The sequence below is a fragment of the Chiloscyllium punctatum genome, chromosome 1, assembly GCF_047496795.1.
Source record: "Chiloscyllium punctatum isolate Juve2018m chromosome 1, sChiPun1.3, whole genome shotgun sequence".
Lineage (NCBI taxonomy): Eukaryota > Metazoa > Chordata > Chondrichthyes > Orectolobiformes > Hemiscylliidae > Chiloscyllium > Chiloscyllium punctatum.
The window spans coordinates 172,059,475-172,131,563 of NC_092739.1; the positions used below are offsets into that span (position 1 = coordinate 172,059,475).

Consider the following 72,089-nt stretch of genomic DNA (forward strand, 5'->3'; position numbering starts at 1 on the left):
GAAAGGAAAAAAAGGAAACAAAAAAGCAATAAAAAATAAAAATTAACAGGAGATTCACACAGTCTCCTGGTTCTGAGACAATTGGTCAGCACCCATGTACTGTGCATGAGTAAATGAGGGGTGTTTTGATAACAGAATATCAGCCCCTGTGGTAATGAGAGAACATTCACCTGGAAGAATGATCACTGGTAATAATCATCTTGGAGTCAGGGCAAACATTTCTGGCATCATTTATTTGAGAAGCTTGACTTGTTTGATCCTGGAACCTAGTGTGCGAAAGAGTGTGCCATTTTTTTCTGGGCAAATGAAAACCATCGAGTCATTTTTCTGATTGCTTGTGGACCCCCAGCTTTTTTGGTTATTTGGAGCCTAACTTTCATTGAGGCATTAGCAGCTGATGGATTAAGTTAAGTGAGTGCAGGCAATTGCAGAGCTTCACACAGAACATACCCTTCAGCAGAGGGACCCCAGGCCAGCCCATTGAAAACCCAAGACAAAGCTGAGCCAAATGGCTACAATCTTCTTCAGGATCTGAGCTGGCAACATTGTTGTTGCTGCTGTTTTGGGGACTCGAGACAGCAAAGGAGAGCCATGAAGTCTGGCTTACATAAGAGAAATCATGGCTGGTATCCAGGAGAGTGTACACCCTGGGCAGGCCACCTCCACCTGGTTTGGAACAGTTACATTGCTGAGTAACATCCAAATCAGAACCAATCCAAATAAGTATCTGAAATGGTCATCTGGTTCTCATGGAGGCTGTTCCCGTAATTGTGAAACCAGTCTTTAACAAAATTCACATTGCTAAGTTTGTGCAAGACCCCATTTAGACTGAGAATCCATACCGGGGACCCGTTACAGATTACAGGTACAGATATGGGTCTAGTCTTTCTGAGAAACAGTTACTGCAGTTCCCCTGATTGTGGTAAACGGCTCAGTCCAAGCTTGTGGGACAATCACCGTGATGGGCTCAACATTTTTCAGTTTGAAAATGGCTGCCTGAGTGAAGTCTTAATTAAATACCTAGAGGATTTTCAGGAAGGTCAAGGGCCTATCAGAGGAGACCAGGCCACCTTGTGTGTCGATCAAGAAGTAATTGCACGATTCTACAAGGCCCACCCAGTGCCGTTTGCCTTATGTCGAGGCTGAGATCAGGAGGCTAGAAAGTGAAGGAACCATTAAAGCAGAACAGTTTGTGGATTGGGCACCAATCGTACTGACTGTGAAGTTTGACTACTCACTTTGTGGGGATTTTAAACAAACAGTAAATCACTTTTCATCGCTGGATTAATGCCAATCCTTTGCAGAGAGGATTTGGACACAAAGCTGATGGGAAAGGCCATATTTCACAAAGCTTCACATGAGCCACACCTACCTGCAAAGGTACACCACAATTGACACCCATCAGGGTTTATACCAATGTACAAGAGATCCAGTTAAAAATAAAAACAAATAAACAATTTAGAATCTCCTCAGCAAAAAATGTCTACAAGAGTTCCATTTGGGGTATCATCAGCTGGTGACCTTTTCCAGTGGACCATGGAGAACATTTTACAAGGCCTACCCCATTTATCTGGATGACTTGCTAATAACCAAGAAGGTCAAGAAAGAGCACTTGGAGAACTTGGACAGCTCATTCCAGACACGGACCACCCTCTGCGTGGAAAGGTTGCCTCCTTCTGTCCCTTTTCTATCTTTCCCCTCTCACCCTAAACTTATGTCCTCTAATTCTGGACTCCCCCACCCCAGGGAAAAGACTTTGTCTATTTACCCTCTCCTTGCCCCTCATGATTTTATAAACCTCTAAGTTCACCCCTCAGCCTGCGCTGCTCAAAGAAAACAGCCCCAGCCTGTTCAGCCTCTCCCTGTAGCTCAAACTCTCCAACCCTGGCAGCATCCTTGTAAATCTTTTCTGAACCCTTTCAAGTTTCACAATGTCCTTCCTCGAGCATGGAGATCAGAAATGAATGCTGTCTTTCAAAAGTGGTGAAACCAATGTCCTGTGAACCTGGTGATTCAGGGAACCCTGACTGACAGATAACAGCAGGAAGCTCAATGATTCTCCTTACTCTGGGCACTGGCTCTGAGCTGGTCAGAGTCCATGGGTTGTCTCCAGGGTTCATATAGTAAAGAAATGGTGATAGAATAGTGGTCTTTGTGGAGTTATTTCACCTGGTAGTCTGTGGAAATCAAATTCAGGAAGTGGGTCAATCTAACGTCAGAGAGAGTTTCCACAGGATTGGATTTCCTGTCAATTTGATCCTGAGCCAACTGGGAACAAGGGGAGACTGAAACAGAGAAATGGAAGGGATGAACCTGTCATCAGTGTGAACCCAGTCTCCATAATCACCAAGACAGCTCCTGAAGCACGAAAGGCATTGTCCATACCATTGAATCAGGAGGATGAAAAGTCCAGATACAACTCCACCAAGCCATCAGAGATGCTGGGAGGCAGTACTGGACCACGTTAGAGGCTCAAACCAAACATACAGACACCCATTGCCTGTGGCAAGGTGTAGACAACAGACCGGGATAGAAAATGAAGCAGAGCAAGATAGCAGACCCAGACTATCCCTCTCTGACATGCTCCATGTATTCAATGCTGTCTCGGAGCAGAATGCCAGTGTCACGGTGTCAGCTGCCCCAACAGACCTGGATACACCTGTTCCCTCGGTAACCGCTGCAGACGTCAGATTGGTCTTCCTGGGAAACAACCCAAGGAAAGGGACAGGCCCAGAGGGAGCATCTGACCATGCACTTAGATCCTGTGTGAACCAGCTGGCAGAGGGATTCACTGACATCTTCAACCTCTCCCTCCCTGCTTCCAGACGATCACCATCATCCCAGTACCTAAGGCAGCACATGCAATGTGCCTTAATAACTGCCACCCAGTGGCTTGGACCTCCATGAAGTGCTTCGAGAGACTGGTCATGGTCCACATTGACTCCATTTACACAGCTCACTGCCACAGAGAGGCTACCAACATCATCCCACCCCGGTAATGATCTCCTCCAACCTCTTCCATTAGGCAGGAGATACAGAGGCTTGAACACTCTCACCAACAGGTTCAGGAACAGCTTCTTCCTGGCTGTTATTACACTGATGGATGGACTCTCTCACCTCAACTAACACTGATCTTGCTAATGTCGTTCTTGCCAAGTGCATGCCCTGTGCAGTGTAACCTGTATGCCTCTGTCTAAGTCTTTCTGATCTGTACATCCTTCCTCACTGTGATCTGCCTGCACTGCTCGTAAACAAAGCTTTTCACTGTACTTCGGTACACGTCACAACAAGGAAATCAATCAACCAAGGAGGGCAGGCAGCAACTGCCACCCACTCCAGAGATGTGTTTTCAAAGGTTGAAACAGGTTGATTTAAAATCTCTCCACACTCACCATGTCCAATGTATTGGCAACAGAAAGCAAGTGCCTCACTGTAGCATCTCTACTCCCATGTTTCTCGAACTGAAAAGAAAACAAATGCTCGTTGATCATTCAATCACAAATTTCACTATTCCATACCTGATCCCAGCCACAAAATCCTTCCATACTAAAGAGTTCCTTTGCACAGCAGAGTAGGAATTCCGCCTCACCTTTGTCTTCAATGGGCGACCCCCTTCTGCTGAGGTGATACCTTCGTGTCCTCGGATCACCCACAGGGGGAACAGCCTGGGGGAACAGCCTTTCCAAGTGACTCTGTTAAGTTCCTGAGAAGCTGGTCTCTTTCAATAAGGTCACTTCTCCATTATTTAAATCTCACCCTCTCAGGAGAAATCTCACCCTCTCAGGAGAGAATCTCACCCTCTCAGGAGAGAATCTCACCCTCTCAGGGGAGAATCTCACCCTCTCAGGAGAGATCTCACCCTCTCAGGAGAAATCTCACCCTCTCAGGAGAAATCTCACCCTCTCAGGAGAGAATCTCACCCTCTCAGGAGAGATCTCACCCTCTCAGGAGAAATCTCACCCTCTCAGGAGAAATCTCACCCTCTCAGGAGAGAATCTCACCCTCTCAGGAGAGAATCTCACCCTCTCAGGAGAAATCTCACCCTCTCAGGAGAAATCTCACCCTCTCAGGAGAGAATCCCTCCACGTAACTCCAGGTGATGAAATAGCTGGAGGCACTGATTCTGCAAAGGTTAAAGGTCCTGACAACATACCAGCAATCGGACTGAAGGCCTATGCTCCAGAACCTGCTGCTCCCTGAGCCAAGCTACTGCAGTACAGTTACAACACTGGCATCGACCCAACAATGTAGACAGTTATCCTAGTCTACCCTGTACAGAAAAAGCACCCCATCAGCCTACTCTCGATCATCAGTAAGGTGATGGAAGGGGTCAGTAACAGAGCTATCAAGCAGCACCTGCTCAGCAATAACCTGCTCAGTGACACCCAGTTTGGGTTCCCCCAGGGTCACTCAGCTCCTGACCTCATTACTGCCTTGGGTCAAACATGGACAAAAGAGCTGGATTCCAGAGGGGAGGGGAGGGGAGGGGAGGGGAGGGGAGGGGAGGGGGACAGCCCTGACATCAAGGCTGCATTCAACCGAGTGTGGCATCAAGGAGCCTGGACAAAACTGGGTATCAGGGGCAAACTCTCCTCTGGTTAGAGTCATACCTGACATATAGGAAGATGATTGTGGTTATGGAAGGTCAGTCATCTCAGCTCCAGGACATCTCTGCAGGAGTCCCTCAGGGTAGTGTCTGAGGCCCAACCATCTTCAGCTGCTTCATCAATGACCATCCCTTCATCATAAGGTTAGAAATGGGGATGTTCGCCAATGATTGCACAGTGTTCATCACCATTCACGACTCCTCAGATACTGAAGCAGTTCATGTTCAGATGCAAAGATTTGAACAATGGGCTGAGAAGTGGCAAGTACCATTCATACCACACCAATGCCAGACAATACCCATCACCAAAAAGAGACAATTTAAACACCATCTCTTTACATTCAATGGTGTTACCATCACTGAATTCCCGTTCTATCAATTTCCTGGAGGTTACCATTGACCAGAAACTCAACTGGACTGCAATATTAACACAGAATATAACAGTGAGGAACTCCCCTCCTGACTCCTCAAAGTCTGTCCACCATCTCCATCACATCCACAAACATCCCCTCCCACCCCCACCGACGCTCAGTAGCAGCAGTGTGTACTGTCTACAAGATGCACTGCAGAGATTCACCAAAGATCCTCAGACAGCACCTTCCAAACCCATGACCACTTCCATCTAGAAGGACAAGGGCAGCAGATACATGGGAACACCACCCCCTTCAAGTTCGCCTCTGAGCCCCTCACCATCCTGACTTGGAAATATATTGCCATTCCCTCACTGTCATTGGGTCACAATCCTGGAATTCCCTCCCTCAGGGCATTGTGGGTCAACCCACAGCACATGGACTGCAGTGGGTCAAGAAGGCAGCTCACCCCCACCTTCTCACTGAGGAACGGGGTAATAAATACTGGGCCCAGTCAGCAACACCTCCAACTTGTAAATACATTTTTTAAAAAAAACTTACCAAGCTGTTGTCTGCCACAAACACCACCTTAAGATATTTTGTCTCTGTCAGCACATCCCTCTTAACCTGGAAAAAAAAAGAATCTCTCAGTCAGTTTGAGATGAAACTGTCCAGCTGGTTCTCACTGGGAGAAAATTAATCAATCACAGTGGAGAGACGATGGTGAAGAACCACCTTGAATCAATTTTTGGGGAAAACCCCATCTGAGTCACTAATGTCCTTGAGGGAAGGACTCTGCTATCTTTACCGTCTGGCCTATATGTGACTCCAGGCCCACAGCAATGGAGTTGCCTCTTAACTACCCTCTGGGCAATTAGGGATGGGCAATAAATGCTGGCCTAGCCAGTGATACCCACATCACATGAATAAATCAAGGATTTTATTCAGCCCTGTCGAATAATTACAGATTTCAGCTCTTCAAATAAAAAATAATTTTAATGATAATAAAACAGTAAATGCTGGAGAAATGAGCAGGTTTGTAAAGAGAGAAACAGAATTAACACTTTGAATGAACAGCTCCATGTCAGTCCTGATGAGATGTCACTGGATTCAGAACGTTTACCCTGTTTCTCTTGCCACGGATTCTGCCAGACCTGCTGAATTTCAAAAGTACTTTGATTTCCATACTCCACAGATCTTTGCTTTATTTTGGAAAGGGAAGTTCATAACTGGTTCCTCCCTCCTTCTTCTTCCTCTCTCCTCTTAAAACCCGCTTCCTAACCTTTTCTTCCCATTCCAGCTCCCTCTCCTTCCTCCTTGCTATCTGCTTCTGTCATAGAGTCAGAGAGATGTACATCACAGAAACAGACCCTTCGGTCCAACCTGTCCACGCCGACCAGATATCCCAACTCAATCTAATCCCACCTGCCAGCACCCGGCCCATATCCCTCCAAACCCTTCCTATTCATATACCCATCCAAATGCCTCTTAAATGTTGCAATTGTACCAGCCTCACCACTTCCTCTGGCAGCTCATTCCACACTTGTACCACTCTCTGTGTGAAAAAGTTGCCCCTTAGGTCTCTTTTATATCTTTCCCCTCTCACCCTAAACCTATGCCCTCTAGCTTTGGACTCCCCCACCCCAGGGAAAAGACTTTGTCTATTTATCCTATCCATGCCCCTCATAATTTTGTAAACCTCTATAAGGTCACCCCCTCATCCTCCAATGTTCCAGGGAAAACAGCCCCAGCCTGTTCAGCCTCTCCCTGTAGCTCAGACCCTCCAACCCTGGCAACATCCTTGTAAATCTTTTCTGAACCCTTTCAGGTTTCACAACATCTTTCCGATAGGAAGGAGACCAGAATTGCATGCAATATTCCAACAGTGGCCTAACCAATGTCCTGTACAGCTGCAACATGACCTCCCAACTCCTGTACTCAATACTCTGAGTAAAATAAAGGAAAGCATACCCAATGCCTTCTTCACTATCCTATCTACCTGCAACTCTACTTTAAATGAGCTATGAACCTGCACTCCAAGGTCTCTTTGTTCAGCAACACTCCCTAGGACCTTACCATTAAGTGTGTAAGTCCTGCTAAGATTTGCTTTCCCAAAATGCAGCACCTCACATTTATCTGAATTAAACTCCATCTGCCACTTCTCAGCCCATTGGCCCATCTGGTCCAGATCCTGTTGTAATCTGAGGTAACCCTCTTCGCTGTCCACTACACCTCCAATTTTGGAGTCATCTGCAAACTTACTAACTGTACCTCTTATGCTCACATCCAAATCATTTATGTAAATGACAAAAAGTAGAGGACCCAGCACCGATCTTTGTGGCACTCCACTGGTCACAGGCCTCCAGTCTGATAAACAACCCTCCACCACCACCCTCTGTCTTCTACCTTTGAGCCAGTTCTGTATCCAAATGGCTAGTTCTCCCTGTATTCCAAGAGATCTAATCTTGCTAATCAGTCTCCCATGGGGAACCTTGTCGAACGCCTTACTGAAGTCCATATAGTGGATTAGTGGTGCTGGAAGAGCACAGCAGTTCAGGCAGCATCCAAGGAGCAACAAAATCGACGTTTCGGGAAAAAGCCCTTCATCAGGCTTTTGCCCGAAATGTCAATTTCGCTGCTCCTCGGATGCTGCCTGAACAGCTGTGCTCTTCCAGCACCACTAATCCAGAATCCGGTTTCCAGCATCTGCAGTCATTGTTTTTACCACCTTGAAGTCCATATAGATCACATTGTGGGTGGCACGGTGGCACAGTGGTTAGCACTGCTGCCTCACAGCGCCGGAGACCCGGGTTCAATTCCCGCCTCAGGCGACTGACTGTGTGGAGTTTGCACATTCTCCCTGTGTCTGCGTGGGTTTCCTCCGGGTGCTCCGGTTTCCTCCCACAGTCCAAAGATGTGCAGGTCAGGTGAATTGGCCATGCTAAATTGCCCGTAGTGTTAGGTAAGGGGTCGATGTAGATGTAGGGGTATGGGTGGGTTACGCTTCGGCGGGGCGGTGTGGACTTGTTGGGCCGAAGGGCCTGTTTCCACACTGTAAGTAATCTAATCTAATCTAATCTACTGCTCTGCCCTCATCAATCTTCTTTGTTACTTCTTCAATAAACTGAATCAAGTTTGTGAGACATGATTTCCCACGCACAAAGCCATGTTGACAATCCCTAATCAGTCCTTGCCTTTCCAAATACATGTACATCCTCTCCCTCAGGATTCCCTCCAACAACTTGCCCAACACTGAGGTCAGGCTCACTGGTCTATAGTTTCCTGGCTTGTCCTTACCGCCCTTCTTAAACAGTGGCACCACGTTTGCCAACCTCCAGTCTTCCGGCACCTCACCTGTGACTATCGATGATACAAATATCTCAGCAAGAGGCCCAGCAATCACTTCTCTAGCTTCCCACAGAGTTCTCGGGTACACCTGATCAGGTCCTGGGGATTTATCCACCTTCAACCGTTTCAAGACATCCAGTACTTCCTCCTCTGTAATCTGGACATTTTGCAAGATGTCACCATCTATTTCCCTACAGTCTGTATCTTCCACATCCTTTTCCACAGTAAATACTAATGCAAAATACTCATTTAGTATCTCCCCCATTTTCTGCGGCTCCACACAAAGGCCGCCTTGCTGATCTTTGAGGGGCCGTATTCTCTCCCTAGTTACCCTTTTGTCCTTAATGTATTTGTAAAAACCCTTTGGATTCTCCTTAATTCTATTTGCCAAAGCTATCTCATGTTCCCGTTTGCCCTCCTGATTTCCCTCTTAAGTATACTTCTACTTCCTTTATACTCTTCTAAGGATTCATTCGATCTATCCTGTCCATACCTGACATATGCTTCCTTCTTTTTCTTAACCAAACCCTCAATTTCTTTAGTCATCCAGCATTCCCTATACCTACCAGCCTTCCCTTTCACCCTGACAGGAATATACTTTCTCTGGATTCTTGTTATCTCATTTCTGAAGGCTTCCCATTTTCCAGCCGTCCCTTTACCTGTGAACATCTGCCTCCAATCAGCTTTCGAAAGTTCTTACCTAATACCATCAAAATTGGTCTTTCTCCAATGTAGAACTTCAACTTTTAGATCTGGTCTATCCTTTTCCATCACTATTTTAAACCTAATAGAATTATGGGTCACTGACCCCAAAGTGCTCCCCCACTGACACCTCAGTCACCTGCCCTGCCTTATTTCCCAAGAGTAGGTCAAGTGTTGCACCTTTTCTAGTGGGTAAATCCATATACTGAATCAGAAAATTGTCTCGTACACACTTAAGAAATTCCTCTCCATCTAAACCTTTAACACTATGGCAGTCCCAGTTGATGTTTGGAAAGTTAAAACCCCTGACCATAACCACCCTATTACTCTTACAGATAGCTGAGATCCCCTTACAAGTTTGCTTCTCAATTTCCCTCTGACTATTGGGGGGGGTCTATAATACAATCCCAATAAGGTGATCCTCCCTTTCTTATTTCTCAGTTCCACCCAAATCACTTCCCTGGATGTATTTCCAGGAATATCTTCCCTCAGAACAGCTTATCAAAAATGCCACTCTCCCTCCTCTCTTGTCTCCCTTTCTATCCTTCCTGTAGTATTTGATAAAGTCCCATTTGAGATTAGCATGCAAAATTGAAATACATGGGATTGGAGGTGAGCTGAAGTAGATTGAGAAACGTCTGTCTGTACCTCGGACTACAGAATACCCGAACACAATTGATCTTAACCTCATCCAAACAATACCACAGTCTCGGTAAATGTTGACATCGAACAGGCCTTTCGGCCCTCGATGTTGCGCCGACCTGTGAACTATTCTCAGCCCGTCCCCCTACACGATCCCATTATCATCCATTTGCTTATCCAAGGATTGTTTAAATCTCCCTAATGTGGCTGAGTTAACTACATTGCAGGCAGGGCATTCCACACCCTTACCACTCCCTGAGTAAAGAACCTGCCTCTGACATCTGTCTTAAATCTATCACCCCTCAATTTGCAGCTGTGCCCCCTCATACACGCTGTCGTCATCATCCTAGGAAAAAGACTTTCACTGTCTTCCCTATCTCATCCTCTGATCATCTTGTATGTCTCTATCAAATCCCCTCTTAGTTTCTTCTCTCCAATGAGAACAGACCCAAGTCTCTCAGCCTTTCCTCATAAGACCTTCTCTCCAGACCAGGCAACATCCTGGTAAATCTCCTCTGCACCTTTTCCAATGCTTCCACATTCTTCCTGTAATAGCACGACCAGAACTGTACACAACATTCCAAGTCTGGCTGCACCAGCGTTTTGTATAGTTACAGCATGATATTCCAGCTCCGGAACTCTATCCCCCTACCAATGAAACCTAACACACCATATGCCTTCTTAACAGCACTATCCACCTGGATGGCAACTTTCAGGGATCTATGTACATGAACTCCAAGATCCCTCTGCACATCCACACTACCAAGAATCTTTCCATTGACCCAGTACTCTGCCTTCCTGTTATTCTTCCCAAAGTGCATCACCTCACATTTCGCTGCATTGAACTCCATTTGCCACCTCTCAGCCCAATTCTGCAGTTTATCCAAGTCACCCTGCAACCTGTAACATTCTTCCACACTGACCACTGCTCCACTGACTTTGTCATCTGCAAATTTACTAATCCATCCACCTATGCCTGTGTCTAAGTCATTTATAAAAATGACAAACAGCAGTGGTCCCAAAACAGACCCTTGTTTCACACCACTAGTAACCGGACTCCAGGCTGGATATTTTCCATCAACCACCACTTGCTGCCTTCTTTCAGAAAGCCAGTTTCTAATCCAAACTGCTAAATCACCCTCAATCCCCTGCCTCTGCATTTTCTCCAACAGCCTACCATGTAGAACCTTATCAAAGGCTTTACTGAAGTCCATGTATACCACATCAACTACCCTACCCTCATCTACATGCTTGGTCACCTTCTCAAAAAACTCAATGAGGTTCGTGAGATATGACCTGCCCTTGACGAAACCATAATGACTATCTGAAATCAAATTATTGTTTGCTAGATGATTATAAATCTCTCTAATAATCCTTTCCAAAATGTTTCCTAAAACAGAAGTAAGGCTCACTGGTCTATAATTACCTGGGTCATCTCTATTGCCCTTCTTGAACAAGGGCACTGCATTTGCAATCCTCCAGTCCCCGGTACTAAATCTGTAGACAATGACGACTCAAAGATCAAAGCCAAAGGCTCTGCTATCTCCTCCCGAGCTTCACAGAGAATCCTCGGATAAATCTCATCCGGCCCAGGGGACTTGTCTACTTTCACTCCTTCAAGAATTGATAACACCTGTTCATAACTAACCTCGTTCCTTTCTAGTCTAATATCTTGGACCTCATTTTTCTCCTCTACAATATTCTCCTTTTCCTGAGTGAACACCGATGAGAAATATTCCTTGAGCACCTCTCCGATCTCCACAGGGTCCACACACAGCTTCCCACTTCTGTCTTTGGCCCTATTCCTCCCCTAATCATCCTTTTATTCCTCACATACCTATAGAAAGCTTTAGGGTTCTCCTTTAGTCTATTTGCTAAAGGCTGCTCGTGTCCTCTCTTTGCTTTTCTTAACTCTCTCGTTAAATCCTTCCTCGCTGATCTGTAACTCTCCATCGTCTCATCTGTACCATCTTGCCTCATCATCACATGAGCCTCCTTCTTCTACTGAACAAGAGATGCAATTTCTGTAGTAAACCACGGTTCCCTTACCTTATCACTTCCTCCCTACCTGACAGGGACAGACCTATCAAGGACACACAATATCTGTTCCTGAAACCAGCTCCACATTTCCATTGTCCCCAACCCCTACATTTTGCTACCCCATTCTATGCCTCCTAAGTCCTGCCTAATCACATTATAATTGCCCTTGTCCCATTGATAACTCTTGACCTGTGGCATGTACCTATCCCTTTCCATCACTAAACTAAACGTAACTGAATTATGGTCACTCTCTCCAAACTGCTCACCTACAACTAAATCAAACACCTGGCCTGGTTCATTACCAAGCACCAGATCCAGTGTGGCCTCCCCTCTTGTCGGCCCTTCGACATCCTGTGTCAGGAAACCCTCCTGTACACGTTGGACAAAAACTAATCCATCTGACATACTCGAGCTATAACATTTCCAATCAATGTTGGGGAAGTTAAAGTCCCCCAAAATGACCACCCTGTTCCTTTCACTCCTACCCAGGATAATGTTGCTAATCCTCTCTTCCACCTCCCTGGAACTCTGCGGAGCCCTATAAAAAACTCCAAGCAGTGTGAGCTCTCCTCTCCTGTTTCTAACCTCAGCCCACACTACCTCAGTAGACGAGTCCTTGTCAAAAGTTCCCTCAGCCACCGTTATACTATCCTTGACTAACAAGGCCACACCTCCCCCTCTTTTACCGCTTTGCTTGTTCTTAATGAAAGATCTAAACCCTGGAACCTGCAACATCCATTCCTCACCCTGCTCTATCCATGTCTCCGAAATGGCCACGACATCGAAGTCCCAGGTCCCTATCCATGCTGCAAGCTCATCTACCTTATTTCGGATACTTCTGGTGTTGAAGTAGATAAACGGCTCCATTTTGGAATGGTAGGCAGTGACCAGTGGGGTACCGCAGGGATCAGTGCTGGGACCGCAGCTTTTTACAATATATATTAATGATATAGAAGATGGTATCAGCAATAACATGAGCAAATTGGCTGATGATACAAAGCTGGGTGGCAGGGTGAAATGTGAGGAGGATGTTAGGAGATTACAGGGTGACCTGGACAGGTTAGGTGAGTGGGCAGATGCATGGCAGATGCAGTTTAATGTGGATAAATGTATGGTTATCCACTTTGGTGGCAAGAACAGGAAGGCAGATTACTACCTCAATGGAATCAAGTTAGGTAAAGGGGCAGTACAAAGAGATCTGGGTGTTCTTGTACACCAGTCAATGAAGGTAAGCATGCAGGTACAGCAGGTAGTGAAGAAGGCTAATAGCATGCTGGCCTTCATAACAAGAGGAATTGAGTATAGAAGCAAAGAGGTGCTTCTGCAGCTGTACAGGGCCCTGGTGAGACCACACCTGGAGTACTGTGTGCAGTTCTGGTCTCCAAATTTGAGGAAAGACATCCTGGCTATTGAGGGAGTGCAACGTAGGTTCACAAGGTCAATTCCTGGAATGGCGGGATTACCTTACACTGAAAGACTGGAGCGACTGGGCTCGTATACCCTTGAGTTTAGAAGACTGAGAGGGGATCTGATTGAGACAAAGAAGATTATTAAAGGATTGGACTCTCTGGAGGCAGGAAACATGTTTCCGCTGATGGGTGAGTGCCGAACCAGAGGACACAACTTAAAAATACGGGGTAGACCATTTAGTACAGAGATGAGGAGAAACTTCTTCACCCAGAGAGTGGTGGCTGTGTGGAATGCTCTGCCCCAGAGGGCAGTGGAGGCCCAGTCTCTGGATTCATTTAAGAAAAAGTTGGATAGAGCTCTTAAAGATAGTGGAATCAAGGGTTATGGATATAAGGCAGGAAGAGGATACTGATTAGGAATGATCAGCCATGATCATATTGAATGGTGGTGCAGGTTTGAAGGGCTGAATGGCCTACTCCTGCACCTATTGTCTATTGTCAGTTTGCTATCTGCCAGCACATTCCTGTGACCCTGAAATCCTGTCCCTGTCCTTCCTACTCTCATCCTCCTGTGCACTGCAGGTACACCTCCGGTTCCCATCCCCCTGCTGAGCTAGTTTATACCCACCCAAATAGCACCAGCAAATTTCCCACCCAGGATATTAGTATCCCTCTGGTTCAAGTGAAGACCATCCTGTTTGTACAAGTCCCACCTTCCCCAGAATGAGCCCCAATTATCCATGTACCTGAACCCCTCCCTCCTGCACTATCCCTGCAGCCACGTGTTCAGCTGATATCTCTCCCTGTTCCTCACCTCACTATCACGTGGCACGGGTAACAAATCGAGTTCTAACTCTCAGCTTCCACCCTAGCTCCCTGAAATCCCGCCTTACACCCCGATCCCTCTGTCTACCTATGTCGTTGGTACATACATGGACAATGACTTGAGGCTGGTCACCCTCCCCCTTCAGGATCCCAAAGGCACGATCCGAGACATCACGGACCCTGGCACCTGGGAGGCAACACACCAACCATGAGTCTTGTTCGTTCCCAACAAACCTTCTATCTGAGCCTCTAACTATTGAGTCCCCAATGACTAACACTCTTCTCCTTTCCCTCCTTCCCTTCTGTGCAACAGGGACAGGCTCTGGGCCCCATTGTATCCCCCTCAACAGTATCCAAAACGGTATACATGTTTTTCAGGGGAACGACCACAGGAGATCCTTCCACTGATGGTTTTTCCCTTTTGCACAGTCACCCAACTTTCTTCGTGCCTAGGAGTAACTACTTCCCTGTAACTCCTATCTATCACAGCCTCTGCCTCCTGAATGATCCAAAGTTCATCCAGATCCTGCTCCAGTTCCCTAACACGGTCTTGGAGGAGTGAGAGTTGGGTGCACTTCCTGCAGATGTACTTGGATGGGACACTAATGGTGTCCCTCACCTCAAACATCCTGCAGGAGGAACATTGCTCTCCCTGCACTACCATCCCTGCTAGTCCCCTAGTCACAAAGTGAAAAAGAGACGCTTATTTGATATGTCCCTGGTCTTTGAGGTTCGAGGAGGTGGTTGGGTGGGAGGCCCTACAAAGGTAGGGTGTCGGGTTGAGAAAACACTGACTTATATAGCAGGATGGAAATAAAAATAAGAAGTCCCTCCTCTCCCAGAAACCTCTGCTCTCCGACTTCAGCTTTAAAAGCACAAATCAGTGAGTCACTGCTCCTTGCAGTCCCCTGGTGCCCTTAAAAAGACACTGTGCCCCACCATCCCAGACAAGAGCTGTCAGTCTGCAGCTGCCCTGCACAGTTCCTCACATCGGCCCAGGACATGGCCCTTATTGGTCAAATAAAGATCTTGCCTGGCTCCTTCTCGAGTAGGACATCTACGTATTGATCAAGAAAATTCCTTTATCGGCCAATATCAGACCAGTAGCTAACCAATCAGCAGTCTGTTTCTCATGTAGTACAAATTAGTGCCTCTCTTTGTGGGTATGAACATGGAGACGCTGCTGATGGGGATGGATGATTCAGAGACAGGATGCCTTTTACCTCCAGGCCAACAGAGGACATCATTCTGCTGGAACCACACCAACCTGGACCAGGGTTACCAGAAAGGCCAGTGCAGTCTCAACCATCTGAAGGAATGCACAGAACGTAGGAAGAAGATCAATGACCTTCTCCACTCTGCCAGTGAAGGTGCCACCATCTTCTCGTCGATACCTCACACTCGCTCTATCTCTGCAACGATACCCACCATTTCCTGCAATATCTTCCCCACTCTCTCTTATCCTCATTAACATCTGACCCTGAATAACCCGGAATCTCTTCTGCACAGCCTACTCACCCCCTCAGCACCTCTCCTCACATGCCCCACCAGTAACAGTGTGCCCCCCCCCCCTTGCTCTCCCACACCCACTGACTCTGACCACCCTGAGCAGCTGACTGACCATGTCCAAGTCTCTGGACTGGTATTGTTTACAGTTGGTTACCATAGTGATTAGTCATGGAGACAGATTCACATGGGTCTGCAGATATTCTTCAACATCTAAACATATCTTTTAAAAAAAGAGAGAAAAAATGCTCTCAATACAAACAATAAAACCACGTTTCAGACTGCACCTCAACACTGTCCTTTTACTGTTGGTCAATTCCTGTGAAATTTATCTCTTATCTCAATGAAATTAACAGATTGCTCTCAGCACCTTGTCCTCAGGCTGTAGAGACATTTTCACGATGCTTTTCCAAGTCCACCAGCACTAACATTTCACAATACCTTTCACAAAGGTCTTCATGAGAAAGTGCATGATCCATTGACCACGTGACGCTGATGCAGACTCTTGTCCTCCGCTCACTGCGACAGTCCCGGGATGAGAATCACGTAATAGCGAACAGGAGTTCGCTTTATAAAAGAAGGTTGGCAATTCACAAATCACATTACAGACAAATCATGTTTAATAATCGCATTATCGGAGAACTACCTGTAGACTGCTTGCAGGTAAAAGGACATCTGACAAATGAGAGGCTTTCAAGAGTTCAGGGGCATTATGTTCCAGTTAGAGTGAAGAGTACATGGAACAGTACAGCACAGCACAGTACAGGCCCTTCGGCCCTTGATGTTCTGCCAGCCTTTTATCCTACTCTGAGATCAGACTAACCTACGTACACATCATGTGCCTATCCAAAAGTCACAAAGCTGGTCCCTTTTTTCTAAAAGCTGTTCCTTTTCTCAAGGATACTGTGACCTTAGATTTTTTTCAGGGGGTCATAAATCTCTCCCGGTTCCGAGGTGACTAGTTTGGTACAGATATGAAAAAGGATTTTGAGAGGCTTTTTTGTTTAGATGTGAACAGATGAATCTTCAGTGGTCAGGTTTTGGAAGTGACCTGTATAATGAAAGGGGAGTGGTCAGCTCTCTTGCCGAGCAGTTTAGTTCAGAACTAGTTTGCAGTTCAGCTGTGTGGAAACAGGCTACGGCAGTCTCTCTGTCTGTCTCTGTCTGCCTCCTTCTGCCTTCCGAACTTCAACCTGCAAGTATTGGTTCCATGTTTACTGTTTTTAAGGGGGTTTGCTTATTGGGACTGTTGTGTATAATCGGAACAGTATCATTAAGTCGAGTTTGGATAGACTGAGTTCTGTCGGGATTCTTTATTCTATTCTTTGTGTTTCATTGTGTAATTTTGTGAATAAATTTTTGCCTGTTTTAAAACCTGGAAGTCAACCTAGCTACCTCACTCTGCATAATTTTCACTGGACTCTTACTGAAACAAATTGCAGAACATTTTGGTCTGGGCTGCCTGCTTGAGAATGTTTTGAGTGGTCTGGCCTAGTCCATAACACCCTCACATATCTGACTCTACTCCCACTGCTGACAGTGGTGCTCCCCATCAGCAGCGTCTCCATGTCCATACCCACAAGGAGGGGCACTAATTTGTACTACATGAGAAACAGACTGCTGATTGGTTAGCTACTGGTCTGATATTGGCCGATAAAGAAATTTTCTTTATCAATACATAGATGTTCCTACTTGAGAAGGAGCCAGGCAAGATCTTCATTTGGCCACACACCCCCACTCTCTGTGTAGAGGACCTCCCTCTGACATCTCCCCAAACCTTCCTCCAATCACCTTAAAATTATACCCCCTCATGATAGACATTTCCGCCCTGCCTATCATCATGTACACCGCTATCAAGTCACCTTCATTCTTCTTCGCTCCAATGAGAAACCCTCAGCCTTTCTTCATAAGACACACCCTCCAGTCCAGGCAGCATCCTGGGAAATCTCCTCTACACCCTCCCTAAACCTTCCACATCCTTCCTACAATGAGGTAACCAGAACTGGACACAATATTCCATGTGTGGTCTAACCAGGGCTCTATAGAGCTGCAGCATAACCTCGCGGCTCTTAAACTCAATCCCCCGTTAATGAAAACCAACACACCATACACCTTCTTAACAACACTATCAACTTGGGTGGCAACTCTGAGGGATCTATGGACGTGGACCCCAAGATCCCTCTGTTTCTCTACACTGCCAAGAATCCTGCCTTTAACCCTGTAATCTACATTCAAACTCAACCTTCCAAAGTGAATCACTTCACACTTTTCCAGGTTGAAGTCCATCTGCCACTTCTCAGCCCAGCTCTCCATCCTGTCAATGTCCCGGTGCAACACTTCAACTCCCCCTCCCACTCCACCAAGGACATTCAGGTCCTTGGACTCCTCCATCGCCAGACCATAGCAACACGACGGTTGGAGGAAGAGCACCTCATCTTCCGCCTAGGAACCCTCCAACCACAAGGGATGAACTCAGATTTCTCCAGTTTCCTCATTTCCCCTCCCCCCACCTTGTCTCAGTCCCAACCCTCGAACTCAGCACCACCTTCCTAACCTGGAATCTTCTTCCTAATCTCTCCGCACCCACCCCCACTCCGGCCTATCACCCTCACCTTGACCTCCTTCCACCTATCACATTTCCAATGCCCCTCCCCCAAGTCCCTCCTCCCTACCTTTTATCTTAGCCTGCTGGACACACTTTCCTCATTCCTGAAGAAGGGCTGATGCCCGAAACATCGATTCTCCTGCTCCTTGGATGCTGCCTGACCTGCTGCGCTTTTCCAGCAACACATTTTCAGCTGTAACCTACAACAGTCCTCCACACTATCCACAACTCCACCCACCTTCATGTTATCAGCAAACTCACTAACCCACCCTTCCACTTCCTCATCCAAGTCATTTATCAAGATCACAAAGCACAGAGGTCCCAGAACCCATCCCTGTGGAACCCCACTGGTTACTGAGCTCCAGGCTGAATACCTTCCATCTACTACCACCCGCTGTCTTCTATGGGCCAGCCCATTCTGTATCCAGACAGACTGGTTTCCCTGTATTCTATGCCCCCTTACTTTCTGAATGAGCCTCCCATGAGGAAAGTTACCAAATGCCTTGCTGAAATCCAGAGACACCACATCCACCATTCTACCTTCATCAATGTGTTTTGTCACATCCTCAAAGAATTCAATAAGATTAGTGTGGCTGGTAGGAGTAGGGAACAATGGATGAATCAAGATATTGAGGGTCTTGAAGAGTATTGAAGAGGAAAAGAGAATCTTATTTTAAATATCGACAACTGGTTCAATTAAATCTCGTCAACACAAAAACTATAGGGGCATTCTTACAAAGAAATCAGGAAGGCAAAGATGGGATATGAGAAAGCATTGACAGATAGATAAAGAATAATCCAAACAGATTCTACAAATACGTTAAGAGCAAGAGGGTAATAAGAGAGAGGATAAGGCCTCTTAAAGATCGAGGAAGTCATCTTTGTGTTGAGCCCCAGGGAGATGGTAGAGATATTAAATGAATATTTCACATCAGTTTTCACTGTGGAGAGAGAAATTGAGTCTAGAGAACGCAGGGAAATAAATATTAATGTTTTAAAAACAGTTCACATCACAGAACATTGAACATAGAACCTACAGCACAGTACAGGTCTTTCGGCCCTCGATGTTCTGTTGACCTTTTGTCCTACTCTAAGATGAGACTAACCTACATACCCTTCATTTTACTATCATCCAAGTGGAAGTTCTATTAGTCTTAGAGAATATAAAGGTGGCTAAATCTCCAGGATATGATCTAATATATCCCAGAACATTGTGGGAAAGTAAGGGAGGAAATTGTAAGACCTCATGCAGAGATATTTGCGCAGTGTAATCGTGTGGGTGAGGTGCCTGAAGACTGGAAGATGGTTAATGTTGTATTTTTGCTTAAGAAAGGTTGTAAAGACAAAGCAGGGAACTACAGACTTCAGTTTCAGGTAAATTGTTGGAAGCAATTATAAAAGATCACATTTATGAAAATTTTGAGAGGTAAAAATTTATTTGGGATTGTCAACATGGTTTTGTGCAAGGAAAATCATGTCTCACTAACTTGATTGGTGGTGGCAGAGCAGTAGATGTTATTTATTTGGATTTTAGTAAAGCCTTTGACAAGGTTCCACATGGTAGACTAATTAATAAAGTTAGATTACATGGGATTCAAGGAGGGCAGGCCAACTGGACACAGAATTGGCTGGCTGGCAGGAGACAGGGTAATAATGGGTTCTTTTCAGACTGGAGGCCTGTGACCAGTGGTGTTCCACAGGGATCAGTGCTGGGCCCTCTTTTGTTTCTCATTTATATAAATGAGTTGGATGGGAATATAGAAGGAATGGTTTGTAAGTTTGCTGATGATACCAAAATTGATGACATAGTGGACAGTGACAAATGTTTTCTCAGATTACAAAGGGATCTTGATCAAAGGGGTCAATGGGCTGAAAGATGGCAGATGTAGTTCAATCTGGATAAATCTGGATAAATCAGAGTTATTGTATTTTGATATAACTAACAAGGGTAGGGCCTATACAATTAATGGTAGGACTGGGAGATAGGATGTCAATTTGTGGAACGTTTCTGGGACATAGACACCAACCAACCCCACTACCCTGTGGTCAACCACTCCAACTCCCCCTCCCACTCCCACTCCACCAAGGACATGCAAGTCCTGTGCCTTCTCCACCGCCAAATCCAAACCACCCAACGCCTGGAGGACAAATGCCTTGGGACCCTCCAACCACACAAATTCAATGCCAACTTCATCAGTTTCCTCATCTCCCCTCCTCCCATCACATCCCAGATCCAACCCTCCAACTCAGCACCACCCTCTTAAACTCGGTAAAAACAATGACTGCAGATGTTGGAAACCAGATTCTGGATTAGTGGTGCTGGAAGAGCACAGCAGTTCAGGCAGCATCCGAGGAGCAGGAAAATTGACGTTTCAGGCAAAAGGTCTGCCTGAACTGCTGTGCTCTTCCAGCACCACGAATCCACCTCTTAAACTGTCCCACCTGTCCATCTTCCTTCCCACCATCTGCTCCACCCTCCCCACCGACCTATCACAATCACCCCCCCAACTGCATCCACCTATTGCCTTCCCAGCTACCTCACCCCCACCTCCCCATTTATCTCTCAGCTTTCCACCCCTGAACATTCTTGATGAAGGGTTAATATCCAAAACGTCGATTCTTCTGCTTCTTGGATGCTGTCTGACCTCTGCACTTTTCCAGAACCATACTTTTCAACCTTGGGTACTGTTATTGCCAGACAGACCTCTGGTTCAGGGACATAATTCTTTGAAGTTTGTGTCATATACAGACAGTGTGGTTAAAGAAGTATTGCCCAGTCCTTTGAGTACAGGTGTTGGAATGTCACGTTAAGGTTGTACAGGACATTGGTGAGGCCTTCTCTGGAATAATGTGTCCAGTTCTGGTCATCCAGTTACAAGAAGGATATTATGAAGCTCATGAAGGTTCAGAAGATATTTATGAGGATGTTGCTGGATATGGAAGGTTTGGTTTATAAGGAAAGGCTGAACAGGCGAGAAGTGTTTTCACTGGAGCGTAGGAGGTCAAGGGGAGACCACAGAGAGGTTTATAAACTCTTGAAGGACATAGAAAGGATGAATGGTGAGTGTCTTTTCCCTCGGATGGAGACTTTCAAGACTGGCAGGCTCATCTTTAAGATGAGAGGATAGAACTTTAAAACAGACATGAGAGACAAACTTTATACACAGAGGGTTATTTCTGTGTGGAATGAACTTTCTGAAGCAATGACAGATCGGGCACAATTACAACATTTAAAAGAAACTTGGATAATCACATGAATAGGAAAGGTTTGGATGGACATGGAGCAGGGGCAGGCAGACTGGTTAGATGAAAGATTCTGTTCCATGATGTATGAGTCTATGACTCAAGAACATGCCATGAGGAATGACCTCAGAGCTTTACTGGAAATGTTTAAAAATGGCAAGTTGCATCTGATTAAAGTCAAAAGACATTTGTCCAAAGATTGTCCCTTTTCAACTCAAAAACTCCTGGCAGCCCCTTCTGAATAACAGTCTGGGTGTTCCTGAATTGTGGGAACTGCAGCAGTTGGAGAAGACCGCTCATTGACACCTTGATCACGGCAATTCGAGATGGACCACAAATATTGTCATGAAATTCTTTTCTTTTAAGAGAACATAGTGAAAAATATTCAAATTATTATCAAGTAGAGGGTACATGGCCTGATTAGGCAGAATGTTTGCAAGGGAAAGTACTGCCATATGTTGCTTTGACTCAGTTAGATTAGATTAGATTACTTACAATATGGAAACAGGCCCTTCGGCCCAACAAGTCCACACCGAGCCGCCGAAGCGCAACCCACCCATACCCCTAACTTAACACTATGGGCAATTTAGCATGGCCAATTCACCTGACCTGCACATCTTTGGACTGTGGGAGGAAACCGGAGCACCCGGAGGAAACCCACACAGACACGGGGAGAATGTGCAAACTCCACACAGTCAGTTGCCTGAAGCGGGAATTGAACCCGGGTCTCTGGAGCTGTGAGGCAACAGTGCTAACCACTGTGCCACCGTGCCACCCTATGTTTATCACTTACCCTTGGTTGAGGCAGAAAACGATCAGTGATGGTTAACTCCTGGACAGAATATTTAACTCCACAGTTAGTGGACACTCGAGAGAATTCTTCAGTTCTGTATGCAACATGTCGGCCACTTTCATCGCCCTCAAGAGGTTCAATAATATAAGTTCGATTATTGAAAATGATCAGAGCACTGGAAGAGAGAGAGATACACACAGAGACAGAGACAGAGACAGAAAACACTCAACAATCATTTAATTAATAGAAACCCTGTACCTATAGATTATATACCTCAAGCCCTGCTCAACACATAACGCCCCAGAAAGAGATATAAACTGAGTGTCCTACACCATGATGAATAAACACACCCCAGTAGAGTTACACAGTGAGTGACCCTTATCCTGCTGAATAAACACACCCCAGTACAGTTACACAGTGAGTGACCCTTACCCTGCTGAATAAACACATCCCAGTACAGTTACACAGTGAGTGACCCTCACCCTGCTGAATAAACACACCCCAGTACAGTTACACGGTGAGTGACCCTTACCCTGCTGAATAAACAAATCCGAGGACAGTGACACTGTGAGTGACCCTTACCCTGCTGAATAAACACATCCCAGTACAGTTACACAGTGAGTGACCCTCACCCTGCTGAATAAACACACCCCAGTACAGTTACACGGTGAGTGACCCTTACCCTGCTGAATAAACAAATCCGAGGACAGTGACACTGTGAGTGACCCTTACCCTGCTGAATAAACACATCCCAGTACAGTTACACAGTGAGTGACCCTTACCCTGCTGAATAAACACATCCCAGTACAGTTACACAGTGAGTGACCCTTATCCTGCTGAATAAACACACCCCAGGACAGTGACACTGTGAGTGACCCTTACCCTGCTGAATAAACACATCCCAGTACAGTTACACAGTGAGTGACCCTTATCCTGCTGAATAAACTCATCCCAGTTCAGTTATACAGTGAGTGACCCTCACCCTGCTGAATAAACACACTCCAGTACAGTTACACAGTGTGTGACCCTCACCCTGCTGAATAAACACACCCCAGTACAGTTACACAGTGAGTGACCCTCACACTGCTGAATAAACACATCCCAGTACAGTTACACAGTGTGTGACCCTCACCCTGCTGAATAAACACACCCCAGTACAGTTACACAGTGAGTGACCCTCACCCTACTGAATAAACACATCCCAGTACAGTTTCACAGTGAGTCACCCTTATCCTGCTGAATAAATACATCCCTGTACAGTTACACTGTGAGTGACCCTTATCCTGCTGAATAAACACATCCCAGTACAGTTACACAGTGAGTGACCCTTATCCTGCTGAATAAACACATCCCAGTACAGTTACACCGTGAGTGTCCCTCACCCTGCTGAATAAACACATCCCAGTACAGTTACACAGTGAGTGACAATATCCTGCTGAAGAAACACATCCCAGTAAAGTTACATAGTAAATGACCCTTATCCTGCTGAATAAACACACCCCAGTACAGTTACACAGTGAGTGACCCTCACCCTGCTGAATAAACACATCCCAGTACAGTTACACAGTGAGTAACCCTTATCCTGCTGAATAAACACATCCCAGTACAGTGACACAGTGAGTGACCCTCACCCTGCTGAATAAACACATCCCAGTACAGTTACACAGTGAGTGACACTCGCCCTGCTGAATAAACACATCCCAGTACAGTTACACGGTAAGTGACCCTTACCCTGCTGAATAAACACATCCGAGGACAGTGACACTGTGAGTGACCCTTACCCTGCTGAATAAACACATCCCAGTACAGTTAAACAGTGAGTGACGTTCACCCTGCTGAATACACACTTCCCAGTACAGTTACACAGTGAGTGAGCCTCACCCTACAGAATAAATACATCCCAGTACAGTTACACAGTGAGTGACCCTCACCCTGCTAAATAAACATATCCCAGGACAGTTACACAGTGAGGAACACTTATGCTGCTGAATAAACACATCGCAGTACAGTTACACAGTAAATGGCCCTTATCCTGCTGAATAAACACATCCCAGTACAGTTACACAGTGAGGAACACTTATGCTGCTAAATAAACACATCCCAGTACAGTTACACAGTGAGTGACCCTCACCCTGCTGAATAAACACATCCCAGTATAGTTACACAGTGAGTGACCCTCACCCTGCTGAATAAACACATCCCAGTACTGCTACACAGTGAGTGAGCCTTATCCTGCTGTATCAACACACCCCAGTACAGTGACACAGTGAGTGACCCTTACCCTGCTGAATAAACACACCCCAGTACAGTTACACAGTGAGTGACCCTCACCCTGCTGAATAAACACATCCCAGTACAGTTACACAGTGAGTGACCCTCACCCTGCTGAATAAACACACCCCAGTACAGTGACACAGTGAGTGACCCTTATCCTGCTGAATAAACACATCCCAGGACAGTTACACAGTGAGTGACCCTTACCCTGCTGAATAAACACATCCCAGTACAGTTACAAAGTGAGTGACCCTCACCCTGCTGAATAAACACACCCCAGTACAGTGACACAGTGAGTGACCCTTATCCTGCTGAATAAACACATCCCAGGACAGTTACACAGTGAGTGACCCTTACCCTGCTGAATAAACACATCCCAGTACAGATACAGTGAGTGACCCTCACCCTGCTGAATAAACACATCCCAGGACAGTGACACAGTGAGGGACCCTTATCCTGCTGAATAAACACATCCCAGTACAGTTACACAGTGAGTGACCCCTACAATGCTGAATAAACACACCCCAGTACAGTTACACAGTGAGTGACACTCGCCCTGCTGAATAAACACATCCCAGGAAAGTTAAACAGTCAGTGGCGTTCACCGTGCTGAATACACACTTCCCAGTACCGTTACACAGTCAGTGAGCCTCACCCTACAGAATAAATACATCCCAGTACAGTTACACAGTGAGTGACCCTCACCCTCCTGAACAAAAACAAACCAGTACAGTTTCACAGTGAGTGACCCTTATCCTGCTGAATAAACACATCCCAGTACAGTTACACAGTGAGTGACCCTTATCCTGCTGAATAAACACATCCCAGTGCAGTTACACAGTGAGTTACACTTATCCTGCTGAATAAACACATCCCAGTACAGTTACACAGTGAATGAACCTCACCCTGCTGAATAAACACATCCCAGTACAGTTACACAGTAAATGACGCTTATCCTGCTGAATAAACACATCCGAGGACAGTGACACTGTGAGTGACCCTTACCCTGCTGAATAAACACATCCCAGTACAGTTACACAGTGAGTGACCCTTATCCTGCTGAATAAACCCATCCCAGTACAGTTACACAGTGAGTGACCCTTACCCGGCTGAATAAACAGTCAGTGGCGTTCACCGTGCTGAATACACACTTCCCAGTACCGTTACACAGTCAGTGAGCCTCACCCTACAGAATAAATACATCCCAGTACAGTTTCACAGTGAGTGACCCTTATCCTGCTGAATAAACACATCCCAGGACAGTTACACAGTGAGTGACCCTCACCCTGCTGAATAAACACATCCCAGTACAGATACAGTGAGTGACCCTCACCCTGCTGAATAAACACATCCCAGGACAGTGACACAGTGAGGGACCCTTATCCTGCTGAATAAACACATCCCAGTACAGTTACAGTGAGTGACCCTCACCCTGCTGAATAAACACATCCCAGTACAGTTACACAGTGAGTGACCCTTATCCTGCTGAATAAACAGACCCCAGTACAGTTACACAGTAAGTGACCCTCGTAATGCTGAATAAACACACTTCAGTACAGTTACACAGTGAATGAACCTCACCCTGCTGAATAAACACATCCCAGTACAGTTACACAGTAAATGACGCTTATCCTGCTGAATAAACACATCCGAGGACAGTGACACTGTGAGTGACCCTTACCCTGCTGAATAAACACATCCCAGTACAGTTACAAAGTGAGTGACCCTTACCCTGCTGAATAAACACACCCCAGAACAGTTACACAGTAAATGACCCTTATCCAGCTGAATAAACCCATCCCAGTACAGTTATACAGTGAGTGATCCTTACCCTGCTGAATAAATACACTCCAGTACAGTTACACAGTGAGTGACCCTTACCCTGCTGAATAAACACACCCCAGTACAGTTACACAGTGAGTGACCCTCAACCTGCTGAATAAACACATCCCAGTACAGTTACACAGTGAGGAACACTTATGCTGCTGAATAAACACATCCCAGTACAGTTACAAAGGGAGTGACCCTCACCCTGCTGAATAAACACATCCCAGTACAGTTGCACAGTGAGTGACACTTATCCTGCTGAATAAACACATCTCAGGACAGTGACACAGTGGGTGATCCTTATCCTGCTGAGTAAACACGCCCCAGTACAGTTACACAGTGAGTGACCCTCACCCTGCTGAATAAACACATCCCAGTACAGTTACAAAGTGAGTGACCCTTACCCTGCTGAATAAACACACCCCAGTACAGTTACACAGTAAATGACCCTTATCCTGATGAATAAACACACCCCAGTACAGTTACACAGTGAGTGACCCTCACCCTGCTGAATAAACACATCCCAGTACAGTTACACAGTGAGTGACCCTTATCCTGCTGAATAAACACATCCCAGTACAGTTACACAGTGAGTGACCCTTATCCTGCTGAAGAAACACATCCCAGGACAGTGACACAGTGAGTGATCCTCACCCTGCTGAATAAACACATCCCAGGACAGTTACACAGTGAGTGATCCTCACCAAGCTGAATAAACACATCCCAGTACAGTTACACAGTGAGTGACCCTCACCCTGCTGAATAAACACATCCCAGTACAGTTACACAGTGAGGAACACTTATCCTGCTGAATCAACACATCCCAATACATTTACACTGTGAGTGACCCTTACCCCGCTGAATAAACACATCCCAGTACAGTTACACAGTGAGTGACCCTTACCCTGCTGAAGAAACACATCCCAGGACAGTGACACAGTGAGTGATCCTCACCCTGCTGAATAAACACATCCCAGGACAGTTACACAGTGAGTGATCCTCACCAAGCTGAATAAACACATCCCAGTACAGTTACACAGTGAGTGACCCTCACCCTGCTGAATAAACACATCCCAGTACAGTTACACAGTGAGGAACACTTATCCTGCTGAATCAACACATCCCAATACATTTACACTGTGAGTGACCCTTACCCCGCTGAATAAACACATCCCAGTACAGTTACACAGTGAGTGACCCTTACCCTGCTGAATAAACACATCCCAGTACAGTTACACAGCGAGTGACCCTCACACTGCTGAAAAAACACATCCCAGTACAGTTACACAGTGAGGGACCCTCACCATGCTGAATAAACACATCCCAGGACAGTTGCACAGTGAGTGACACTTATCCTGCTGAATAAACACATCTCAGGACAGTGACACAGTGGGTGATCCTTATCCTGCTGAGTAAACACACCCCAGTACAGTTACACAGTGAGTGACCCTCACCCTGCTGAATAAACACATCCCAGTACAGTTACACAGTGAGTGACCCACACCCTGCTGAATAAACACATCCTAGTACAGTTGTACACCCTGCTGTATAACTGTATAAACACATCCAAGTACAGTTACACAGTTAGTGACCCTGACCTTGCTGAATAAACACATCCCACTACAGTTACACAGTGAGTGACCCTTATCCTGCTGAATAAACACATCCCAGTACAGTTACACAGTGAGTGACCCTCACCCTGCTGTATAACTGTATAAACACATCCAAGTACAGTTACACAGTTAGTGACCCTTACCCTGCTGAATAAACACATCCCACTACAGTTACACAGTGAGTGACCCTTATCCTGCTGAATAAACACATCCCAGTACAGTTACACAGTGAGTGACCCTTATCCTGCTGAATAAACACATCCCAGTGCAGTTACACAGTGAGTGATCCTCACCCTGCTGAATAAACACATCCCAGGACAGTTACACAGTGAGTGATCCTCACCAAGCTGAATAAACACATCCCAGTACAGTTACACAGTGAGTGACCCTCACCCTGCTGAATAAACACATCCCAGTACAGTTACACAGTGAGTGACCCACACCCTGCTGAATAAACACATCCTAGTACAGTTGTACACCTTGCTGTATAACTGTATAAACACATCCAAGTACAGTTACACAGTTAGTGACCCTGACCTTGCTGAATAAACACATCCCACTACAGTTACACAGTGAGTGACCCTTATCCTGCTGAATAAACACATCCCAGTGCAGTTACACAGTGAGTGACCCTTATCCTGCTGAATAAAAACATCCCAGTACAGTTACACAGTAAGTGACCCTCACCCTGCTGAATAAACACAGCGCAGTACAGTTATGCAGTGAGTGACCCATATCCTGCTGAATAAACACATCCCAGGAGAGTTACACAATGAATGAATGACCCTCACCCTGCTGAATAAACACGTCCCAGTACAGTTACACAGTAAGTGACCCTTACCCTGCTGAATAAACACACCCCAGTACAGTTACACAGTAAGTGACCCTTATCCAGCTGAATAAACACACCCCAGTACAGTTGCACAGTGAGTGACCCTCACCCTGCTGAATAAACACATCCCAGTACAGTTACACAGTGAGTGACCCTCACCCTGCTGTATAACTGTATAAACACATCCAAGTACAGTTACACAGTTAGTGACCCTTACCCTGCTGAATAAACACATCCCACTACAGTTACACAGTGAGTGACACTTATCCTGCTGAATAAACACATCCCAGTACAGTTACACAGTGAGTGACCCTTACCCTGCTGAATAAACACATCCCAGTACAGTTACACAGTGAGTGACCCTTACCCTGCTGAATAAACACATCCCAGGACAGTGACACAGTGAGTAATCCTTATCCTGCTGAATAAACACACCCCAGTACAGTGACACAGTGACTGACCCTTATCCTGCTGTATAAACACATCCCAGTACAATTACACAGTGAGTGACCCTTACCCTGCTGTATAAACACATCCCAGTACAGTTACACAGTAAATGACGCTTATCCTGCTGAATGAACACATCCGAGGATAGTGACACTGTGAGTGACCCTTACCCTGCTGAATAAACACATCCCAGTACAGTTACACAGTGAGTGACCCTTACCCTGCTGAATAAACACATCCCAGTACAGTTACACAGTAAATGACCCTTATCCTGCTGAATAAACACACCCCAGCACAGTTACACAGTGAGTTACACTTATCCTGCTGAATAAACATATCCCAGTACAGTTACACAGTGAATGAACCTCACCCTGCTGAATAAACACATCCCAGTACAGTTACACAGTAAATGACGCTTGTCCTGCTGAATAAACACATCCGAGGATAGTGACACTGTGAGTGACCCTTACCCTGCTGAATAAACACATCCCAGTACAGTTACACAGTGAGTGACCCTTACCCTGCTGAATAAACACACTCCAGTACAGTTACACAGTGAGTGACACTCACGCTGCTGAATAAACACATCCCAGTACAGTTACACAGTGAGTGACCCTTACCCTGCTGAATAAACACATCCCAGTACAGTTACACAGTGAGTGACCCTTATCCTGCTGAATATACACATCCCAGTACAGTTACACAGTGAGTGACCCTCACCCTGCTGAATAAACACATCCCAGTACAGTTACACCGTGAGTGACCCTCACCCTGCTGAATAAACACATCCCAGTACAGTTACACAGTGAGTGACCCTCACCCTGCTGTATAACTGTATAAACACATCCAAGTACAGTTACACAGTTAGTGACCCTTATCCTGCTGAATAAACACACCCCAGTACAGTTACACAGTGAGTGACCCTCACCCTGCTGAATAAACACATCCCAGTACAGTGACACAGTGAGTGACCCTTAGCCTGCTGTATAAACACACCCCAGTACAGTTAAACAGTAAGTGACCCTTATCCTGCTGAATAAACACACCCCAGTACAGTTACACAGTAAGTGACCCTCATACTGCTGAATAAACACACTCCAGTACAGTTACACAGTGAGTGACCCTCACAATGCTGAATAAACACACCCCAGTACAGTTACACAGTGAGTGACACTCGCCCTGCTGAATAAACACATCCCAGGAAAGTTAAACAGTCAGTGGCGTTCACCGTGCTGAATACACACTTCCCAGTACCGTTACACAGTGAGTGAGCCTCACCTTACAGAATAAATACATCCCAGTACAGTTACACAGTGAGTGACCCTCACCCTGCTGAACAAACACATACCAGTACAGTTTCACAGTGAGTGACCCTTATCCTGCTGAATAAACACATCCCAGTACAGTTACACAGTGAGTGACCCTTACCCTGCTGAATAAACACATCCCAGTACAGTTACACAGTAAATGACCCTTATCCTGCTGAATAAACACACCCCAGCACAGTTACACAGTGAGTTACACTTATCCTGCATGTAGGGGGTAGTGTAATTTTTAAACGGTTAGCTGCCTTTTAGTCTTTTCTACCTTATAGTAAACACAAGCAGACACTCGAAACTGTTGCCGGACCTCCCCCACGTTTATATGAATGAAACAGTTGTAACAGCTTTCCTCGATAGTTGAGAGGCCGCCCTTAACCACAGTTGGACAACATCATCCATATAAGGGAAGAACGGGAAGCTCAAACACTGATTGGCCAAGTGAATGATAAAAGAATCGCAGGCACCAGAACCCAAATAAGGAAAACAGTTCGGAATCCGAGCACTCGTTGGTCAAGGCAGCAGTAGTAGACCCAGCCCCCATATACATGTATATAATGCGTGGAGATTACTATGCTTGTGTGTGTGTACCTTTGGGAACAGCACCCGACTTTGCAAAGTTGAATGAAAAGTTTTGGACTGACTCCTCCGTGTCTTTGTTCCTGGGAAGGGAAATAAAAAGTGCCGTAGATGGGGCTGGACAGCCACTTATCTCGCACATGCAGAATAAACATATCCCAGTACAGTTACACAGTGAATGAACCTCACCCTGCTGAATAAACACATCCCAGTACAGTTACACAGTAAATGACGCTTATCCTGCTGAATAAACACATCCGAGGATAGTGACACTGTGAGTGACCCTTATCCTGCTGAATAAACACATCCCAGTACAGTTACACAGTGAGTGACCCTTATAATGCTGAATAAACTAATCCCAGTACAGTTATACAGTGAGTGACCCTTACCCTGCTGAATAAACACATCCCAGTACAGTTATACAGTGAGTGACACTCACGCTGCTGAATAAACACAGCCCAGTACAGTTACACAGTGAGTGACCCTTACCCTGCTGAATAAACACATCCCAGTACAGTTACACAGTGAGTGACCCTTATCCTGCTGAATATACACATCCCAGTACAGTTACACAGTGAGTGACCCTCACCCTGCTGAATAAACACATCCCAGTACAGTTACACCGTGAGTGACCCTCACCCTGCTGAATAAACACATCCCAGTACAGTTACACAGTGAGGGACCCACACCCTGTTGAATCAACACATGCCAGTACAGTTACACAGTGAGTGACCCTCACCCTGCTGTATAACTGTATAAACACATCCAAGTACAGTTACACAGTTAGTGACCCTTACCCTGCTGAATAAACACATCCCACTACAGTTACACATTGAGTGACCCTTACCCTGCTGAATAAACACATCCCAGTACAGTTACACAGTGAGTGACACTTATCCTGCTGAATAAACACATCTCAGTACAGTTACACAGTGAGTGACACTTATCCTGCTGAATAAACACATCCCACTACAGTTACACAGTGAATGAACCTCACCCTGCTGAATAAACACATCCCAGTACAGTTACACAGTAAATGACGCTTATCCTGCTGAATAAACACATCCGAGGATAGTGACACTGTGAGTGACCCTTACCCTGCTGAATAAACACATCCCAGTACAGTTACACAGTGAGTGACACTTATCCTGCTGAATAAACACATCTCAGTACAGTTACACAGTGAGTGACACTTATCCTGCTGAATAAACACATCCCAGTACAGTTACACAGTGACTGACCCTTATCCTGCTGCATAAACACATCCCAGTACAGTTACAACGTGAGTGACCCTTATCCTTCTGAATAAACACATCCCAGTACAGTTACACAGTGAGTGACACTCGCCCTGCTGAATAAACACATCCCAGTACAGTTACACAGTGAGTGACCCTGACCCTGCTGAATAAACACATCCCAGTACAGTGACACAGTGAGTGACCCTGACCCTGCTGAATAAACACATCCCAGTAGAGTTACACAGTGAGTGACCCTCACCCTGCTGAATAACTGTATAAACACATCCCAGTACAGTTACACAGTAAGTGACCCTTATCCTGCTGAGGAAACACCTCCCAGTACAGTGACACAGTGAGTGACCCTCACCCTGCTGAATAAATACATCCCAGTACTGTCACACAGTGAGTGACCCTCATCCTGCGGTATAAACACATCCCAGTTCAGTTACACAGTGTGTGACCCTCACCCTGCTGAATAAACACAGCGCAGTACAGTTATACAGTGAGTGACCCTTACCCTGCTGTATAAACACACCCCAGTACAGTTACACAGTAAGTGACCCTTATCCTGCTGAATAAACACATCCCAGGACAGTTACACAGTGAGTGACCCTCACCCTGCTGAATAAACACATCCCAGTACAGTTACACAGTGAGTGACCCTTACCCTGCTGAGGAAACACATCCCAGTACAGTTACACAGTAAGTGACCTTCGCCCTGCTGAATAAACAAATCCCAGTACAATTACACAGTGAGTGACCCTTACCCTGCTGAATAAACACACCCCAGTACAGTTACATACTGAGTGACGCTTATCCAGCTGAAGAAACACATCCCAGTACAGTTACACAGTGAGTGACGCTTACCCAGCTGAAGAAACACATCCCAGTACAGTTACACAGTGAGTGACCCTTGTCCTGCTGAATATAAACATCCCAGTACAGTGACACAGTGAGGGATCCTTACCCTGCTGAATAAACACACCCCAGTAGAGTTACACTGTGAGTGACCCTTATCCTGCTGAATAAACACCTCCCAGGACAGTGACACAGTGACTGACCCTTATCCTGCTGTATAAACACATCCCAGTACAGTTACACAGTGAGTGACACTCGCCCTGCTGAACAAACACATCCCAGGACAGTGACACAGTGAGTGACCCTTATCCTGCTGAATAAACACATCCCAGTACAGTTACACAGTGAGGGACCCTTATCCTGCTGAATAAACACATCCCAGGACAGTGACACAGTGAGTGACCCTTATCCTGCTGAATAAACACATCCCAGTAGAGTTACACTGTGAGTGACCCTTATCCTGCTGAATAAACACACCCCAGGACAGTTACACAGTGAGTGACCCTTATCCTGCTGAATAAACACATCCCAGTACAGTTACACAGTGAGTGACCCTTATCCTGCTGTATAAACACATCCCAGTACAGTTACACAGTGAGTGACACTTACCCAGCTGAATACACACATCCCAGTACAGTTACACAGTGAGTGACCCTTATCCTGCTGAATAAACACATCTCAGTACAATTACCCAGTGAGTGACCCTCACCCTGCTGAATAAACACACCCCAGTACAGTTACACAGTGTGTGACCCTCACCCTGCTGAATAAACACATCCCAGTACAGTTACACAGTGAGTGACCCTTATCCTGCTGAATACACATATCCCAGTACAGTTACACAGTGAGTGACCCTTATCCTGCTGAATAAACACACTCCAGTACAGTTACACAGGGAGTGACCCTCATCCTGCTGAATAAACACATCCCAGGACAGTGACACAGTGAGTGACCCTCACCCTGCTGAATATACACACCCCAGTACAGTTACACAGTGAGTGACCCTCACCCTGCTGAATATACACATCCCAGTACAGTTACACAGTGAGTGACCCTCACCCTGCTGAATAAACACATCCCAGTACAGTTACACAGGGAGTGACCCTGATCTTGCTAATAAACACACCCCAGTACAGTTACACAGTGAGTGACCCTTATCCTGCTGAATAAACACATCCGAGGACAGTGACACTGTGAGTGACCCTTACCCTGCTGAATAAACACATCCCAGTACAGTTACACAGTGAGTGACCCTTATCCTGCTGAATAAACACATCCCAGTACAGTTACACAGTGAGTGACCCTCACCCTGCTGAATAAACACATCCCAGTACAGTTACACAGTGAGTGACCCTTACCCTGCTGAGGAAACACATCCCAGTACAGTTACACAGTAAGTGACCCTCGCCCTGCTGAATAAACACATCCCAGTACAATTACACAGTGAGTGACCCTTACCCTGCTGAATAAACACACCCCAGTAGAGTTACACTGTGAGTGACCCTTATCCTGCTGAATAAACACATCCCAGTACAGTGACACAATGAGTGACCCTTATCCTGCTGTATAAACACATCCCAGTACAGTTACACAGTGAGTGACACTCGCCCTGCTGAATAAACACATCCCAGGACAGTGACATAGTGAGTGACCCTTATCCTGCTGAATAAACACATCCCAGTAGAGTTACACTGTGAGTGACCCTTATCCTGCTGAATAAACACATCCCAGGACAGTGACACAGTGAGTGACCCTTACCCTGCTGAGGAAACACATCCCAGTACAGTTACACAGTAAGTGACCCTCGCCCTGCTGAATAAACACATCCCAGTACAATTACACAGTGAGTGACCCTTACCCTGCTGAATAAACACACCCCAGTACAGTTACACAGTGAGTGACGCTTATCCAGCTGAAGAAACACATCCCAGGACAGTTACACAGTGAGTGACCCTTGTCCTGCTGAATATAAACATCCCAGTACAGTGACACAGTGAGGGACCCTTACCCTGCTGAATAAACACACCCCAGTAGAGTTACACTGTGAGTGACCCTTATCCTGCTGAATAAACACATCCCAGTACAGTGACACAATGAGTGACACTCGCCCTGCTGAATAAACACATCCCAGGACAGTGACACAGTGAGTGACCCTTATCCTGCTGAATAAACACATCCCAGGACAGTGACACAGTGAGTGACCCTTATCCTGCTGAATAAACACATCCCAGTAGAGTTACACTGTGAGTGACCCTTATCCTGCTGAATAAACACATCCCAGGACAGTGACACAGTGAGTGACCCTTATCCTGCTGAATAAACACATCCCAGTACAGTTACACAGTGAGTGACCCTTATCCTGCTGAATAAACACATCCCAGTACAGTTACACAGTGAGGGACCCTTATCCTGCTGAATAAACACATCCCAGTAGAGTTACACAGTGAGTGACCCTCACCCTGCTGAATAAACACACCCCAGTACAGTTACACAGTGAGTGACCCTTATCCTGCTGAATACACACATCCCAGTACAGTTACACAGTGAGTGACCCTTACCCTGTTGAATAAACACATCCCTGTACAGTTACACAGTGAGTGACCCTTACCCTGCGGAATACACACATCCCAGTACAGTTACACAGTGAGTGACCCATATCCTGCCGAATAAACACACTCCAGTACAGATACACAGGGAGTGACCCTCATCCTGCTGAATAAACAAATCCCAGGACAGTGACACTGTGAGTGACCCTAACCCTGCTGAATAAACACATCCCAGTACAGTTACACAGTGAGTGACCCTTACCCTGCTGAATAAACACATCCCAGTGCAGTTACACAGTGAGTGACCCTTATCCTGCTGAATAAACACGTCCCATTACAGTTGCAAAGTGAGTGACCCTCACCCTGCTGAATAAACACACCCCAGTACAGTTACACAGTGAGTGACACTTATCCTGCTGAATATAAACATCCCAGTACAGTTGCACAGTGAGGGACCCTTATCCTGCTGTATAAACACATCCCAGGACAGTGACACAGTGAGTAATCCTTATCCTGCTGAATAAACACATCCCAGTACAGTGACACAGTGACTGACCCTTATCCTGCTGAATAAACACACCCCAGTACAATTACACAGTGAGTGACCCTTATCCTTCTGAATAAACACATCCCAGTACAGTTACACAGTGAGTGACCCTCACCCTGCTGAATAAACACACCCCAGCACAGTTACACAGTGAGTGACCCTTATCCTTCTGAATAAACACATCCCAGTACAGTGACACAGTGAGTGACCCTGACCCTGCTGAATAAACACATCCCAGTAGAGTTACACAGTGACTGACCCTCACCCTGCTGAATAACTGTATAAACACATCCCAGTACAGTTACACAGTGAGTGACACTTACCCTGCTGAATAAACATATCCCAGTGCAATTCCACAGTGAGTGACCCTTACCCTGCTGAATAAACACACCCCAGTACAGTTACACAGTGAGTGACCCTCAATCTGCTGAATAAACACATCTTAGTACAATTACACAGTGTGTGACCCTCACCCTGCTGAATAAACACATCCCAGTACAGTTACACAGTGAGTGACCCTTATCCTGCTGAACAAAAACACACCCCAGTACAGTTACACAGTGAGTGACCCTTATCCTGCTGAATAAACACATCCCAGTACAGTTACACAGTAAATGACCATTATCCTGCTGAATGAACACACCCCAGTAGAGTTACTCAGTGAGTGACCCTTACCCTGCTGAATAAACACACCCCAGTACAGTTACACAGAGAGTGACACTCGCCCTGCTGAATAAACATATCCCAATACAGTTACACAGTGAGTGACCCTTATCCTGCTGAATAAACACATCCCAGTACAGTTACACAGTAAGTGACCCTTATCCTGCTGCATAAACATCCCAGTACGGTTACACAGTGAGTGACCCTCACCCTGCTGAATAAACACATCCCAGTACAGTTACACAGAGAGTGACACTCGCCCTGCTGAATAAACATATCCCAGTACAGTTACACAGTGAGTGACCCTCACCCTGCTGAATAAACACATCCCAGTACAGTTACACAGTGAGTGACCCTCACCCTGCTGAATAAACACACCCCAGTACAGTGACACAGTGAGTGACCCTCACCCTGCTGAATAAACACACCCCAGTACAGTTACACAGTGAGTGACCCTCACCCTGCTGAATAAATACATCCCTGTACAGTTACACAGTGAGTGACCCTTACCCTGCTGAATATAAACATCCCAGTACAGTGACACAGTGAGGGACCCTTATCCTGCTGAATAAACACATCCCAGTACAGTTACACAGTGAGTGACCCTCACCCAGCTGAATAAACACATCCCAGTACAGTTACACAGTGAGTGACCCTTACCCTGCTGAATAAACACATCCCAGTACAGTTGCACAGTGAGTGACCCTCACCCTGCTGAATAAACACATTCCTGGTGGTGGGGTCCATTTGTAGGTGGCTGAAATGTCGGTGGATGATACAGTTTATGTGAAGGTTGATGATAGACGAGCACCTGTCGGTGCAGGAGTAGGCCATTCGGCCCTTCTGTCCAGCTCCACCATTCATTATGATCATGGCTGTTCATCCACAATCAGTATCCTGTTCCTACCTTCTCCCCATAACCGTTGATTCCAAGGGTTGGTGGGCTGGAAGGTGAGGACCCCGGGGAGTGGAGGGAGTTCTATGTTGCTGTGTTTTGGAGGGGTTGGTTTTCGAGCTGTGGGACGTGGACGTGTTGCGTTGGAGGCATCTCTAACCACGTGGGGAGGGAATTTGCAGTCTCGAAAGAAGGAGGCCCTCTGGTATGTTGTGTGGTAGATCTGGTCCTCCTGGGAGCAGATACGGTGGAGGCAGAGGAATTGGGAATACAAGATGGCATGTTTGCAGGAGGTAGGGTGGGAGGAGGTGTAATATAGGGAGTCAGTGGGTTTGGAAAAAATGTCAGTGTTGAGTCTCCTACTTTAAAGACTGAAATGCCCCCCGGCCACGTGGTTAAAGATGCCCTCCAACACATCTCGTCCACATCCTGCAGCCCCGCCCTCAGACCCCACCCCTCCAACCATAACAAGGACAGAACGCCCCTGGTGCTCACCTTCCACCCTACCAACCTTTGCATAAACCAAATCATCCGCCGACATTTCCGCCACCTCCAAACAGACCCCACCACCAGGGATATATTTCCCTCCCCACCCCTTTCCGCCTTCCGCAAAGACCGTTCCCTCCGTGACTACCTGGTCAGGTCCACATCCCCCTACGACCCACCCTCCCATCCTGGCACTTTCCCCTGCCACCGCAGGAACTGTAAAACCTGTGCCCACACCTCCTCCCTCACCTCTATCCAAGGCCCTAAAGGAGCCTTCCACATCCATCAAAGTTTCACCTGCACATCCACTAATATCATTTATTGTATCCGTTGGTCCCGATGTGGTCTCCTCTACATTGGGGAGACTGGGCGCCTCCTAGCAGAGCGCTTTAGGGAACATCTCCGAGACACCCGCACCAATCAACCAAACCGCCCCGTGGCCCAACATTTTAACTCCCCCTCCCACTCTGCCGAGGACATGGAGATCCTGGGCCTCCTTCACCGCCGCTCCCTCACCACCAGACGCCTGGAGGAAGAACGCCTCATCTTCCGCCTCGGAACACTTCAACCCCAGGGCATCAATGTGGACTTCAACAGTTTCCTCATTTCCCCTCCCCCCACCTCACCCTAGTTCTAAACTTCCAGCTCAGCATCATCCCCATGACTTGTCCTACCTGCCTATCTCCTTTCCACCTATCCACTCCACCCTGCCCTCTGACCTATTACCTTTACCCCTACCTCCTACACCAATTACACTCTCAGCTACATTCTGCTCAGCCCTAGCCCCCTCCCCCGCAATTATTTCTCCACCCACGAGGGTCCCAGCCTCATTCCTGATGAAGGGCATTTGCCTGAAACGTCGATTTTCCTGCTCCTCGGATGCTGCCTGAACTGCTGGGCTTTTCCAGCACCGCACTGATCTCTACACGGATCTCCAGTATCTGCAGTACCCACGTCTACCTGTGGGGAACAGTGACCGTGGGGAACAGGACGTGGCAAACAGTGACCCCAGGACAGGGTGTGGGGAACAGGGACCCCGGGGACAGGGTGTGGAGAACAGTGACCCGGGGGACAGGGCGTGGAGAACAGTGACCCGGGGACAGGGTGTGGGGAACAGTGACCCCGGGGGACAGGGGGTTGGGAACAGAGCGTGGGGAACAGATACCCTGGGGACAGGGTGTGGAGAACAGTGACCCCGGGGACAGGGTGAGGTGAACAGTGACCCTGGGGACAGGGTGTGGAGAACAGTGACCCCGGGGACAGGGTGAGGTGAACAGTGACCCTGGGGACAGGGTGTGGAGAACAGTGACCCCGGGGACAGGGTGAGGTGAACAGTGACCCTGGGGACAGGGTGTGGGGAACAGTGACCCCGGGGACAGGGTGTGGAGAACAGTGACCCGGGGGACAGGGTGTAGGGAACAGTGACCCGGGGGACAGGGTGTAGGGAACAGTGACCCTGGGGTCACGGTGCGGGGAACAGTGTCCCTGGGGACAGGGTGTGGGGAACAGTGACCCAGGGACAGGGTGTGGGGAACAGGGTGTGGGGAACAGTGTCCCGGGGGACAGGGTGTGGGGAACAGGGACCCTGGGGTCAGGGTGCGGGGAACAGTGACCCTGGGGACAGGGTGTGGGGAACAGGGTGTGGGGAACAGTGTCCCGGGGGACAGGGTGTGGGGAACAGTGACCCTGGGGACAGGGTGTGGGGAACAGTGTCCCGGGGACAGGGTGCGGGGAACAGTGACCCAGGGACAGGGTGCGGGGAACAGTGTCCCTGGGGACAGGGTGTGGGGAACAGTGACCCAGGGACATGGTGTGGGGAACAGGGTGTGGGGAATAGGGCGTGGGGAACAGTGACCCAGGACACAGGGTGAGGGAAACAGTTCCCCGGGGACAGGGTGAGGGGAACAGGGTGTGGGGAACAGTGTCCCTGGGGACAGGGCATGGAGAACAGGGTGTGGGGAACAGTGTCCCCGGGGACAGGGGCATGGAGAACAGTGTCCCTGGGGACAGGATGTGGGGAACAGTGACCCTGGGGACAGGGTGTGGGGGACAGGGTGTGGGGAACAGGGTGTGGGGAACAGTGTCCCGGGGACAGGGTGTGGGGAACAGGGACCCTGGGGACAGGGTGTGGGGAACAGTGACCCGGGGGACAGGGTGTGGGGAACAGTGACCCGGGGGACAGGGTGTGGGGAACAGTGACCCTGGGGACAGGGTGTGGGGAACAGGGACCCTGGGGACAGGGTGTGGGGAACAGGGACCCTGGGGACAGGGTGAGGTGAACAGTGACCCGGGGGACAGGGTGTGGGGATCAGTGACCCTGGGGGCAGGGTGTGGGAAACAGTGACCCCGGGGACAGGCTGTGGGAAAAATGGTGTGGGGAACAGTGACCCTGGGACCAGGTTGTAGGGAATTGTGTCCCAGGGACAGGGTGTGGGGAACAGTGACCCTGGGGACCGGGTGAGGTGAACAGTGACCCTGGGGACAGGGCGTGGGGAACAGTGACCCCGGGGACAGGATGAGGTGAACAGTGACCCTGGGGACAGGGTGTGGGGAACAGTGACCCCGGGGACCGGGTGTGGGGAACAGTGACCCCTGGACAGGGTGTGGGGAACAGGGACCCCTGGACAGGGTGTGGGGAACAGTGACCTGGGGACAGCGTGTGGGGAACAGTGTCCCTGGAGACAGGGTGTGGGGAACAGTGTCCCAGGGTCAGGGTGTGGGGAACAGTGTCCCAGGGTCAGGGTGTGGGGAACAGCGACCCTGGGGAGAGGGTGAGGTGAACAGTGACCCAGGGGACAGGGCATGGGGAACAGTGACCCTGGGGGCAGGATGTGGGGAACAGTGTCCCTGGGGACAGGGTGTGGGGAACAGAGACCTGGGGACAGGGTGTGGGGAACAGTGTCCCTGGGGACAGGGCATGGAGAACAGGGTGTGGGGAACAGTGTCCCCGGGGACAGGGGCATGGAGAACAGTGTCCCTGGGGACAGGATGTGGGGAACAGTGACCCTGGGGACAGGGTGTGGGGAACAGGGTGTGGGGAACAGTGACCCTGGGGACAGGGTGTGGGGAACAGTGACCCGGGGTCAGGGTGTGGGGAACAGTGACCCGGGGGACAGGGTGTGGGGAACAGTGACCCGGGGGACAGGGTGTGGGGAACAGTGACCTGGGGACAGGGTGAGGTGAACAGTGACCCGGGGGACAGGGTGTGGGGAACAGGGACCCTGGGGACAGGGTGTGGGGAACAGTGACCCGGGGACAGGGTGAGGTGAACAGTGACCCGGGGGACAGGGTGTGGGGAACAGGGACCCTGGGGGCAGGGTGTGGGAAACAGTGACCCCGGGGACAGGCTGTGGGAAAAATGGTGTGGGGAACAGTGACCCTGGGACCAGGTTGTAGGGAATTGTGTCCCAGGGTCAGGGTGTGGGGAACAGTGACCCTGGGGACCGGGTGAGGTGAACAGTGACCCAGGGACAGGGCGTGGGGAACAGTGACCCCGGGGACAGGGTGAGGTGAACAGTGACCCCGGGGACAGGGTGAGGTGAACAGTGACCCTGGGGACAGGGTGTGGGGAACAGTGACCCCGGGGACCGGGTGTGGGGAACAGTGACCTGGGGACAGCGTGTGGGGAACAGTGTCCCTGGAGACAGGGTGTGGGGAACAGTGTCCCAGGGTCAGGGTGTGGGGAACCGTGACCCCGGGGACCAGGTGTGGGGAACCGTGACCCCGGGGACAGGGTGTGGGGAACAGTGACGCAGGGGACAGGGTGTGGGGAACAGTGACGCAGGGGACAGGGTGTGGGGAACAGTGTCCCTGGGGTCAGGGTGTGGGGAACAGAGACCCCGGGGACCGGGTGTGGGGAACAGTGACACTGGGGTCAGGGTGTGGGGAACAGTGACCCCGGGGACCGGGTGTGGGGAACAGTGACACTGGGGTCAGGGTGTGGGGAACCGTGACCCCGGGGACTGGGTGTGGGGAACCGAGACCCCGGGGACAGGGTGTGGGGAACAGTGACCCCGGGGACAGGGGTGTGGGGAACAGTGAAGCCGGGGACAGGGCGTTGGGAACAGGGTTGGGGAACAGGGCGTGGGGAACAGTGTCCCCGGGGACAGGGGCATGGAGAACAGTGTCCCTGGGGACAGGATGTGGGGAACAGTGACCCTGGGGACAGGGTGTGGGGAACAGGGTGTGGGGAACAGTGTCCCGGGGACAGGGTGCGGGGAACAGTGACCCTGGGGACAGGGTGTGGGGAACTGTGACCCGGGGTCAGGGTGTGGGGAACAGTGACCCGGGGGACAGGGTGTGGGGAACAGTGACCCGGGGACAGGGTGTGGGGAACAGTGACCCCGGGGACAGGGTGTGGGGAACAGTGACCTGGGGACAGGGTGTGGGGAACAGTGACCCCGGGGACAGGGTGTGGGGAACAGTGTCCCTGGGGTCAGGGTGTAGAGAACAGTGACCCCGGGGACAAGGTGTGGGGGAACAGTGACCCTGGGGACAGGGTGTGGAGAACAGTGACCCCGGGGACAGGGTGTGGGGAACAGTGACCCCAGGGACAAGGTGTGGGGAACAGTGACCCTGGGCACAGGGTGTGGGGAACAGTGACCCCGGGAACAGGGTGAGGTGAACAGTGACCCCGGGGACAGGGTGTGGGGAACAGTGATCCTGGGGTCAGGGTGCGGGGAACAGTGACCCTGGGATCAGGGTGCGGGGAACAGTGACCCAGGGACAGGGTGTGGGGAACAGTGACCCAGGGACAGGGTGTGGGAAACAGGGTGTGGGGAACAGTGTCCCGGGGGACAGGGTGTGGGGAACAGGGACCCTGGGGTCAGGGTGCGGGGAACAGTGACCCTGGGGTCAGGGTGTGGGGAACAGTGTCCCGGGGACAGGGTGTGGGGAACAGTGACCCAGGGACAGGGTGCGGGGAACAGTGACCCAGGGACAGGGTGCGGGGAACAGTGTCCCTGGGGACAGGGTGTGGGGAACAGTGACCCAGGGACAGGGTGTGGGGAACAGGGTGTGGGGAACAGTGACCCTGGGGACAGGGTGTGGGGAACAGGGTGTGGGGAACAGGGCGTGGGGAACAGTGACCCGGGGGACAGGGCTTGGGGAACAGGGTGTGGGGAACAGTGTCCCCGGGGACAGGGGCATGGAGAACAGTGTCCCTGGGGACAGGATGTGGGGAACAGTGACCCTGGGGACAAGGTGTGGGGAACAGTGAAGCCGGGGACAGGGTGTGGGGAACAGGGTTGGGGAACAGGGTGTGGGGAACAGTGACCCTGGGGACAGGGTGAGGGGAACAGTTCCCCGGGGACAGGGGCATGGAGAACAGTGTCCCGGGGGACAGGATGTGGGGAACAGTGTCCCTGGGGTCAGGGTGTGGGGAACAGTGACCCAGGGACAGGGCGTGGGGAACAGTGACCCTGGGGACAGGGTGAGGGGAACAGTTCCCCGGGGACAGGGCTTGGGGAACAGGGTGTGGGGAACAGTGTCCCCGGGGACAGGGGCATGGAGAACAGTGTCCCTGGGGACAGGGTGTAGAGAACAGTGACCCAGGGACAGGGTGTGGGGAACAGGGTGTGGGGAACAGTGTCCCTGGGGTCAGGGTGTAGAGAACAGTGACCCCGGGGACAGGGCGTTGGGAACAGTGACCCTGGGGTCAGGGTGCGGGGAACAGTGACCCTGGGGTCAGGGTGCGGGGAACAGTGACCCTGGGGTCAGGGTGCGGGGAACAGTGACCCAGGGACAGGGTGTGGGGAACAGTGACCCAGGGACAGGGTGTGGGGAACAGGGTGTGGGGAACAGTGTCCCGGGGGACAGGGTGTGGGGAACAGGGACCCTGAGGTCAGGGTGCGGGGAACAGTGACCCTGGGGTCAGGGTGTGGGGAACAGTGTCCCGGGGACAGGGTGCAGGGAACAGTGACCCAGGGACAGGGTGTGGGGAACAGGGTGTGGGGAACAGTGACCCTGGGGACAGGGTGTGGGGAACAGGGCGTGGGGAACAGTGACCCGGGGGACAGGGCTTGGGGAACAGGGTGTGGGGAACAGTGACCCGGGGGACAGGGCTTGGGGAACAGGGTGTGGGGAACAGTGACCCAGGGACAGGGTGTGGGGAACAGGGTGTGGGGAACAGTGACCCTGGGGACAGGGTGTGGGGAACAGGGTGTGGGGAACAGGGGTGTGGGGAACAGTGTCCCTGGGGTCAGGGTGCGGGGAACAGTGACCCGGGGACAGGGTGCGGGGAACAGTGACCCAGGGACAGGGTGCGGGGAACAGTGTCCCGGGGACAGGGTGCGGGGAACAGTATCCCGGGGACAGGGTGCGGGGAACAGTGACCCGGGGACAGGGTGTGGGGAACAGTGACCCTGGGACAGGATGTGGGGAACAGTGTCCTGGGGGACAGGGTGTGGGGAACAGTGACCCGGGGACAGGGTGTGGAGAACAGTGACCCGGGGGACAGCGCGTGGGGAACAGTGACCCGGGGGACAGGGCGTGGGGAACAGTGACCCGGGGGACAGGGCGTGGGGAACAGTGACCCGGGGGACAGGGTGTGGGGAACAGTGACCCTGGGGACAGGGTGTGGGGAACAGTGACCCTGGGGACAGGGTGTGGGGAACAGTGACCCCGGGGACAGGGTGTGGAGAACAGTGACCCCGGGGGACAGGGGGTTGGGAACAGTGTCCCCGGGGACAGGGTGTGGGGAACAGGGACCCCGGGGACAGGGTGTGGAGAACAGTGACCCCGGGGGACAGGGGGTTGGGAACAGAGCGTGGGGAACAGATACCCTGGGGACAGGGTGTGGGGAACAGTGACCCTGGGGACAGGGTGCAGGGAACAGTGACCCAGGGACAGGGCGTGGGGAACAGGGTGTAGGGAACAGTGACCCTGGGGTCAGGGTGCGGGGAACAGTGACCCTGGGGTCAGGGTGCGGGGAACAGTGTCCCGGGGACAGGGTGCGGGGAACAGTGTCCCGGGGACAGGGTGCGGGGAACAGTGTCCCTGGGGACAGGGTGTGGGGAACAGTGACCCAGGGACAGGGTGTGGGGAACAGGGTGTGGGGAACAGTGACCCCGGGGACAGGGTGTGGGGAACAGGGTGTGGGGAACAGTGTCCCTGGGGACAGGGTGTGGGGAACAGGGACCCCGGGGACAGGGTGTGGGGAACAGGGACCCTGGGGACAGGGGGTGGGGAACAGTGACCCCGGGGACAGGGGCATGGAGAACAGTGTCCCTGGGGACAGGATGTGGGGAACAGTGTCCCTGGGGTCAGGGTGTAGAGAACAGTGACCCAGGTACAGGGTGTGGAGAACAGTGACCCCGGGGACAGGATGTGGGGAACAGTGACCCCGGGGACAGGGTGTGGAGAACAGTGACCCCGGGGACAGGGTGTGGGGAACAGTGACCCTGGGGTCAGGGTGTGGGGAACAGTGACCCGGGGACAGGGTGCGGGGAACAGTGACCCGGGGACAGGGTGCGGGGAACAGTGACCCGGGGACAGGGTGCGGGGAACAGTGACCCGGGGACAGGGTGTGGGGAACAGTGTCCCTGGGGACAGGATGTGGGGAACAGTGTCCTGGGGGACAGGGTGTGGGGAACAGTGACCCGGGGACAGGGTGTGGAGAACAGTGACCCGGGGGACAGGGCGTGGGGAACAGTGACCCAGGTACAGGGCGTGGGGAACAGTGACCCAGGTACAGGGCGTGGGGAACAGTGACCCGGGGTACAGGGCGTGGGGAACAGTGACCCTGGGGACAGGGTGTGGGGAACAGTGACCCTGGGGTCAGGGTGTGGGGAACAGTGTCCCGGGGACAGGGTGCAGGGAACAGTGACCCAGGGACAGGGTGTGGGGAACAGGGTGTGGGGAACAGTGACCCTGGGGACAGGGTGTGGGGAACAGGGCGTGGGGAACAGTGACCCGGGGGACAGGGCTTGGGGAACAGGGTGTGGGGAACAGTGACCCGGGGGACAGGGCTTGGGGAACAGGGTGTGGGGAACAGTGACCCAGGGACAGGGTGTGGGGAACAGGGTGTGGGGAACAGTGACCCTGGGGACAGGGTGTGGGGAACAGGGTGTGGGGAACAGGGTGTGGGGAACAGTGTCCCTGGGGTCAGGGTGCGGGGAACAGTGACCCGGGGACAGGGTGTGGGGAACAGTGACCCAGGGACAGGGTGCGGGGAACAGTGTCCCGGGGACAGGGTGCGGGGAAACAGTGTCCCGGGGACAGGGTGCGGGGAACAGTGTCCCTGGGGACAGGATGTGGGGAACAGTGTCCTGGGGGACAGGGTGTGGGGAACAGTGACCCGGGGACAGGGTGTGGAGAACAGTGACCCGGGGGACAGGGCGTGGGGAACAGTGACCCGGGGGACAGGGCGTGGGGAACAGTGACCCGGGGGACAGGGTGTGGGGAACAGTGACCCTGGGGACAGGGTGTGGGGAACAGTGACCCCGGGGACAGGGTGTGGGGAACAGTGACCCCGGGGACAGGGTGTGGAGAACAGTGACCCCGGGGGACAGGGGGTTGGGAACAGAGCGTGGGGAACAGATACCCTGGGGACAGGGTGTGGGGAACAGTGACCCTGGGGACAGGGTGCAGGGAACAGTGACCCAGGGACAGGGCGTGGGGAACAGGGTGTAGGGAACAGTGACCCTGGGGTCAGGGTGCGGGGAACAGTGACCCTGGGGTCAGGGTGCGGGGAACAGTGTCCCGTGGACAGGGTGCGGGGAACAGTGTCCCGGGGACAGGGTGCGGGGAACAGTGTCCCTGGGGACAGGGCGTGGGGAACAGTGACCCGGGGGACAGGGCGTGGGGAACAGTGACCCGGGGGACAGGGTGTGGGGAACAGTGACCCTGGGGACAGGGTGTGGGGAACAGTGACCCCGGGGACAGGGTGTGGGGAACAGTGACCCCGGGGACAGGGTGTGGAGAACAGTGACCCCGGGGGACAGGGGGTTGGGAACAGAGCGTGGGGAACAGATACCCTGGGGACAGGGTGTGGGGAACAGTGACCCTGGGGACAGGGTGCAGGGAACAGTGACCCAGGGACAGGGCGTGGGGAACAGGGTGTAGGGAACAGTGACCCTGGGGTCAGGGTGCGGGGAACAGTGACCCTGGGGTCAGGGTGCGGGGAACAGTGTCCCGTGGACAGGGTGCGGGGAACAGTGTCCCGGGGACAGGGTGCGGGGAACAGTGTCCCTGGGGACAGGGTGCGGGGAACAGTGTCCCTGGGGACAGGGTGTGGGGAACAGTGACCCAGGGACAGGGTGTGGGGAACAGGGTGTGGGGAACAGTGTCCCTGGGGACAGGGTGTGGAGAACAGTGTCCCCGGGGTCAGGGTGCGGGGAACAGTGACCCTGGGGTCAGGGTGCGGGGAACAGTGACCCTGGGGTCAGGGTGCGGGGAACAGTGTCCCGGGGACAGGGTGCGGGAAACAGTGTCCCTGGGGACAGGGTGTGGGGAACAGTGTCCCTGGGGACAGGATGTGGGGAACAGTGTCCCTGGGGACAGGATGTGGGGAACAGTGTCCTGGGGGACAGGGTGTGGGGAACAGTGACCCGGGGACAGGGTGTGGAGAACAGTGACCCGGGGGACAGGGCGTGGGGAACAGTGACCCAGGTACAGGGCGTGGGGAACAGTGACCCAGGTACAGGGCGTGGGGAACAGTGACCCTGGGACAGGGTGCGGGAAACAGTGTCCCAGGGACAGGGTGCGGGAAACAGTGTCCCAGGGACAGGGTGTGGGGAACAGTGTCCCAGGGACAGGGTGTGGGGAACAGGGTGTGGGGAACAGTGTCCCTGGGGACAGGGTGTGGGGAACAGGGTGTGGGGAACAGTGTCCCTGGGGACAGGGTGTGGGGAACAGGGACCCCGGGGACAGGGTGTGGGGAACAGTGTCCCTGGGGACAGGGTGTGGGGAACAGGGACCCCGGGGACAGGGTGTGGGGAACAGTGTCCCCGGGGACAGGGTGTGGGGAACAGGGACCCCGGGGACAGGGTGTGGGGAACAGGGACCCCGGGGACAGGGGGTGGGAAAAATGGTGTGGGGAACAGTGTCCCTGGGAACAGGGTGTTGGGAACAGGGTGTGGGGAACAGTGACCCCGGAGACAGGGTGAGGTGAACAGTGACCCCGGGGACAGGGTGAGGTGAACAGTGACCCCGGGGACAGGGTGTGGGGAACAGTGACCCCGGGGACAGCGTGAGGTGAACAGTGACCCCGGAGACAGGGTGAGGTGAACAGTGACCCCGGGGACAGGGTGAGGTGAACAGTGACCCCGGGGACAGGGTGTGGAGAACAGTGACCCCGGGGACAGGGTGAGGTGAACAGTGACCCCGGGGACAGGGTGAGGTGAACAGTGACCCTGGGGACAGGGCGCGGGGAACAGTGACCCTGGGGTCAGGGTGCGGGGAACAGTGACCCTGGGGTCAGGGTGCGGGGAACAGTGTCCCGGGGACAGGGTGCGGGGAACAGTGACCCAGGGACAGGGTGCGGGGAACAGTGACCCAGGGACAGGGTGTGGGGAACAGTGTACCTGGGGACAGCGTGCGGGGAACAGTGTCCCTGGGGACAGGGTGTGGGGAATAGGGACCCTGGGGTCAGGGTGCGGGGAATAGGGACCCTGGGGTCAGGGTGTGGGGAACAGTGTCCCGGGGGACAGGGTGTGGGGAATAGGGACCCTGGGGTCAGGGTGCGGGGAACAGTGACCCTGGGGTCAGGGTGTGGGGAACAGTGTCCCGGGGACAGGGTGTGGGGAACAGTGACCCGGGGACAGGGTGCGGGGAACAGTGACCCAGGGACAGGGTGCGGGGAACAGTGTCCCTGGGGACAGGGTGTGGGGAACAGTGTCCCTGGGGACAGGGTGTGGGGAATAGGGACCCTGGGGTCAGGGTGCGGGGAACAGTGACCCTGGGGTCAGGGTGTGGGGAACAGTGTCCCGGGGGACAGGGTGTGGGGAATAGGGACCCTGGGGTCAGGGTGCGGGGAACAGTGACCCTGGAGACAGGGTGTGGGGAACAGGGTGTGGGGAACAGGGTGTGGGGAACAGTGACCCCGGGGACAGGGTGTGGGGAACAGTGTCCCTGGGGACAGGGTGTGGGGAACAGGGTGCGGGGAACAGTGACCCCGGGGACAGGGTGTGGGGAACAGTGTCCCCGGGGACAGGGTGTGGGGAACAGTGTCCCCGGGGACAGGGTGTGGGGAACAGTGTCCCCGGGGACAGGGTGTGGGGAATAGGGACCCTGGGGTCAGGGTGCGGGGAACAGTGACCCTGGGGTCAGGGTGTGGGGAACAGTGTCCCGGGGGACAGGGTGTGGGGAATAGGGACCCTGGGGTCAGGGTGCGGGGAACAGTGACCCTGGAGACAGGGTGTGGGGAACAGTGACCCCGGGGACAGGGTGTGGGGAACAGTGTCCCCGGGGACAGGGTGTGGGGAACAGTGTCCCCGGGGACAGGGTGTGGGGAACAGTGACCCCGGGGACAGGGTGTGGGGAACAGTGACCCTGGGGTCAGGGTGTGGTGAACAGTGTCCCCGGGGATAGGGCGTGGGGAACAGTGACCCAGGGACAAGGTGTGGGGAACAGTGACCCTGGGGACAGGGTGTGGGGAAGAGTGTCACTGGGGTCAGGGTGTGGGGAACAGTGTCACTGGGGACAGGGTGTGGGGAACAGTGACCCGGGGGACAGGGTGAGGGGAACAGTGACCCAGGGACAGGGCGTGGGGAACAGTGACCCGGGGGACAGGGTGAGGGGAACTGTTCCCCGGGGACAGGGCTTGGGGAACAGGGTGTGGGGAACAGTGTCCCCGGGGACAGGGGCATGGAGAACAGTGTCCCTGGGGACAGGGTGTGGGGAACAGTGACCCTGGGGACAGGGCGTTGGGAACAGGGCGTGGGGAACAGGGTGTGGGGAACAGGGTCCCCGGGGACAGGGCATGGGGAACAGTGACCCTGGGGACAGGGTGTGGGGAACAGTGACCCTGGGGACAGGGCGTTGGGAACAGGGCGTGGGGAACAGGGTGTGGGGAACAGGATCCCCGGGGACAGGGCGTGGGGAACAGTGACCCTGGGGACAGGGTGAGGGGAACAGGGTGTGGGGAACAGTGTCCCCGGGGACAGGGCATGGAGAACAGTGTCCCTGGGGACAGGGTGTAGAGAACAGTGACCCAGGTACAGGGTGTGGAGAACAGTGACCCTGGGGACAGGGTGTGGGGAACAGTGACCCCGGGGACAGGGCATGGAGAACAGTGTCCCTGGGGACAGGGTGTAGAGAACAGTGACCCAGGTACAGGGTGTGGAGAACAGTGACCCTGGGGACAGGGTGTGGGGAACAGTGACCCCGGGGACAGGGTGTGGGGAACAGTGACCCTGGGGACAGGGTGTGGGGAACAGTGACCCTGGGGTCAGGGTGTGGGGAACAGTGACCCGGGGGACAGGGCGTGGGGAACAGAGCGTGGGGTAAAGGGTGTGGGGAACAGTGACCCTGGGGACAGGGTGTGGAGAACAGTGACCCTGGGGACAGGGTGTGGAGAATAGTGACCCCGGGAACAGGGTGTGGGGAACAGTGTCCCCGGGGATAGGGCGTGTGGAACAGTGACCCTGGGGACAGAGTGAGGGGAACAGTTCCCCGGGGATAGGGCTTGGGGAACAGGGTGTGGGGAACAGTGACCCTGGGGTCAGGGTGTGGGGAACAGTGACCCGGGGGATAGGGCGTGGGGAACAGTGACCCGGGGGACAGGGCGTGGGGAACAGAGCGTGGGGTAAAGGGTGTGGGGAACAGTGACCCTGGGGACAGGGTGTGGAGAACAGTGACCCCGGGAACAGGGTGTGGGGAACAGTGTCCCCGGGGATAGGGCGTGTGGAACAGTGACCCTGGGGACAGAGTGAGGGGAACAGTTCCCCGGGGATAGGGCTTGGGGAACAGGGTGTGGGGAACAGTGACCCTGGGGTCAGGGCGTGGGGAACAGTGACCCCGGGGACAGGGTGTGGGGAACAGTGACCCTGGGGACAGGGTGTGGGGAAGAGTGTCACTGGGGTCAGGGTGTGGGGAAGAGTGTCACTGGGGTCAGGGTGTGGGGAAGAGTGTCACTGGGGACAGGGTGTGGGGAACAGTGACCCGGGGGACAGGGTGAGGGGAACAGTGTCCCTGGGGACAGGGTGAGGTGAACAGTGACCCGGGGGACAGGGTGAGGGGAACAGTGACCCGGGGGACAGGGTGAGGGGAACAGTGTCCCTGGGGACAGGGTGAGGTGAACAGTGACCCGGGGGACAGGGTGAGGGGAACAGTGACCCGGGGGACAGGGTGAGGGGAACTGTTCCCCGGGGACAGGGCTTGGGGAACAGGGTGTGGGGAACAGTGTCCCCGGGGACAGGGCATGGAGAACAGGCTGTGGGGAACAGTGTCCCCGGGGACAGGGGCATGGAGAACAGTGTCCCTGGGGACAGGGGCATGGAGAACAGTGTCCCTGGGGACAGGGTGTGGGGAACAGTGACCCTGGGGACAGGGCATGGACAACAGGCTGTGGGGAACAGTGTCCCCGGGGACAGGGGCATGGAGAACAGTGTCCCTGGGGACAGGGTGTGGGGAACAGTGAAGCCGGGGACAGGGCGTTGGGAACAGGGCGTGGGGAACAGGGTGTGGGGAACAGGATCCCCGGGGACAGGGCGTGGGGAACAGTGACCCTGGGGACAGGGTGTGGGGAACAGGGTGTGGGGAACAGTGTCCCCGGGGACAGGGCATGGAGAACAGTGTCCCTGGGGACAGGGTGTAGAGAACAGTGACCCAGGTACAGGGTGTGGAGAACAGTGACCCTGGGGACAGGGTGTGGGGAACAGTGACCCCGGGGACAGGGTGTGGGGAACAGGGACCTGGGGAACAGGGCGTGGGGAAAAGTGACCCTGGGGACAGGGTGTGGGGAACAGTGACCCTGGGGACAGGGTGTAGAGAACAGTGACCCAGGGGACAGGGGGTTGGGAACAGAGCGTGGGGAACAGAAACCCTGGGGACAGGGTGTGGAGAATAGTGACCCCGGGGACAGGGCGTGGGGAACAGTGACCCTGGGGTCAGGGTGTGGGGAACAGTGACCCTGGGGTCAGGGTGTGGGGTACAGTGTCCCGGGGACAGGGTGCGGGGAACAGTGTCCCGGGGACAGGGTGCGGGGAACAGTGTCCCGGGGACAGGGTGCGGGGAACAGTGTCCCGGGGACAGGGTGCGGGGAACAGTGTCCCTGGGGACAGGGTGTGGGGAACAGTGACCCAGGGACAGGGTGTGGGGAACAGTGACCCAGGGACAGGGTGTGGGGAACAGTGACCCGGGGGACAGGGTGTGGTGAACAGTGTCCCGGGGGACAGGGTGTGGGGAACAGTGACCCAGGGACAGGGTGTGGGGAACAGGGACCCCGGGGACAGTGTGTGGGGAACAGGGACCCCGGGGACAGGGTGTGGGGAACAGTGACCCAGGGACAGGGTGTGGGGAACAGTGACCCGGGGGACAGGGTGTGGGGAACAGGGTGTGGTGAACAGTGTCCCGGGGGACAGGGTGTGGGGAACAGTGACCTGGGGACAGGGTGTGGGGAACAGGGACCCCGGGGACAGGGTGTGGGGAACAGGGACCCCGGGGACAGGGTGTGGGGAACAGTGTCCCTGGGGACAGGGTGTGGGGAACAGGGCAAGGGGAACAGTGACCCCGGGGACAGGGTGTGGGGAACAGTGACCCGGGGCACAGGGTGTGGAGAACAGTGACCCGGGGGACAGGGCGTTGGGGACAGGGTGTAGGGAACAGTGACCCAGGGACAGGGTGCAGGGAACAGTGACCCAGGGACAGGGTGCGGGGAACAGTGTCCCTGGGGACAGGGTGTGGGGAACAGTGACCCAGGGACAGGGTTTGGGGAACAGGGTGTGGGGAACAGTGACCCTGGGGTCAGGGTGTGGGGAACAGTGACCCTGGGGACAGGGTGTGGGGAACAGTGACCCGGGGGACAGGGTGTGGAGAATAGTGACCCCGGGGACAGGGCGTGGGGAACAGTGACCCTGGGGTCAGGGTGTGGGGTACAGTGTCCCGGGGACAGGGTGTGGGGAACAGTGTCCCAGGGACAGGGTGCGGGGAACAGTGTCCCGGGGACAGGGTGCGGGGAACAGTGTCCCGGGGACAGGGTGTGGGGAACAGTGACCCAGGGACAGGGTGTGGGGAACAGTGACCCGGGGGACAGGGTGTGGGGAACAGGGTGTGGTGAACAGTGTCCCGGGGGACAGGGCGTGGGGAACAGTGACCTGGGGACAGGGTGTGGGGAACAGGGACCCCGGGGACAGGGTGTGGGGAACAGGGACCCCGGGGACAGGGTGTGGGGAACAGTGTCCCTGGGGACAGGGTGTGGGGAACAGGGCAAGGGGAACAGTGACCCTGGGGACAGGGTGTGGGGACAGGGTGTGGGGAACAGTGACCCCGGGGACAGGGTGAGGTGAACAGTGACCCCGGGGACAGGGTGTGGGGAACAGTGACCCCGGGGACAGGGTGTGGGGAACAGTGACCCGGGGCACAGGGTGTGGAGAACAGTGACCCGGGGGACAGGGCGTTGGGGACAGGGTGTAGGGAACAGTGACCCAGGGACAGGGTGCAGGGAACAGTGACCCAGGGACAGGGTGCGGGGAACAGTGTCCCTGGGGACAGGGTGTGGGGAACAGTGACCCAGGGACAGGGTTTGGGGAACAGGGTGTGGGGAACAGTGACCCTGGGGTCAGGGTGTGGGGAACAGTGACCCTGGGGTCAGGGTGTGGGGAACAGTGACCCTGGGGTCAGGGTGTGGGGAACAGTGACCCAGGGACAGGGTGCGGGGAACAGTGACCCAGGGACAGGGTGCGGGGAACAGTGTCCCGGGGACAGGGTGCGGGGAACAGTGTCCCGGGGACAGGGTGCGGGGAACAGTGTCCCGGGGACAGGGTGCGGCGAACAGTGACCCAGGGACAGGGTGCGGGGAACAGTGTCCCGGGGACAGGGTGCGGGGAACAGTGACCCAGGGACAGGGTGCAGGGAACAGTGACCCAGGGACAGGGTGCGGGGAACAGTGACCCCGGGGAGAGGGTGTGGGGAACAGTGACCCTGGGGACAGGGGGTTGGGAACAGAGCGTGGGGAACAGAAACCCTGGGGACAGGGTGTGGAGAATAGTGACCCCGGGGACAGGGCGTGGGGAACAGTGACCCTGGGGTCAGGGTGTGGGGAACAGTGACCCGGGGGACAGGGCGTGGGGAACAGAGCGTGGTGTAAAGGGTGTGGGGAACAGTGACCCTGGGGACAGGGTGTGGAGAACAGTGACCCTGGGGACAGGGTGTGGAGAACAGTGACCCCGGGAACAGGGTGTGGGGAACAGTGTCCCCGGGGATAGGGCGTGTGGAACAGTGACCCTGGGGACAGAGTGAGGGGAACAGTTCCCCGGGGATAGGGCTTGGGGAACAGGGTGTGGGGAACAGTGACCCTGGGGTCAGGGTGTGGGGAACAGTGACCCGGGGATAGGGCGTGGGGAACAGTGACCCGGGGGACAGGGCGTGGGGAACAGAGCGTGGGGTAAAGGGTGTGGGGAACAGTGACCCTGGGGACAGGGTGTGGAGAACAGTGACCCCGGGAACAGGGTGTGGGGAACAGTGTCCCCGGGGATAGGGCGTGTGGAACAGTGACCCTGGGGACAGAGTGAGGGGAACAGTTCCCCGGGGATAGGGCTTGGGGAACAGGGTGTGGGGAACAGTGACCCTGGGGTCAGGGTGTGGGGAACAGTGACCCGGGGATAGGGCGTGGGGAACAGTGACCCCGGGGACAGGGTGTGGGGAACAGTGACCCTGGGGACAGGGTGTGGGGAAGAGTGTCACTGGGGTCAGGGTGTGGGGAAGAGTGTCACTGGGGTCAGGGTGTGGGGAAGAGTGTCACTAGGGACAGGGTGTGGGGAACAGTGACCCGGGGGACAGGGTGAGGTGAACAGTGACCCGGGGGACAGGGTGAGGGGAACAGTGACCCGGGGGACAGGGTGAGGGGAACAGTGACCCGGGGGACAGGGTGTGGGGAACAGTGTCCCCGGGGACAGGGTGTGGGGAACAGTGTCACTGGGGACAGGGTGAGGTGAACAGTGACCCAGGGACAGGGCGTGGGGAACAGTGACCCGGGGGACAGGGTGAGGGGAACTGTTCCCCGGGGACAGGGCTTGGGGAACAGGGTGTGGGGAACAGTGTCCCCGGGGACAGGGCATGGAGAACAGGCTGTGGGGAACAGTGTCCCCGGGGACAGGGGCATGGAGAACAGTGTCCCTGGGGACAGGGGCATGGAGAACAGTGTCCCTGGGGACAGGGTGTGGGGAACAGTGACCCTGGGGACAGGGCATGGACAACAGGCTGTGGGGAACAGTGTCCCCGGGGACAGGGGCATGGAGAACAGTGTCCCTGGGGACAGGGTGTGGGGAACAGTGAAGCCGGGGACAGGGCGTTGGGAACAGGGCGTGGGGAACAGGGTGTGGGGAACAGGATCCCCGGGGACAGGGCGTGGGGAACAGTGACCCTGGGGACAGGGTGTGGGGAACAGGGTGTGGGGAACAGTGTCCCCGGGGACAGGGCATGGAGAACAGTGTCCCTGGGGACAGGGTGTAGAGAACAGTGACCCAGGTACAGGGTGTGGAGAACAGTGACCCTGGGGACAGGGTGTGGGGAACAGTGACCCCGGGGACAGGGTGTGGGGAACAGGGACCTGGGGAACAGGGCGTGGGGAAAAGTGACCCTGGGGACAGGGTGTGGGGAACAGGGTGTGGGGAACAGTGTCCCCGGGGACAGGGCATGGAGAACAGTGTCCCTGGGGACAGGGTGTAGAGAACAGTGACCCAGGTACAGGGTGTGGGGAACAGTGACCCCGGGGACAGGGTGTGGGGAACAGGGACCTGGGGAACAGGGCGTGGGGAAAAGTGACCCTGGGGACAGGGTGTGGGGAACAGTGACCCTGGGGACAGGGCATGGAGAACAGTGTCCCTGGGGACAGGGTGTAGAGAACAGTGACCCAGGGGACAGGGGGTTGGGAACAGAGCGTGGGGAACAGAAACCCTGGGGACAGGGTGTGGAGAATAGTGACCCCGGGGACAGGGCGTGGGGAACAGTGACCCTGGGGTCAGGGTGTGGGGTACAGTGTCCCGGGGACAGGGTGCGGGGAACAGTGTCCCAGGGACAGGGTGCGGGGAACAGTGTCCCGGGGACAGGGTGCGGGGAACAGTGTCCCGGGGACAGGGTGCGGGGAACAGTGTCCCTGGGGACAGGGTGTGGGGAACAGTGACCCAGGGACAGGGTGTGGGGAACAGTGACCCAGGGACAGGGTGTGGGGAACAGTGACCCGGGGGACAGGGTGTGGTGAACAGTGTGTGGGGAACAGGGTGTGGGGAACAGTGACCTGGGGACAGGGTGTGGGGAACAGTGACCCAGGGACAGGGTGTGGGGAACAGGGACCCCGGGGACAGGGTGTGGGGAACAGTGTCCCGGGGGACAGGGTGTGGGGAACAGTGACCCAGGGACAGGGTTTGGGGAACAGGGTGTGGGGAACAGTGACCCTGGGGTCAGGGTGTGGGGAACAGTGACCCTGGGGTCAGGGTGTGGGGAACAGTGACCCTGGGGACAGGGTGTGGGGAACAGTGACCCGGGGGACAGGGTGTGGAGAATAGTGACCCCGGGGACAGGGCGTGGGGAACAGTGACCCTGGGGTCAGGGTGTGGGGTACAGTGTCCCGGGGACAGGGTGTGGGGAACAGTGTCCCAGGGACAGGGTGCGGGGAACAGTGTCCCGGGGACAGGGTGCGGGGAACAGTGTCCCGGGGACAGGGTGCGGGGAACAGTGTCCCTGGGGACAGGGTGTGGGGAACAGTGACCCAGGGACAGGGTGTGGGGAACAGTGACCCAGGGACAGGGTGTGGGGAACAGTGACCCGGGGGACAGGGTGTGGGGAACAGGGTGTGGTGAACAGTGTCCCGGGGGACAGGGCGTGGGGAACAGTGACCTGGGGATAGGGCGTGGGGAACAGTGACCCCGGGGACAGGGTGTGGGGAACAGTGACCCTGGGGACAGGGTGTGGGGAACAGTGACCCTGGGGTCAGGGTGTGGGGAACAGTGACCCTGGGGACAGGGTGTGGGGAACAGTGACCCGGGGGACAGGGTGTGGAGAATAGTGACCCCGGGGACAGGGCGTGGGGAACAGTGACCCTGGGGTCAGGGTGTGGGGTACAGTGTCCCGGGGACAGGGTGTGGGGAACAGTGTCCCAGGGACAGGGTGCGGGGAACAGTGTCCCGGGGACAGGGTGCGGGGAACAGTGTCCCGGGGACAGGGTGCGGGGAACAGTGTCCCTGGGGACAGGGTGTGGGGAACAGTGACCCAGGGACAGGGTGTGGGGAACAGTGACCCAGGGACAGGGTGTGGGGAACAGTGACCCGGGGGACAGGGTGTGGGGAACAGGGTGTGGTGAACAGTGTCCCGGGGGACAGGGCGTGGGGAACAGTGACCTGGGGATAGGGCGTGGGGAACAGTGACCCCGGGGACAGGGTGTGGGGAACAGTGACCCTGGGGACAGGGTGTGGGGAAGAGTGTCACTGGGGTCAGGGTGTGGGGAAGAGTGTCACTAGGGACAGGGTGTGGGGAACAGTGACCCGGGGGACAGGGTGAGGTGAACAGTGACCCGGGGGACAGGGTGAGGGGAACTGTTCCCCGGGGACAGGGCTTGGGGAACAGGGTGTGGGGAACAGTGTCCCCGGGGACAGGGTGTGGGGAACAGTGTCACTGGGGACAGGGTGAGGTGAACAGTGACCCAGGGACAGGGTGAGGTGAACAGTGACCCGGGGGACAGGGTGAGGGGAACAGTGACCCGGGGGACAGGGTGAGGGGAACTGTTCCCCGGGGACAGGGCTTGGGGAACAGGGTGTGGGGAACAGTGTCCCCGGGGACAGGGTGAGGTGAACAGTGACCCAGGGACAGGGTGAGGTGAACAGTGACCCGGGGGACAGGGTGAGGGGAACAGTGACCCGGGGGACAGGGTGAGGGGAACTGTTCCCCGGGGACAGGGCTTGGGGAACAGGGTGTGGGGAACAGTGTCCCCGGGGACAGGGTGTGGGGAACAGTGTCACTGGGGACAGGGTGAGGTGAACAGTGACCCAGGGACAGGGCGTGGGGAACAGTGACCCGGGGGACAGGGTGAGGGGAACTGTTCCCCGGGGACAGGGCTTGGGGAACAGGGTGTGGGGAACAGTGTCCCCGGGGACAGGGCATGGAGAACAGGCTGTGGGGAACAGTGTCCCCGGGGACAGGGGCATGGAGAACAGTGTCCCTGGGGACAGGGGCATGGAGAACAGTGTCCCTGGGGACAGGGTGTGGGGAACAGTGACCCTGGGGACAGGGCATGGACAACAGGCTGTGGGGAACAGTGTCCCCGGGGACAGGGGCATGGAGAACAGTGTCCCTGGGGACAGGGTGTGGGGAACAGTGAAGCCGGGGACAGGGCGTTGGGAACAGGGCGTGGGGAACAGGGTGTGGGGAACAGGATCCCCGGGGACAGGGCGTGGGGAACAGTGACCCTGGGGACAGGGTGTGGGGAACAGGGTGTGGGGAACAGTGTCCCCGGGGACAGGGCATGGAGAACAGTGTCCCTGGGGACAGGGTGTAGAGAACAGTGACCCAGGTACAGGGTGTGGAGAACAGTGACCCTGGGGACAGGGTGTGGGGAACAGTGACCCCGGGGACAGGGTGTGGGGAACAGGGACCTGGGGAACAGGGCGTGGGGAAAAGTGACCCTGGGGACAGGGTGTGGGGAACAGTGACCCTGGGGACAGGGCATGGAGAACAGTGTCCCTGGGGACAGGGTGTAGAGAACAGTGACCCAGGGGACAGGGGGTTGGGAACAGAGCGTGGGGAACAGAAACCCTGGGGACAGGGTGTGGAGAATAGTGACCCCGGGGACAGGGCGTGGGGAACAGTGACCCTGGGGTCAGGGTGTGGGGAACAGTGACCCTGGGGTCAGGGTGTGGGGTACAGTGTCCCGGGGACAGGGTGTGAGGAACAGTGTCCCGGGGACAGGGTGCGGGGAACAGTGTCCCGGGGACAGGGTGCGGGGAACAGTGTCCCGGGGACAGGGTGCGGGGAACAGTGTCCCGGGGACAGGGTGCGGGGAACAGTGTCCCTGGGGACAGGGTGTGGGGAACAGTGTCCCTGGGGACAGGGTGTGGGGAACAGTGTCCCTGGGGACAGGGTGTGGGGAACAGTGACCCAGGGACAGGGTGTGGGGAACAGTGACCCGGGGGACAGGGTGTGGTGAACAGTGTCCCGGGGGACAGGGTGTGGGGAACAGTGACCCAGGGACAGGGTGTGGGGAACAGGGACCCCGGGGACAGGGTGTGGGGAACAGGGACCCCGGGGACAGGGTGTGGGGAACAGTGTCCCTGGGGACAGGGTGTGGGGAACAGGGCAAGGGGAACAGTGACCCTGGGGACAGGGTGTGGGGACAGGGTGTGGGGAACAGTGACCCCGGGGACAGGGTGAGGTGAACAGTGACCCCGGGGACAGGGTGAGGTGAACAGTGACCCCGGGGACAGGGTGTGGGGAACAGTGACCCGGGGCACAGGGTGTGGAGAACAGTGACCCGGGGGACAGGGCGTTGGGGACAGGGTGTAGGGAACAGTGACCCAGGGACAGGGTGCAGGGAACAGTGACCCAGGGACAGGGTGCGGGGAACAGTGTCCCTGGGGACAGGGTGTGGGGAACAGTGACCCAGGGACAGGGTTTGGGGAACAGGGTGTGGGGAACAGTGACCCTGGGGTCAGGGTGTGGGGAACAGTGACCCTGGGGACAGGGTGTGGGGAACAGTGACCCGGGGGACAGGGTGTGGAGAATAGTGACCCCGGGGACAGGGCGTGGGGAACAGTGACCCTGGGGTCAGGGTGTGGGGTACAGTGTCCCGGGGACAGGGTGTGGGGAACAGTGTCCCAGGGACAGGGTGCGGGGAACAGTGTCCCGGGGACAGGGTGCGGGGAACAGTGTCCCGGGGACAGGGTGTGGGGAACAGTGACCCAGGGACAGGGTGTGGGGAACAGTGACCCGGGGGACAGGGTGTGGGGAACAGGGTGTGGTGAACCGTGTCCCGGGGGACAGGGCGTGGGGAACAGTGACCTGGGGACAGGGTGTGGGGAACAGTGACCCCGGGGACAGGGTGTGGGGAACAGGGACCCCGGGGACAGGGTGTGGGGAACAGTGTCCCTGGGGACAGGGTGTGGGGAACAGGGCAAGGGGAACAGTGACCCTGGGGACAGGGTGTGGGGACAGGGTGTGGGGAACAGTGACCCCGGGGACAGGGTGAGGTGAACAGTGACCCCGGGGACAGGGTGTGGGGAACAGTGACCCCGGGGACAGGGTGTGGGGAACAGTGACCCGGGGCACAGGGTGTGGGGAACAGTGACCCGGGGGACAGGGCGTTGGGGACAGGGTGTAGGGAACAGTGACCCAGGGACAGGGTGCAGGGAACAGTGACCCAGGGACAGGGTGCGGGGAACAGTGTCCCTGGGGACAGGGTATGGGGAACAGTGACCCAGGGACAGGGTTTGGGGAACAGGGTGTGGGGAACAGTGACCCTGGGGTCAGGGTGTGGGGAACAGTGACCCTGGGGTCAGGGTGTGGGGAACAGTGACCCAGGGACAGGGTGCGGGGAACAGTGTCCCGGGGACAGGGTGCGGGGAACAGTGTCCCGGGGACAGGGTGCGGGGAACAGTGACCCAGGGACAGGGTGCAGGGAACAGTGTCCCGGGGACAGGGTGCGGGGAACAGTGACCCAGGGACAGGGTGCAGGGAACAGTGACCCAGGGACAGGGTGCGGGGAACAGTGACCCCGGGGACAGGGTGTGGGGAACAGTGACCCTGGGGACAGGGTGTGGAGAACAGTGACCCAGGGGACAGGGGGTTGGGAACAGAGCGTGGGGAACAGAAACCCTGGGGACAGGGTGTGGAGAATAGTGACCCCGGGGACAGGGCGTGGGGAACAGTGACCCTGGGGTCAGGGTGTGGGGAACAGTGACCCGGGGGACAGGGCGTGGGGAACAGAGCGTGGGGTAAAGGGTGTGGGGAACAGTGACCCTGGGGACAGGGTGTGGAGAACAGTGACCCTGGGGACAGGGTGTGGAGAACAGTGACCCCGGGAACAGGGTGTGGGGAACAGTGTCCCCGGGGATAGGGCGTGTGGAACAGTGACCCTGGGGACAGAGTGAGGGGAACAGTTCCCCGGGGATAGGGCTTGGGGAACAGGGTGTGGGGAACAGTGACCCTGGGGTCAGGGTGTGGGGAACAGTGACCCGGGGATAGGGCGTGGGGAACAGTGACCCGGGGGACAGGGCGTGGGGAACAGAGCGTGGGGTAAAGGGTGTGGGGAACAGTGACCCTGGGGACAGGGTGTGGAGAACAGTGACCCCGGGAACAGGGTGTGGGGAACAGTGTCCCCGGGGATAGGGCGTGTGGAACAGTGACCCTGGGGACAGAGTGAGGGGAACAGTTCCCCGGGGATAGGGCTTGGGGAACAGGGTGTGGGGAACAGTGACCCTGGGGTCAGGGTGTGGGGAACAGTGACCCGGGGATAGGGCGTGGGGAACAGTGACCCCGGGGACAGGGTGTGGGGAACAGTGACCCTGGGGACAGGGTGTGGGGAAGAGTGTCACTGGGGTCAGGGTGTGGGGAAGAGTGTCACTGGGGTCAGGGTGTGGGGAAGAGTGTCACTAGGGACAGGGTGTGGGGAACAGTGACCCGGGGGACAGGGTGAGGTGAACAGTGACCCGGGGGACAGGGTGAGGGGAACAGTGACCCGGGGGACAGGGTGAGGGGACCTGTTCCCCGGGAACAGGGCTTGGGGAACAGGGTGTGGGGAACAGTGTCCCCGGGGACAGGGTGTGGGGAACAGTGTCACTGGGGACAGGGTGAGGTGAACAGTGACCCAGGGACAGGGCGTGGGGAACAGTGACCCAGGGGACAGGGTGAGGGGAACTGTTCCCCGGGGACAGGGCTTGGGGAACAGGGTGTGGGGAACAGTGTCCCCGGGGACAGGGCATGGAGAACAGGCTGTGGGGAACAGTGTCCCCGGGGACAGGGGCATGGAGAACAGTGTCCCTGGGGACAGGGGCATGGAGAACAGTGTCCCTGGGGACAGGGTGTGGGGAACAGTGACCCTGGGGACAGGGCATGGACAACAGGCTGTGGGGAACAGTGTCCCCGGGGACAGGGGCATGGAGAACAGTGTCCCTGGGGACAGGGTGTGGGGAACAGTAAAGCCGGGGACAGGGCGTTGGGAACAGGGCGTGGGGAACAGGGTGTGGGGAACAGGATCCCCGGGGACAGGGCGTGGGGAACAGTGACCCTGGGGACAGGGTGTGGGGAACAGGGTGTGGGGAACAGTGTCCCCGGGGACAGGGCATGGAGAACAGTGTCCCTGGGGACAGGGTGTAGAGAACAGTGACCCAGGTACAGGGTGTGGAGAACAGTGACCCTGGGGACAGGGTGTGGGGAACAGTGACCCCGGGGACAGGGTGTGGGGAACAGGGACCTGGGGAACAGGGCGTGGGGAAAAGTGACCCTGGGGACAGGGTGTGGGGAACAGTGACCCTGGGGACAGGGCATGGAGAACAGTGTCCCTGGGGACAGGGTGTAGAGAACAGTGACCCAGGGGACAGGGGGTTGGGAACAGAGCGTGGGGAACAGAAACCCTGGGGACAGGGTGTGGAGAATAGTGACCCCGGGGACAGGGCGTGGGGAACAGTGACCCTGGGGTCAGGGTGTGGGGTACAGTGTCCCGGGGACAGGGTGTGGGGAACAGTGTCCCAGGGACAGGGTGCGGGGAACAGTGTCCCAGGGACAGGGTGCGGGGAACAGTGTCCCGGGGACAGGGTGCGGGGAACAGTGTCCCGGGGACAGGGTGCGGGGAACAGTGTCCCGGGGACAGGGTGCGGGGAACAGTGTCCCTGGGGACAGGGTGTGGGGAACAGTGACCCAGGGACAGGGTGTGGGGAACAGTGACCCAGGGACAGGGTGTGGGGAACAGTGACCCAGGGACAGGGTGTGGGGAACAGTGACCCGGGGGACAGGGTGTGGTGAACAGTGTGTGGGGAACAGGGTGTGGGGAACAGTGACCTGGGGACAGGGTGTGGGGAACAGTGACCCAGGGACAGGGTGTGGGGAATAGGGACCCCGGGGACAGGGTGTGGGGAACAGTGTCCCGGGGGACAGGGTGTGGGGAACAGTGACCCAGGGACAGGGTTTGGGGAACAGGGTGTGGGGAACAGTGACCCTGGGGTCAGGGTGTGGGGAACAGTGACCCTGGGGTCAGGGTGTGGGGAACAGTGACCCTGGGGACAGGGTGTGGGGAACAGTGACCCGGGGGACAGGGTGTGGAGAATAGTGACCCCGGGGACAGGGCGTGGGGAACAGTGACCCTGGGGTCAGGGTGTGGGGTACAGTGTCCCGGGGACAGGGTGTGGGGAACAGTGTCCCAGGGACAGGGTGCGGGGAACAGTGTCCCGGGGACAGGGTGCGGGGAACAGTGTCCCGGGGACAGGGTGCGGGGAACAGTGTCCCTGGGGACAGGGTGTGGGGAACAGTGACCCAGGGACAGGGTGTGGGGAACAGTGACCCAGGGACAGGGTGTGGGGAACAGTGACCCAGGGACAGGGTGTGGGGAACAGTGACCCGGGGGACAGGGTGTGGTGAACAGTGTCCCGGGGGACAGGGTGTGGGGAACAGTGACCTGGGGACAGGGTGTGGGGAACAGGGACCCCGGGGACAGGGTGTGGGGAACAGGGACCCCGGGGACAGGGTGTGGGGAACAGTGTCCCTGGGGACAGGGTGTGGGGAACAGGGCAAGGGGAACAGTGACCCTGGGGACAGGGTGTGGGGACAGGGTGTGGGGAACAGTGACCCCGGGGACAGGGTGAGGTGAACAGTGACCCCGGGGACAGGGTGTGGGGAACAGTGACCCCGGGGACAGGGTGTGGGGAACAGTGACCCGGGGCACAGGGTGTGGAGAACAGTGACCCGGGGGACAGGGCGTTGGGGACAGGGTGTAGGGAACAGTGACCCAGGGACAGGGTGCAGGGAACAGTGACCCAGGGACAGGGTGCGGGGAACAGTGTCCCTGGGGACAAGGTGTGGGGAACAGTGACCCAGGGACAGGGTTTGGGGAACAGGGTGTGGGGAACAGTGACCCTGGGGTCAGGGTGTGGGGAACAGTGACCCTGGGGTCAGGGTGTGGGGAACAGTGACCCTGGGGTCAGGGTGTGGGGAACAGTGACCCGGGGACAGGGTGTGGGGAACAGTGACCCAGGGACAGGGTGCGGGGAACAGTGACCCGGGGACAGGGTGCGGGGAACAGTGTCCCGGGGACAGGGTGCGGGGAACAGTGTCCCGGGGACAGGGTGCGGGGAACAGTGACCCAGGGACAGGGTGCGGGGAACAGTGACCCAGGGACAGGGTGCGGGGAACAGTGTCCCGGGGACAGGGTGCGGGGAACAGTGACCCAGGGACAGGGTGCGGGGAACAGTGACCCAGGGACAGGGTGCGGGGAACAGTGTCCCTGGGGGCAGGATGTGGGGAACAGTGACCCAGGGACAGGGTGTGGGGAACAGGGTGTGGGGAACAGGGTGTGGGGAACAGGGTGTGGGGAACAGTGACCCTGGGGACAGGGTGTGGGGAACAGTGACCCTGGAGACAGGGTGTGGGGAACAGTGTCCCCGGGGACAGAGTGTGGGGAACAGTGTCCCCGGGGACAGAGTGTGGGGAACAGTGTCCCCGGGGACAGGGTGTGGGGAACAGTGACCCGGGGGAAAGGGTGTGGGGAACAGTGACCCGGGGATAGGGCGTGGGGAACAGTGACCTGGGGACAGGGTGTGGCGAACAGGGTCCCGGGGACAGGGTGTGGTGAACAGTGACCCTGGGACCAGGTTGTAGGGAATTGTGTCCCAGGGACAGGGTGTGGGGAATTGTGTCCCAGGGACAGGGTGTGGGGAACAGTGACCCTGGGGACAGGGCGTGGGGAACAGTGACCCGGGGGACAGGGCGTTGGGAACATAGCGTGGGGAAAAGGGTGTGGGGAACAGTGACCCTGGGGACAGGGTGTGGAGAACAGTGACCCCGGGAACAGGGTGTGGAGAACAGTGACCCCGGGAACAGGGTGTGGAGAACAGTGACCCCGGGAACAGGGCTTGGGGAACAGGGTGTGGGGAACAGTGTCCCCGGGGATAGGGCGTGTGGAACAGTGACCCTGGGGACAGAGTGAGGGGAACAGTTCCCCGGGGATAGGGCTTGGGGAACAGGGTGTGGGGAACAGTGACCCTGGGGTCAGGGTGTGGGGAACAGTGACCCGGGGATAGGGCGTGGGGAACAGTGACCCCGGGGACAGGGTGTGGGGAACAGTGACCCTGGGGATAGGGTGTGGGGAAGAGTGTCACTGGGGTCAGGGTGTGGGGAAGAGTGTCACTGGGGTCAGGGTGTGGGGAACAGTGTCACTGGGGACAGGGTGTGGGGAACAGGGTGTGGGGAAAGGTGTCCCCGGGGACAGGGCATGGAGAACAGGCTGTGGGGAACAGTGTCCCCGGGGACAGGGGCATGGAGAACAGTGTCCCTGGGGACAGGGTGTGGGGAACAGTGAAGCCGGGGACAGGGCGTTGGGAACAGGGCGTGGGGAACAGGGTGTGGGGAACAGGGTCCCCGGGGACAGGGCATGGGGAACAGTGACCCTGGGGACAGGGTGAGGGGAACAGGGTGTGGGGAACAGTGTCCCCGGGGACAGGGCATGGAGAACAGTGTCCCTGGGGACAGGGTGTAGAGAACAGTGACCCAGGTACAGGGTGTGGAGAACAGTGACCCTGGGGACAGGGTGTGGGGAACAGTGACCCCGGGGACAGGGTGTGGGGAACAGGGACCTGGGGAACAGGGCGTGGGGAAAAGTGACCCTGGGGACAGGGTGTGGGGAACAGTGACCCTGGGGACAGGGCATGGAGAACAGTGTCCCTGGGGACAGGGTGTGGAGAACAGTGACCCAGGGGACAGGGTGTGGGGAACAGGGACCTGGGGAACAGGGCGTGGGGAAAAGTGACCCTGGGGACAGGGTGTGGGGAACAGTGACCCTGGGGACAGGGTGTGGAGAACAGTGACCCTGGGGACAGGGTGTGGGGAACAGGGTGTGGGGAACAGAAACCCTGGGGACAGGGTGTGGAGAATAGTGACCCCGGGGACAGGGCATGGAGAACAGTGTCCCTGGGGACAGGGTGTGGGGAACAGTGAAGCCGGGGACAGGGCGTTGGGAACAGGGCGTGGGGAACAGAGTGTGGGGAACAGGGTCCCCGGGGACAGGGCATGGGGAACAGTGACCCTGGGGACAGGGTGAGGGGAACAGGGTGTGGGGAACAGTGTCCCCGGGGACAGGGCATGGAGAACAGTGTCCCCGGGGACAGGGTGTAGAGAACAGTGACCCAGGTACAGGGTGTGGAGAACAGTGACCCTGGGGACAGGGTGTGGGGAACAGTGACCCCGGGGACAGGGTGTGGGGAACAGTGACCCAGGTACAGGGTGTGGAGAACAGTGACCCTGGAGACAGGGTGTGGGGAACAGTGACCCCGGGGACAGGGTGTGGGGAACAGGGACCTGGGGAACAGGGCGTGGGGAAAAGTGACCCTGGGGACAGGGTGTGGGGAACAGTGACCCTGGGGACAGGGTGTGGGGAACAGGGTGTGGGGAACAGGGTGTGGGGAACAGGGTGTGGGGAACAGTGACCCTGGGGACAGGGTGTGGGGAACAGTGACCCTGGAGACAGGGTGTGGGGAACAGTGACCCCGGGGACAGGGTGTGGGGAACAGTGTCCCGGGGACAGGGTGTGGGGAACAGTGACCCCGGGGACAGGGTGTGGGGAACAGTGTCCCCGGGGACAGGGTGTGGGGAACAGTGTCCCCGGGGACAGGGTGTGGGGAACAGTGACCCGGGGGAAAGGGTGTGGGGAACAGTGACCCGGGGATAGGGCGTGGGGAACAGTGGCCTGGGGGACAGGGTGTGGGGAACAGTGACCCCGGGGACAGGGTGTGGGGAACAGTGACCCCGGGGACAGGGTGTGGTGAACAGTGACCCCGGGGACAGCGTGCGGGGAACAGTGACCCCGGGGACAGGGTGTGGGGAACAGTGACCCGGGGGAAAGGGTGTGGGGAACAGTGACCCGGGGATAGGGCGTGGGGAACAGTGACCTGGGGACAGGGTGTGGCGAACAGGGTCCCGGGGACAGGGTGTGGTGAACAGTGACCCTGGGACCAGGTTGTAGGGAATTGTGTCCCAGGGACAGGGTGTGGGGAATTGTGTCCCAGGGACAGGGTGTGGGGAACAGTGACCCTGGGGACAGGGCGTGGGGAACAGTGACCCGGGGGACAGGGCGTGGGGAACAGAGCGTGGGGAAAAGGGTGTGGGGAACAGTGACCCTGGGGACAGGGTGTGGAGAACAGTGACCCCGGGAACAGGGCTTGGGGAACAGGGTGTGGGGAACAGTGTCCCCGGGGATAGGGCGTGTGGAACAGTGACCCTGGGGACAGAGTGAGGGGAACAGTTCCCCGGGGATAGGGCTTGGGGAACAGGGTGTGGGGAACAGTGACCCTGGGGTCAGGGTGTGGGGAACAGTGACCCGGGGATAGGGCGTGGGGAACAGTGACCCCGGGGACAGGGTGTGGGGAACAGTGACCCTGGGGATAGGGTGTGGGGAAGAGTGTCACTGGGGTCAGGGTGTGGGGAAGAGTGTCACTGGGGTCAGGGTGTGGGGAACAGTGTCACTGGGGACAGGGTGTGGGGAACAGTGACCCGGGGGACAGGGTGAGGGGAACAGTTCCCCGGGGACAGGGCTCGGGGAACAGGGTGTGGGGAACAGTGTCCCCGGGGACAGGGCATGGGGAACAGTGACCCTGGGGACAGGGTGAGGGGAACAGGGTGTGGGGAACAGTGTCCCCGGGGACAGGGCATGGAGAACAGTGTCCCTGGGGACAGGGTGTAGAGAACAGTGACCCAGGTACAGGGTGTGGAGAACAGTGACCCTGGGGACAGGGTGTGGGGAACAGTGACCCCGGGGACAGGGTGTGGGGAACAGGGACCTGGGGAACAGGGCGTGGGGAAAAGTGACCCTGGGGACAGGGTGTGGGGAACAGTGACCCTGGGGACAGGGCATGGAGAACAGTGTCCCTGGGGACAGGGTGTAGAGAACAGTGACCCAGGGGACAGGGGGTTGGGAACAGAGCGTGGGGAACAGAAACCCTGGGGACAGGGTGTGGAGAATAGTGACCCTGGGGACAGGGCGTGGGGAACAGTGACCCTGGGGTCAGGGTGTGGGGTACAGTGTCCCGGGGACAGGGTGTGGGAAACAGTGTCCCGGGGACAGGGTGCGGGGAACAGTGTCCCGGGGACAGGGTGCGGGGAACAGTGTCCCGGGGACAGGGTGCGGGGAACAGTGTCCCGGGGACAGGGTGCGGGGAACAGTGTCCCTGGGGACAGGGTGTGGGGAACAGTGACCCAGGGACAGGGTGTGGGGAACAGTGACCCAGGGACAGGGTGTGGGGAACAGTGACCCGGGGGACAGGGTGTAGTGAACAGTGTCCCGGGGGACAGGGTGTGGGGAACAGTGACCCAGGGACAGGGTGTGGGGAACAGGGACCCCGGGGACAGGGTGTGGGGAACAGGGACCCCGGGGACAGGGTGTGGGGAACAGTGTCCCTGGGGACAGGGTGTGGGGAACAGGGCAAGGGGAACAGTGACCCTGGGGACAGGGTGTGGGGACAGGGTGTGGGGAACAGTGACCCCGGGGACAGGGTGAGGTGAACAGTGACCCCGGGGACAGGGTGAGGTGAACAGTGACCCCGGGGACAGGGTGTGGGGAACAGTGACCCCGGGGACAGGGTGTGGGGAACAGTGACCCGGGGCACAGGGTGTGGAGAACAGTGACCCGGGGGACAGGGCGTTGGGGACAGGGTGTAGGGAACAGTGACCCAGGGACAGGGTGCAGGCAACAGTGACCCAGGGACAGGGTGCGGGGAACAGTGTCCCTGGGGACAGGGTGTGGGGAACAGTGACCCAGGGACAGGGTTTGGGGAACAGGGTGTGGGGAACAGTGACCCTGGGGTCAGGGTGTGGGGAACAGTGACCCTGGGGTCAGGGTGTGGGGAACAGTGACCCTGGGGACAGGGTGTGGGGAACAGTGACCCGGGGGACAGGGTGTGGAGAATAGTGACCCCGGGGACAGGGCGTGGGGAACAGTGACCCAGGGACAGGGTGCGGGGAACAGTGTCCCGGGGACAGGGTGCGGGGAACAGTGACCCAGGGACAGGGTGCGGGGAACAGTGACCCAGGGACAGGGTGCGGGGAACAGTGTCCCTGGGGGCAGGATGTGGGGAACAGTGACCCAGGGACAGGGTGTGGGGAACAGGGTGTGGGGAACAGGGTGTGGGGAACAGGGTGTGGGGAACAGTGACCCTGGGGACAGGGTGTGGGGAACAGTGACCCTGGAGACAGGGTGTGGGGAACAGTGTCCCCGGGGACAGAGTGTGGGGAACAGTGTCCCCGGGGACAGAGTGTGGGGAACAGTGTCCCCGGGGACAGGGTGTGGGGAACAGTGACCCGGGGGAAAGGGTGTGGGGAACAGTGACCCGGGGATAGGGCGTGGGGAACAGTGACCTGGGGACAGGGTGTGGCGAACAGGGTCCCGGGGACAGGGTGTGGTGAACAGTGACCCTGGGACCAGGTTGTAGGGAATTGTGTCCCAGGGACAGGGTGTGGGGAATTGTGTCCCAGGGACAGGGTGTGGGGAACAGTGACCCTGGGGACAGGGCGTGGGGAACAGTGACCCGGGGGACAGGGCGTTGGGAACAGAGCGTGGGGAAAAGGGTGTGGGGAACAGTGACCCTGGGGACAGGGTGTGGAGAACAGTGACCCCGGGAACAGGGTGTGGAGAACAGTGACCCCGGGAACAGGGTGTGGAGAACAGTGACCCCGGGAACAGGGCTTGGGGAACAGGGTGTGGGGAACAGTGTCCCCGGGGATAGGGCGTGTGGAACAGTGACCCTGGGGACAGAGTGAGGGGAACAGTTCCCCGGGGATAGGGCTTGGGGAACAGGGTGTGGGGAACAGTGACCCTGGGGTCAGGGTGTGGGGAACAGTGACCCGGGGATAGGGCGTGGGGAACAGTGACCCCGGGGACAGGGTGTGGGGAACAGTGACCCTGGGGATAGGGTGTGGGGAAGAGTGTCACTGGGGTCAGGGTGTGGGGAAGAGTGTCACTGGGGTCAGGGTGTGGGGAACAGTGTCACTGGGGACAGGGTGTGGGGAACAGGGTGTGGGGAAAGGTGTCCCCGGGGACAGGGCATGGAGAACAGGCTGTGGGGAACAGTGTCCCCGGGGACAGGGGCATGGAGAACAGTGTCCCTGGGGACAGGGTGTGGGGAACAGTGAAGCCGGGGACAGGGCGTTGGGAACAGGGCGTGGGGAACAGGGTGTGGGGAACAGGGTCCCCGGGGACAGGGCATGGGGAACAGTGACCCTGGGGACAGGGTGAGGGGAACAGGGTGTGGGGAACAGTGTCCCCGGGGACAGGGCATGGAGAACAGTGTCCCTGGGGACAGGGTGTAGAGAACAGTGACCCAGGTACAGGGTGTGGAGAACAGTGACCCTGGGGACAGGGTGTGGGGAACAGTGACCCCGGGGACAGGGTGTGGGGAACAGGGACCTGGGGAACAGGGCGTGGGGAAAAGTGACCCTGGGGACAGGGTGTGGGGAACAGTGACCCTGGGGACAGGGCATGGAGAACAGTGTCCCTGGGGACAGGGTGTGGAGAACAGTGACCCAGGGGACAGGGTGTGGGGAACAGGGACCTGGGGAACAGGGCGTGGGGAAAAGTGACCCTGGGGACAGGGTGTGGGGAACAGTGACCCTGGGGACAGGGTGTGGAGAACAGTGACCCTGGGGACAGGGTGTGGGGAACAGGGTGTGGGGAACAGAAACCCTGGGGACAGGGTGTGGAGAATAGTGACCCCGGGGACAGGGCATGGAGAACAGTGTCCCTGGGGACAGGGTGTGGGGAACAGTGAAGCCGGGGACAGGGCGTTGGGAACAGGGCGTGGGGAACAGAGTGTGGGGAACAGGGTCCCCGGGGACAGGGCATGGGGAACAGTGACCCTGGGGACAGGGTGAGGGGAACAGGGTGTGGGGAACAGTGTCCCCGGGGACAGGGCATGGAGAACAGTGTCCCCGGGGACAGGGTGTAGAGAACAGTGACCCAGGTACAGGGTGTGGAGAACAGTGACCCTGGGGACAGGGTGTGGGGAACAGTGACCCCGGGGACAGGGTGTGGGGAACAGTGACCCAGGTACAGGGTGTGGAGAACAGTGACCCTGGAGACAGGGTGTGGGGAACAGTGACCCCGGGGACAGGGTGTGGGGAACAGGGACCTGGGGAACAGGGCGTGGGGAAAAGTGACCCTGGGGACAGGGTGTGGGGAACAGTGACCCTGGGGACAGGGTGTGGGGAACAGGGTGTGGGGAACAGGGTGTGGGGAACAGGGTGTGGGGAACAGTGACCCTGGGGACAGGGTGTGGGGAACAGTGACCCTGGAGACAGGGTGTGGGGAACAGTGACCCCGGGGACAGGGTGTGGGGAACAGTGTCCCGGGGACAGGGTGTGGGGAACAGTGACCCCGGGGACAGGGTGTGGGGAACAGTGTCCCCGGGGACAGGGTGTGGGGAACAGTGTCCCCGGGGACAGGGTGTGGGGAACAGTGACCCGGGGGAAAGGGTGTGGGGAACAGTGACCCGGGGATAGGGCGTGGGGAACAGTGGCCTGGGGGACAGGGTGTGGGGAACAGTGACCCCGGGGACAGG

The 72,089-nt window shown here is 55.3% G+C and overlaps 1 long non-coding RNA gene across 2 annotated transcripts; it reads right to left on the bottom strand.

Moving 5' to 3' along the window:
- Window positions 1-3,392: 3,392 nt before the first annotated feature.
- On the bottom strand, window positions 3,393-30,890 carry LOC140482810 (uncharacterized). 2 transcript variants are annotated; one of them, XR_011961795.1, is made up of 3 exons: window positions 30,650-30,890; window positions 5,518-5,583; window positions 3,393-3,461 (listed from the first exon to the last, which is right to left on the bottom strand). It is a non-coding gene; the product is annotated as an uncharacterized lncRNA (long non-coding RNA). The 2 variants fall into 2 exon arrangements; XR_011961796.1 differs by lacking the exon at window positions 30,650-30,890 and adding an exon at window positions 22,070-22,218.
- Between the last annotated feature and the right edge of the window lie 41,199 nt (window positions 30,891-72,089).